General features: G+C 37.5%; 1 protein-coding gene across 1 annotated transcript; it reads left to right on the forward strand.

Moving 5' to 3' along the window:
• Window positions 1-21,120: 21,120 nt before the first annotated feature.
• Window positions 21,121-57,247, forward strand: LOC131037435 (uncharacterized). Its single transcript, XM_057969579.2, has 4 exons — window positions 21,121-21,441; window positions 28,641-28,893; window positions 56,058-56,112; window positions 56,248-57,247. Exons 1-4 carry the CDS (start codon window positions 21,380-21,382, stop codon window positions 56,919-56,921), a joined length of 1,044 nt encoding a protein of 347 aa, XP_057825562.2. The 5' UTR covers window positions 21,121-21,379; the 3' UTR covers window positions 56,922-57,247.
• The last annotated feature ends 14,842 nt before the right edge of the window (window positions 57,248-72,089 follow it).

The following is a 72,089-nucleotide window of genomic DNA, read 5'->3' on the forward strand; positions in this document are numbered from 1 at the left end:
ACAACAATCTTGAACTCATCTGCTATATCTCCATTCAAGGAACTCATGCCATTTCAAGATCAAGATATATCAGATTAGGATAATAAATCTGCTATAAAAAGCACTGGTAATTGGAGACATTCAGTGAATAGGTATACCTGCCTAGGTCCTGCAGAGCCTAAAGTGAGAGAGTTAGCAACCAAACAGGTTCACTCTATATGTTGGCCAAGTCAATTGGAGGGTTTGATCATAGGAGTTGGCATTTCCTTAGAACCTATCCAATCTGTTGATTTGAGACCCAACACCGCCATCAAAGCCTCTTTTACTTCAGCTTCATTATTTGTTCCTGGGGGTAGATGATGCTTGCCTTTTGCAATGACTTTACCATTGTAGTCCTTCGCCACACAACTGGCACTTGAGGGGCCTGGATTACCTCGTGCTACTCCATTGAAATTTATTTTAATCCAACTAGGTTCTGGAGGAAGCCAAGTAGATATCTTTTCTTGAGAAAGCTTAGGATTGACCCTTATAGACCCATTAATGGGTTGAGAGAAAAGTGATATTGTTAGTGAGAGGAGTAAAGTAAATGAGAACCCACACCAAGTTTTTTGGGATAGTAAGACATGCAAGGAGCTTTTATACTTCTGCAACACTTTGACCACCTAGATTTTTGGAATACCCTTTACTCATTGATGGGTCAAGTAGAATTCTTGTAAAGAGATGAAATTTATGACCCTACCCAACATAGACCCTTGCTATAGACAAAAATTTGGGTCAATAACCCTATACTTAGAATTTTATAACCATTTATAGCTATTGGAAATTATTTGACAATAGAATGAAACCCTAAACAATGTACATTATAAAGAAATTGCAATTATAACACAATACATGGAAATATCATGAAAATAATTAAATATCCATAAAAGTCCATGATTATAAACTAATAATTCTGAAAAAAAGCACATAATTTTCTTGTGTGTGTGAAAAGTGAAATAAGTATCTGCAAGTTGTAAGACACGACACTTCAATTAAGTCATTGCATGCATGGTTAGATAGATATAATCATGAATATAAAAACCATAATAAATCGACCTATTGCCTTCCAAAGATGCTAGTATAGACTTACTCTCAAATTTGTCTAAGCAACACCAGTGACTAGACTACACCAAGACGAAGGATTTAATCTATATGAGCACAAGAATAAGCTAAATGTATGCAAGATTACGCTAGATGGATGAATATTAAGCTAGATGAATGAATAATAAGCTATATGAATTCAAGCAATCATAATTAAACTAAATATGCAAAAAGCTAAACTAAGATGCAATAATATCAAAGCACAATATCTTCAATGACTCCAGAGCAAAAACTGCATAATAACAATAAATCTCCACGGTGTTTTGAATGAGAGATGAAGGCTGAATTTATAGAGACTCAAAAGAGAGACCAACGGTCAAAATCGATTAGCAATGAGTGGTTGAGATTCCTTAATAAAAAGCACATTTAAGGATAATTGAAATTATTGAGAGATCAGATTAAGTTAATCTTGAGATAGATTCGAATTATAGCTTGATTGAATGCATTCAGATTATAAGTTTGAGTTTGCATTGGAGATTAAATTTAGTTGATTCCATGCACTTGAGATAAAAATAGGTGATTCCATGCACTTTTCTTTAATTTGCTCAAGATTTTTATTTAGAAAAAGCCTTTTCAATGCAACTGAACTTATTTTCTCAAAAGCTTTGAGTTTTAATTTTAGAGAAAATGTTTAATTCAATTTAATTGTTTTCTGATTTCTCAAGTTATCTCAATTTTAAAAAATAAAATATCTTAAGTTTGATTTCTTCTCTCAATTCAATTCTTTTCTTTTGCTTTCAAAACTACTCTTTCTTTTGCAGATTAATTCCCCTTTTTGTGATAAATCTCTTTTTGTAAATTAATTCATCTTTTTGTGATTAATCTCTTTTTGTAAATTAATTCCTTTTTTTAATGATTAAATGGCAAAATTATTTAAGGCTATGGTATCTAACTAGGTGTTCATGCAAAAAAACAAAAAAATGGAGGAGGAAGCCCACGACAAGCATAGCGATTTACAGGAGGACGCCTTCGACAAGTAGAGCAATGTTGCGAAGGTTGCTAGCCCAAGGAAATATGTAAAATGGCATACCCTGGAGGTCGACTGGGATGACTTTGGTGTTAAATGGGTAGGGTCAGAGGAAAGCAATGGTAACATCGACCGGAATACGAACTGTCGCACAGAAACAAGGTTGGACTGTGCAAATGGTGTTTTTGAAATTGATCTATTTGAATGCATCGAGAATGAGAAAGCGATTTTCGATCATCATGCCATCATTGCAAAAAATTTAGGGCCAAAACTGTCAAGAAAAGACATTCTGGCATGGGTATTGGAACATTGGGCGAGTCACATAATGGTTAAATTTCTTCCAAAGGGTTTCTTTGTGGCGGTTTTTCCCTACGAAGAGGACATAGACCACATCATTACACTCCAAAATTGGTTTCGAAAAGATCATCCCCTATACATTCAGCCATGGTCCCCAAATTTTGACCCTACTTTGATGGCGTCTTATGACAAACCAATGTGGATTCGACTATGTAACTTGCTAATTGAATATTGGAGCGAGGCCTGCCTAGAAATGATTGGAAGATCCCTTGGCACACTGCTAGAAATTGATGAAGAAATTATGGAAGGAGACCTTTACACATATGCTAGATTAAAAATTGCAGCCATAAAAATAGTTCCTTCTTCAGTTATGCTCCGCACCGCAAATGGGAAATGGAAGCAGCATATTGAAATTGAGAAGGAAATTGAGGTTTGTTCTCGGTGTGGAAGCAAATTCCACAACACTGCCAATTGCAGAATGTTTGTAAGAATGGCTTTCAAGCGCCCGGGGAAAAAAACAAAGCAAGTATGGAGGACTAAAGAAAAAACACATGTACAGGGCACTTTCCTTTTGGAAGGCCCTAAAATTAGTATTTGCAAGGAGAAGCAGGATGCATGCTTGAGTTCTCCCATCAAAAATACTTCATTGAATGATAAACAAATCCTGAACAGCGACGCTATGGTGTTTCCAACTGATGAACCCGTGGTGGAAGAAGATTTGCAGATATCTGAATCGGACACTGCTGAGCAGGGGAGTGACAATGATGAGTTGAACATCATGGACCCAAGAAACATCAGCCAATCTGCAAATGTCATACTCGGAAGAGAAAAAGCCACAAGAGGAAGGAAGAGTCACAAAATAGTTAGGGAGCAGAGGGCAAACGAAAAAGGGCATTATTAGTATGATGAAATTTTTGAACTCAGAGAGGGGAGGCAAGGCCTCCCTTGGGGGTAGATGAGGATGAATTTATGGAACGTCAGGGGCCTCTCGGCTCCTGACAAAAGATGCCTAGTCAAGAGAACCATGGCCAAGTTAGACTCAGACGTGTATATACTCCAGGAGACTAAATTGAATAAGGAAACGGCAGGTGAATTCATCAAATTCTGCTACAAGTGGGAAGGTATATTCCAGGATGCCAGGGGTTCGGCTGGAGGCTTGGGAATCATGTGGAATGCTGCCAAAGTGGAGGTACATCCCATTGCTTCATGTGATCACTGGATGGCATGTATTATTACCTGCAAACAGTCCAACATTTCATATCCACTGTTCAATGTTTACGGCCCTTCTAAAACGAAGGAAAAATTAAGAGTCTGGAATGAGGTGTATAATCAAACATGCCAGTTGGATGGTGGTAAGGTCATTGCTATTGGGGACTTCAATGCCATCTTAGACATTGATGAGAAGATGGGTGGCCTCTGGAAGCCCACCAAAGTGATGGAAGATTTTCGGGACTTTATAGCGAATTGCAAATTGGTGGATATCTATCCAAAGAATGGTAGATTCACTTGGACTAACAGAGGACTGAATTTTGCAAATATATCAGAAAGGTTGGATCATTTCTTGGTTGGGGAATGGTGGATTAATGGAGATTACTCTCTAGAAACTGAGATAGTGCCTCAAGTTGGATCTAACCATCTACCTTTGTCTTTATCCATTGCACATGAGGTGAGAAATCGGAAGAATTACTTTAAGTTCCAAAGCATGTGGTGGAGGGATGAAACATTCCTTGACAACCTGAAGATTTGGTGGCTGAAAGGCAATATATACTCTGGCTCTCCTAGTTTTAAATTTATCAAGAGATTGCAATTCTTAAAAAGCCGGATAAAGGGCTAGAATAAGAACACATTTAAAAACATCTTCGCTGAGAAAGGTAGAATTGAGGAAAAATTGAAAGAAATTGGCAATAAGGTAATGCAGTCTGGCATGACAATTAAGGAATATGAAATGGAAAAGGCCTTGAAAATGCAATATTTGGAAATTCTCAAGAGGGAAGAGCTTTATTGAAAGGACAAATCTAGGGAGCTCTGGATTTCTGAGGGGGAATCTTAATACAAAATTTTCCATGCATCGTCAAGAGCTAGAAGGATCAACAATAGAATTTGCTCAATCAAGGATAAGAATGGGATACTAAAAACCTCAGATAAGGACATGGAACAAAGAGCTCTTGAATACTTTGAAGACATCCTAGGCAGCTCTGAGGAAAGAAACAAGGGCTCCTTACTCTTTGGAGGAAATTAGATTGGCTACCTTTGCACTTCACCCACACAAAGCACCTAGACCAGATGGGTACAAGACAAAACTATTTCAAAAAGGATGGGAATTCATGGGAAATGATATATGGGCTATGGTGGAAGAATTTCGGAAAAAACACAAGTTTGTTAAGGAAATGAATCATACTATTATCTGCCTCATTCCCAAAAAAGCGGATTGCGACTCCATGGTCGATTATAGACCAATATCTCTGTGCAATACTATCTATAAGATAATCTCCAAGGCTATGGCCAAAAGATTGAATAAATTGCTCCCCAAGCTAGTCTCTGAAAATCAGAATGGGTTCACTCCGGATAGGGAAATTGCGGACAACATCATATTGGTTTCAAAAGTCATTCACTCACTACACAAAGAAAAACTAAAAGGTATGATCATTAAACTTGATGTAGCTAAATCTTACGATAAAGTAGTTTGGGGCTTCTTGTGCCAAGTCCTTGTCAAGTTTGAGTTTCCTGAAAAATGGATTGAATGCATAAAATTTTGCATTAGTACTATTAAATTTTCAATTCTCATCAATGGAAGTTTAAGTGGTTTCTTTGAAGCCACGAATGGCCTATGACAAGGAGACCCATTGTCTCCTTCACTGTTTGTGCTTATGGCAGAAGTCTTGGGGAGATTAATCAAAATAAGGCATCACGAAGGCATTTGGAAAGGAATCAAAGTCCATGATCAGTTTAGGCAATCACACACTCCCAATTTTCTGATCACACTATCATATTTGGTGAGGCTACCATCCGGGAAGCTTCGGGCATCAAGAACACCCTAGAAGAGTATACTTTGGCTTCGAGTCAAGTTATGAACAAAGGGAAATCCCAACTGTTCTTCTTCAACACCAATAGACAAACACAGGGCAAAAGCACACAACTCTTGGACATAAGCATTGTGGAGCTTTCGATCAAGTACTTGGGGGTGCAGATTAACAAGGGGTGTAGACAATCACATATTTGGGAAGATGTTACCAAGTCTTGTCAAACTAAATTTGAGAATTGGAAAAATAGATGGCTGACTCAAGCTGGCAGAATTACCATGATTAAGTTAGTCCTATCAGCAATACCGATATATAGCATGTCATGTTTCAAAATGCTGTTTGTGGCTGGAAAAAGTCTGAACAACCTACTAAAGAAATTTGTGTGGGCTGGAGCCAAAGACATCAAGAAAATACCACTGATCAATTGGGATAATTTATGCCTTGTTAAGGAAGATGGTGGTGCTGGTCTTAGAAAAATGGAAGTACAAAATTCTACTCTTGGTGCGAAGCTAGCTTGGAAAATGTGTAAGGAACCTCATAAATTATGGTGTAGATTGTTCCAAAAGAAGTATCTGGATTCAAACGACACAAACAAAATTCTCACAATGGCTAACTCGAAGAGGGGGTCAACAACCTGTAACTTCTTATGGGATAGTAGACACATTATCACGGACCATATTTCATGGCAGATTGGTAATGGCAGCACTGCATTGTTTTGGAGAGACTCCTGGGATGGGTTCCCTGCATTAGAGGATTCATTTGAAGATAAGGGATGGGTGGACATGGTGGAAAATTGTATAGGATAACATGTGTGCAATTACATGGAAGGTCAAGTAGATCAAAAAGGGTTGAGGAAATGGAGGAAATTGACACTGGGGATCCTTCATTGTGCAAAAACCTATGGAAAGCAATTAAAGATAGGAAAATACCGATGTCTATGGAAGGAGATACCATAATCTGGTGTGCTGCGAAATCCAGAAGGTACAACGCCAAACTCAGATATGAAGTTCAATGGCAGAGAGGATCCATCAACGGTTGGCCACATAAACTATGTTGGAACGACAAAGTGCTCCCAAAAGCGGGGGCTTTCCTGTGGATCGCACTGCATAACATAATCCTAACTGGGGATATACTAAAAAATATAGGTATCTTAGGCCCTAATCGCTATGTTATGTGCTGTGCAGAGGAAGAATCAACAAATCATCTACTTTTTTGGTATCCAGTTGCAGAATATTGTTGGAATTGGTTCCTAGAAAGTATTAATTGGGTAACCATTAAAAATGAAAGACTCTTCAACTTCATTCTTGCATGGCCAAACAATCAGAAGACAAAATGGTGTGATATATGGTTAATTGGACCTTCCTTACTAGTGTGGCATATATGGAAAGAAAGGAATAGGAGGATTTTCAAGGAGACATCATTATCACAGGGCATGTTGGTGGAAAAGATCAAAACTGCAATAGAAGAAGTAATGAATGGAAAGAAAATAATAGGCAGGACTAAGATATACACTGGTTGGGATGCACAAATGGAGAAGAGATGGGTCCTTAAAGAGCCACAAATATACGTGCCCCCATCAAAATGCCTTGATAGAAATACCATTAGATGGAAAACCCCTCCATGGAGTTGGACAAAATTGAACTTCGACGGTACCAGTAAGGGGAATCCGGGGGCATCAGGTATTGGAGCCATAATCTAGGATGATCAGGGAAATATCCTCCATGGGTTGTTTGGTGGCATTGGAGTTGCCACAAACAACGAAGCAGAGATTCGTGCACTGGAGGCAAGACTACGTCTCTGTGTTAGGCAAGGAATTTCTAGAATCATAATTGAGGGTGACTCTCAAATTATAATAGATAGGATCACTCGGTCAAGTTTTCATAACTGGCAGCTCAACAAATGGGTTCCATTGATAAATGAGCATCTTAAGAAATTTGAGAACTGCAAGATTGGGAATGTCTACAAAGAGGGGAATCAGGTGGTTGATTACCTTGCGAACCTTGGTGTGGGAGAATATGATGACCCTGTTTACTTTTGCCAGACATTTGCAACAAATGACATCAAAGGACACTGCCTGAAGGATTGCCAAAGATATCCTCGATAGGGGATCGAGTAGCATGTCTACGACCTTTTTGACCCTATCGCCTACTGGGGCATTGTGGTGGCACTAGGATAAACATGGGCGAAGCACGATTCTAAGACTGCGAACTGGAAAATGTCCCTTTGATGGCAGGATCACATGGCCCCCAAACAATCCATCATGACGCCTGGATGTTGCTACTACATCGATAATGGCACTTTGCAGAATGGACGATCCTAACAGGATTTGGGCAGGGTTTATTTGATTGACATCACAAAACACAACCATATATGGCAAAGTCGCCTGACAAAAGCAAAATAGGAAAGTTCGAGTGTCGTTTTAGGAGCTTTGCAGAGACAAATTTGGGCAATGACACACTTTGGAAGGGTCAGTTGTGTGAATTGTGATAACACGCTGAATATGTAGTTGAGAAACCTGTTTCACACTGAAGATTATGTGTATGACTCTGTTCGAGGGCTTGTGGGCATCACTCTAAATTTTGATAGACATCGGTGTGATGCTATGGTGTTGGAAGTCGTTCTCCTGCCTCTGGTGGATATCATCGACTTGGGGGAGCGCATGGTTGAGCTGCTTGTAGGGTTCATAAAACCATTTATTGCAGATAGTGTTGCAAACGCCATTCTGAGCATGGAGGAAGGAGTCAAGGTGAGCATACTGAAAATTTATTTTTAGTTTGAAAACTACCTACCCTCTGAGTCGGAGGATGATGGTGATGAAGAAGGCAATGTGGATGGGGAAGATCGTGAGGACTCTACAGAGGATGATGGATCTGTAGATAGTGAGACCATTCGTGAGATGGCCTGCAAGGAAGTTTGGAAGGAAGAGCATGATATATTGAAGACATTTGGAGAGGATGCATGGGAGATATTTAGGTGTGTTGTATTCAACGAAAATATGGAACCTTTTTGAAGGGTAACTGAGTCTGATGACTGGTGGCTTCCGGAGAACTCCACCTGCAATGCAATCAGCATTGGTGAATTTGTTGTTGTGATCTATCAAGCCATTGGGGGGCAGGTGTAATTTCAGGATAGGGTTGGATTAAGAATTTTGGGTTTATTTGGATAGTGTGGGATGATAATTTTGGATCTATATGTAGTTTTGGGTCTATGTGTATAGAAAATGTTGGTAATACATAGTCGAGTGGGTTTCTCTTGTATAAAACTACATGTAATTTTCACACTCTCATGCAATATAGGGAGCTACCCCCATTAATGGTAGTACTTATCTTAAAAATAAAAAATAAAAAATAAAAAAAAAATGACAAAATTATTTATTAATTAAATATGCTAGGATATTTAATTAAATAAATAGGATAATTGATCAAAATGATTTACTTGAAATGATTTAATTAATGTAGAGTGATTTATTTGCCATGTAACATTAATGATTGAGAATCAATTAATTAGGTGCTCAAGGTTGATTTAATTGCCTTTGGTTAGGACCTTGGTGATGTTGTCGAGATTAGGGGCCCATGGTTTAGGTGACCATTTTTAGGGTATTACATTTGCCCCTCTTTGAATTAATATGCAAGCAACACGTTGGTTCAAAGAATAGTTGATGTCAAATAGAAATCAGTTCTAAACTTGATGGATCACAAACTGATGAAGAGCGAGATGTTCAGCTTGATTTGAAGCGATGAAACCAAACAGATTTGATTAAAGTGATATTGATCCTGAACTTGATTGAACAAGAATCGACAAAGAGAGAGATATCGTTCTTGAACTTGATTGATCAAGAAACAGGCATCAATCTAGAACTTGATCAAACTAGATTGAGCGAGAGATGCAACCGATCCAAACTTGATTGAACAAGAATCAAATAAGCAAAGCGATAAAACCGATTTTGAACTTGTTTGAACAAGAATCGACTAGCAAGAGATAATGTCTAGCTTGATTTGATGTGATGAAACTGAACACCGTTTTGAAAATTGATTCAGATATGGACAAAGATTGATATGCCTCTAAAGATTGCTTTATTTGACATCGAAGAATCTCAACTTGATATGTCATGATTTAGTTAAGATGCCCCTAGTAACGATGTTTAATTGATTTTCTTTGTTTGAAAAGATTTTTGCTCGACTTTGGATGAAGATTTTAATTTTTTTTTCGACTTTTGATGATGATGATCACTGAAAAGGTGTAATGAGTATGCCCCCTCGGGAGCGAAATCGAAAGATAGCGATCGTATAATGATTTTAGGCAATTTGTAATGATGATAATTATTTGAGCATGAAGATTGATGTTTGAAGATTAAAATCAGAGTTGATTTGAGAATTTAAATTGAGATTTAGAATTGAAGTGAGCGCAAAAAGATTCAAAAATTGACTTGAGGATGAAAGTGCTAAGTGGTCAACGTCATGAAATTTTGACTAGAGAATTGACGTCAGATTTCAATTTCGATCCCGAAAATGGACTCAGGACAGTCGATTTAGCTTTGGGTACAAGTTTTATGTCCATCGGAGCAAGTTTAAAAATTAGGGTTTGGGCTATATAAGGGGTTCAATGTGTCATTTTCAATTCATTTTTACCTCTCAAAGTTTAAAATTTGAAAAACCTCTTGCGAATAAAAAATGGCAATTCTGATTCAGGAGCATCGATTTGAGCGCCAGAAACGACATAATCGACCGCAGAACTACGACCCAGCAGTAAGTGATCGATCTTTAGCCTTTGTATTTCTTAATTTTTGATTTTTTGTTGAATTTGTTACATGTTTAATTTCGTTCAAAGTCGTTTGTGTCGTGCGGGTTAATACCATTTGTCGTAAGAATATCTGTCTTTTGGTAGTTTATCATTTAAGCAAGTAGGGTTTATCATCTGGTGTTATCCCATGAGTCGTATGAAAATGTTCTTGATGGATCATTGTATTGTTCGAGGAGTATTAAATTATCGTATAAGACGTTTTACTCGTTTGACATGTATTTTTGGCTCGTATGAGTTTCTGCATGTCTGTGAAAACTCATATAAAAAACAACAAGCATTTTTAAGAGTGTAAACATCAATTTTTTATTCTGAATGTTGTATATTTGGATTCTATAGCATTTTTATCACATTCTTGGTGCAAATTGGATCACATACTGATGATTTGTATGTTCGATTTTGCATATTTAGTTTCATGATATTCTTTTTCGATGTACATTTTCGTCGACGATGAGGCTTGTTCGTGAGTTATCAGATGCAGAGAGAGGTCATATTGGTTTGTGCGGATTCAGATACCTATTACAGATGCCTGATATCCATGTGAATCACAATATGTTGACTGCTTTAGTCAAGAGTTTTCATTCAGAGCATAACACCTTTCATTTATCGGTTGGAGAGATGACTATCACGCTAGAATATATATATAGGATTTTGAGGATTTCATTCGCTGGAGACAAGGTTGATTATGATTATATTCCATGATCCGGTATTTTGGCATTGAGACAGATATTCCATGATGAGACTACTCTTGATTGCGCTATTACGTGGGATGATTTGATGAGCAGATATGGTGAGCAGTACCCTCTGGCGTGTGTTTTGGCAGATATGATTGGTTGTTTTGTGATGCCTGATAGATGACAACAGGGTTTTCTATGTGGTTGGGGTAGAATGCTTGAGAGGTTATTGACTCATATAGTGAGATTAGGGTGGGGATCATGCTTGCTTGCTCATATGTATCATGAGATGCACGAGATTGTGTACCGGGAGGGGAAGAGCATGGCAACAGGTGTTTTAGTTCTACATATATGGGCATGGGAGAACATCACAGTATGAAGACCTATAGTAGATGATTTGCAGGAGGCGCACCAACCTATTGTTTGTTGTTATTCAGGTTATGTTACTCAGCCCCATCTGGGCAAGTCTAACTATTGGAGGAGGTAGTTGGATGATCTGAATGCTGTAGTATGGAGACCGTATAGGGGTATAGAGTTGTGGGATGATTGGAGAGCTCAAAGGAAGGACATGTTCATGACTCGACCTCTCATTGGCAGATTAGTGTCTATTATTGAGTGGTTTGTAGTGTCTAGGGTGATGAGATAGTATGGGAGACCACATAATATATCCCAGGAGTTCACAACCTATGCTTGATACAGAGAGGAAGAGAGATGAGGATGGGCACCGAGACTGTCACATGTGCTGAGCATGCAAGAGTTAACAGGTTTACAACCACAAAGATGAGATTACTTAAAGGATGTTGCAGACTTGGGAGCATTGCCCTAGTATAGAGATTGGTTCCAGAGACATCCTTTTCCTTGGATTACAGATCTAGGAGAGCATGCACCCCTTATAGAGGAGGTTGAGGATGATGCACCAGCACACATGCATGTACCAGGTCAGGTATAGGGATGAGGGTAGTTACAAGGACAAAGAATGGATGTACCTAGGTGGATAGGAGGTGATCTTGGTGCTAGTAGCAACAGGGTTCTAGTGGGAGGTAGACAATGACAGAGAGGGGAGGGTGGATCCTTAGGAGCTGTTGGGGTCGAGGCTGGTGGTTCTAGGGCAACAGAGATTGGAGGATAGAGCGGCTCCTAGGAATGTTAGGCAATGGAGAGATGAGCAGGGAGGCGGAGAGGGGAATGTCGGGATAGAGCAGGGAGTACCAGATGTAGTACAATCTTTAAGATCGAGGTTGATAGGTTTGCAGTCACAGTTGACAGTGGTGCATACACAACTTGTAGAGCGAGAACGACAACTTGCATAGGTTAGAGTAGAGCGTGATGCTCTTTAGCAAGAGGTTTTGCATCAGATGAGTCGTGCAGCCTATTATGTTGCAACATGTAGTGTAGCGGTCCCAATAGCACAACAAGTTGTTTTGTATTTTTAGTATATGGCTCGATCTGAGGGAGCTAGGGCACCCAGACAGGATGTTGTTCAACAAGCACCACCTCCTCCACCCAACGATGAGAGAAAGGAAAAGAGCTAGATTTATTATCTCCTAGATTTTGTTATATACCCCATTTTTTGTAGCCTATACGATTCTTGCTTCGATGAGACATTGTATATGACAGTTGATATCATTTGTACTCTAAGACACTGAGAGTATGACGATATATACGAGCTCTTGATTTGATTTCATCGTACTTGTGTTGATTGATTATGAGATGTTGTTCTATATGATTTATTCTATATGTATGTATATATTTTCAGTATGGATGTATGTAATGTAGATGAATATGGATGTTTTTGCTTTATTTTATTTCTTATATGCAAATAAATGATGAAAATGAGTAACTAGTAATGCAGATGTTTAGTTTGTTTTTTATGCAATAATATGAATGTTAATAAATATATGAAATATATGGATCTATATAAGATGCTCATGTATGCAGCTAACATCTCAATACAAAAGTACTCGATCGGAGAAACGATGATGAAAAAGAGACCACTTAGCCGAGAAATGAGGATTGCTTCATACTCTCATTCAAAAGATAAAGAGATCATTGTTATCATGTCGAAATCATTTAAAATGCATAAAATTTAGAATGAATGCAACTTAAACTTAGTCACTAGATTTGGTATGCTTAATTTTCATCATTGAGCGTTTTACAAACACAACAGGCAAAATAGAGTTCCTTTCTTTCATATGCAATATTAATTATCTTGTCCACAATGACCCTTTTATCGTTCATATCCTTGGACAAATTATGCATGCATCTAGATTGCACATTAAAGAAATTCCCTCAAAACAGACAAAGAAATGACTCCAATCCCTCTGTAGCATACAAATAAGTGGAGTCGAGGTATGTGTGGCGATTTCACCTTGATGTGAAGGCACTTATCATAGACACCTAGCTGATTAGATGTTTCCATATCATCAGAATCGTTCCTATAAGCAGAAAACAAAGAAAAGTATTATGCCCCCAATCCTTGCTCCTCTTAGTCAAGATAGACTTCCTCGTGTTACTCAAAGGGAATAATAATCAAAAACCAATGTAAAAGACAACACACAAAGAAAATTTCAATCATATCTCAAACAATTTAGTGATTGTTTTCAGTAGTCTTGTTTTGCTTGTTTACTCAGTGATAAAACTCTGTAGTGGATAGGAGACAAGTGACTGACTTGGATTGGATGACCTGGTACTACCGATAGAAAGATGACTTGGTTGATACTACTTAGGACATGTGAATTGATCAGTCGATTACCCTAAGACCAGGACATTGATCGGTTTCAAGCCATGAGAGTTCCAAAAGAACTATATGTCACAAAAGTGACTAAAAGTTATGTACAAGTGAAAGCGAAGATGCAGGAAAGCGGGAATGAAAATGGGAAATGCCAAATTTGCATTGATAGATGGAGCGCTTGAGTACAAGAGGCGTCTGTTTACCAGGTTTTCACCTGCTTGAAAAAGATCCTTTCTTTTTTCTTTCTTTTTTTTTTTTTTACCAAGGTGTCTGTTTACTAGGTTTTCACCAAGGCTTCCATTTTTTTATTTTTTGGTTATTCCAGGACTTTTTATGTGTATAGGTTGTTGGAGTAGAGAATACTAAGTGAAAAATTTCTTCAAGTGAATGGTGTTGATCGGTTCATGGATTTGTTCTCCTTTCGATGTTGAGAGTTGATAGGCACCGGAGCCAAAAACTATAGTAATGATGTAGGGACCCAGCTAGTTGGGTTCAAACTTCCCTTTGTTGTCTCGAAACTGTTGATTTTTAGGATTTTCTCTCAAAACAAGGCCACCAACCTGAAATTCTCTTTGTCGAACTTTTTTGTTATAACCTCTAGACATTCTCTTTTGGTAGGCTCTCAGATGATCAAATGTCACTTGCCGACGTTCATCCAACAACTCGAGTTCTTGCAATCTAGATATTCTGTAGTCTTCATCAGTAAAAAGACCTTGCAAAGAAACTCTTAAAGAAGGTATTTCCACCTCAACATGCAAGATTGCTTCATACCCATACACCAAAGAAAAAGGTGTAGTCCCAGTAGGTGTTCTGATACTTGTTCTATAAGCCCATAGTGCAGGATTGAGCTGCAGATGCCAATCCTTTCCAGATTTATTTACTGTTTTGTGTAAGATAGTCAACAGATTTTTGTTAGATGCTTCAACTTGTCCATTACCTTGAGGGTAGTATATGGATGACCAGTGTTGTTTGATTTTGAATTTTTCATAGAGCTCATCTAGATCTTTGTTTTTGAACTACCCTCCATTGCCATTCACAATGGAAGAAGGTATCCCATACCTGCAAATGATATAGTTAAGGATGAACATAGCTACTTGTTTACCGGTTGCTTTGATCAGCAGAACCGCTTCCACCCACTTAGTGAAGTACTCAGTGGCAGTTATGATAAACTTGTGTTTGTTAGATGATGCAGGATATATTTGGCCAATGAGGTCAAACGCCCATTGTTGAAAAGGCCAATGTGTGATGAAAGGTATGAGATCCCTTGCTGGAGCATGTATGAGGTTCCCATGTAGATGACACTTCTCACAAGTTTTAGCAAATTTTATAGCATCTTTCTCCATATCTGGCCAGTAGTAGCCAACCCTTAGCAGTTTTTGAGCTAAAGTTAGACCGTTTGAATGAGATCCACAAATACCTTCATGCACTTCAGATAATGCACATTAGGACTCTTCAGTTTCTAGACACCTAAGCAAAGTACTATCCAAACCTCGCCTATATAAATCGTTAGCGATGATGACATACCGTGAAGCGTTTCATATTAGGTTCCTTTTCTCATTACGGGTAAGATTAGTAGGAATAATTTGGTCACTCAAGTAAGAGTAAATATGGCTATAGCGAGACAAATCATGTCCAATGATAGAACATACCATCTGGGACTCAGGGGAATCATAAGCAGGATAATGTAATTCTTCCACCAGGAATTTAAAGTGGAACTCAGATTCTTGTAGCTGTGGTATAGACGCTAAGGTAGCCATAGCATCTGCTAATCTATTTGCTGATCTGAGAATCTGTTGAAATGATACAAAGGTAAAGTATTTATTGAGATCATCAACCATTCTCTTATAAGGCATTAGTTTCTCATTTCGAGTTTGGTATATATCATTGATTTGGTTGATAATCAACTAAGAGTCTCCATAGATGTGTAACTCAACGACCTTCCATTCGATAACCAACTTGATCCCATTTACCAAAGCTTCATATTCTACAATATTGTTGGTGCAAGGAAAGAGAATCTTGTAAGCCTTTGGAATTGAATATCTTTGAAGAGTGATAAAAAGTATTCCATCACCAGAACCATGTTGAGTGAAAGACCCATCAAAGAAAATTTTCCATTATCACTGAGCAAGGTGCATGATGGATTCTGTAATGCCCCACCAGGAAACCCCGAAGGGATAAGCCAAAAGGCACGAAAGGAGTGCAATAATTTTTTATTTTTTTAAAAAAGTTACACCACATTAAGATACAACAAGATATCAAAGATTTAGATTACATAGCGGAAGACATCAACTAACACCTAAAGAGTTTCCCAACGAGATTACTTAAATTTCACAATTCACTTAACTCACACAATTAATCCAATATAGCTGATTACCTTAATAACGAGATAATTCTTAGTCAGGATAATTTCTTTCAAAAGATGGAAATATAAAACACAAGCAAGGATTCATCCATTAAGATCTATTCATAATCTTCATTCAAGCTTTTCATTTAAAATTACAAGCCATACCTCTAAAATCTTAATACACTAGGATTTCATCAAAAACATAAGAGATCTTTTCAAGCATACTTAATTTCCTTAACAACAACTGAATATATTCCATTACTCTAAGATACATTCTTTCATACTCCAATTTATTGCATTAAAGAGACGATTGCATACATGCATCTACGATAAATCTCATCTAAACCACTTAAGCATTCGATCAACATGGCATTCAAGAAAGAACTGCATAAAAGCATTAAAAGCTAATTCCATTTATCCACTTAACCATTCTAACATAAGCTAATCATACATGATAAAGCTGAATAAAGGAAACATAAGAGAATAACATCACATAACGCCATAATGATCTCGGAGTTCACCCCTAAAGGGCTACATCTCCGGGTCTGCTCAACTGCAAGACCCCTCTGAATAATAATAAAGTTAAGAATACAAGAGGTTACACTATTACAATCCGGCCATCAAGGCGAAATATAAACAATATACAAACGACCGCATCGGTCAATCGATACATAAACGATCCCTGAAAAGGAAAGGATCTAGCTGAACATAATCAAAGTTATTACAAAGGTCCAGAAGAGCATCCACAAGACTGAGCCATCACCACCCAAGGTCTAACATGAAATCGACACTCACAAGGGCATAAACAAAAGGACGACCCACAAAGGTACTCTTAACAGGACAAAACGACAACACACTAGCAAACGTAGGGACAAGTGTCATCACACAACCTGGTATGGTTACCATGGGAGGTCTTCATAGGTCCCGACCCCATACACTGGGTCACCCTGGCAACCTAATCCGAGCTTCCGGCCCATCCAAGCCTCATGTGGACCCACACATCCTCTCGTGAAGACAAGGATGGTGGTTTGCCATTTCAGGCCTTCTCACAGCATGTCAAGTCTAAGTTAGCACTCGTCCCATGTGTGAGGCACAATTATCTTACTTAGAGATTACATTCTAATCTACTTAGGTTATCACTTATTAGACTCACTTTCGACGGGTTACCCAGCAGCCACTTTGGGCGCGGCCCCCAATCGAAAGCCACTTTCCCATACGACACTAGACTATACTCAGACGAACTCAAAACCAAGGAATACACATGGTCAGACGAATGGAGTTCAAGAAGGGAGAAACAAACATCTGGTCAAACATGACTCACAAATGGTACACTTACTGACGGTACTCTAACTAGAGACCCGACAAACTAAGGTCAACCACGAATCATCATTCGACTCACACAAAGAGGATATGACCAAATATGACACTACCACAATACAACAATCAACTCAGAACCGAGGACTGAAATAGGTACCCCAAATCATTCCATACGACAGGGTCCTAACAAACAAAGCACGACTTGCCATTTCATAATTAAGAGCGAATATAGAAATTAAACTCGCAAAGGCAATAAACAGAAAGGACAATATTCAACAGATGCAATCTTTCTGAATTGATCTAAACAATAAACGTCGATCAAGTTTCCTACAAGATCTATATCATATAACAGTTATCTACCTCATCTAGGGATAGGTTGATCTTGGATTTCTAACTCTCTAAGGTTCAAAGCATCGAACAGACATTACGCCATAATGAGTTCTTAAACCAAATTCATATTAATAAAACTCAGACAACCATTAATCATTTAAATAAGATATTTAATCTCCAATAAACCATCATTGACATACTGGTTCAAAACCACTTATACAGTTTCATATTTTTCAATCCCAGATGCACTATACAGATCACAGAAAATATAAATATAAAAAGAGAATCTAATGAAGATAATCATTTCCAAAACCACATCGTTTAAAATTCAAATATCCAATGATAAATATTTCACTTACTTCTCAATTACTCAAATGATATGTTCTGGAATAATATTTAACATCATCAATTAGTAATTATAACATATTTCAACAGTTTTCCAATAACATAATATTCTATTTCATTTTTAAACAATACTACCTCAATTAGCCAACTTCCCTAATCAGCTAGAAGGTAAGATATAAATTTATTAGTCCAAGATCAATTAGAATATAATCGATAATATTCAATTGCGAAATTACAGTTGTAGAACTTAATTAGAAGGAGTGCACAAGTCATGAAATGAAATTGAATAATGATTAACCTATAAACTCCATTATAAACTTAATCAATATCAAATTAACATTTATCAAGATTAATGCCACCTTAATCATAATTAAGAAACTAATTAAAACTTAACATTAAAATAATATTTAAAAATATTATATGCATTTTTTTTTGAATACTAAAAAAAATTACATAAATTTTTTTTTTTTAAAAACTAATTTAAAACAAAGCATTTTAAAAAGGGCGAAGGCGGGGCCCACCTCCCAACGGGGACGGCTGGGCGCCCAAACCCTAGCCGAGGGCAACTCCCGCGCGGGCGGCGCCACTGCGGTGCCCGCAGGTCCCGCGGCGCCCTGCGGTCACCACAGTGAGCCGCGGCCACTGGAGAACGGCGAGCAGGAGCGGGGGAAACAAGCGGGGGAGGGGAGGAGGAGCGGGTGGAGCTCCGCTCCCCGCCCTCCAACCCCAACCAACAGTTAAAAAAAAACACACGCACAACTCGGTAAAATATATATATATTTTTTAAAAGAAATGCACAGTTCGATTAAAATACGTTTTACACAGCGCTATTTTATTTAAAACACAGTTCATTTTTTTCATAGAAATGCAACGGAAAACACGAAATGCTTCGAAATCATATATTTCGATTCAATCATACACGAGGTCCATATTATTTTTTTTTAATAAGAAACGTGGGTTTCAAACACTCCCACCCACAATAGCAAAACCCCATAATAACATTAAAAAAACAGTCTTAAAAAGAGACTTACAAGAGGATATTGCAAAACCCAAACCATTTCCATAACAACAAGGAAGAACAGTTAAGGTAAATCCTACCTTCACACGCATTCCTGGAATAACTGAAGGAGAACCCAATCCTGCCAGATCCAGAAGCACTTCCTTCCTCCCAAAACCCCCAATTTCATCCAAAAATATTTTCCAACCAACCATTTTCCAAAAATATCCATCCCCAAAATCTCCCCAAAAATTAGGTTATATGGAAGAGTTGACCAAAATTCCATTTTTGGAATTAAAATTTTTATTTAAAAATAATTCTCAAAATTAATTCTTTTCTAACTATAACAACAAATTGACTTGCTTTCAAATCCAAAATCGATTTCCTCATTTAATTCAATTTAACCTTTCTAATTTCAAAAGCCAACAGAATACAATTTAATCTATGGCAATTAAATACAGAACTTTCTTTTTCGACAGCATGCACAAAATGCATTTAATATTCAAATTCAGTCATTTAATCGAACTCACTCCCAATTTAAAACGAGCAATCCAATATCAACGAAAATCGCATAACGAATCCCGATTAATTTAGTCCATAAATCTCTAATGCACAAATACATATTTAATCAAAATAATTACTAAGGACTAATTAATCAATTTAACCATTCACACCACGCACACAAATCGAGAAGGTCAACCAAACAGACGACTCGCAAACCCAAACAAGAAGGGAACACCGACGACGGTTGACGATGCTCACTTGAGCACGACGAAGGTCAACTAGGGTCTTACGACCACCTAATCCAACTCTAAGGATAAAAGAGGTACACTCAAACCTGCAAATCCAGGTGAAGACGAACCTCGCACTCATGCGGCGTTGTACCTGAAATCTCCTGCAACCAAGAGTCATACATGCATACATATATAAACTTAATGAAAGCGTTAGCTCAATATTAATACCACGAAATAGGTACACTAAACAACTTGCTTACAACTAGTGTGAGAACCACATCAACAGCTATGCGTTAAATCAACATCTGACTATAACATTATATTAAGATAAACTAACCGAGATTAAACCAAGATTAGAGATTGATTAGGGTAGGGGTACTACAGATTCATCTTGAAATTCTATGTGCAAAGGTTGATTGTCTTCAAGCGAAGCATCAACAAGTTGATCTACAATGGCCTGTCATTTGATAGCTTTGCATTCTATATATTCAATATCAAATTCTATAAGAACCATGACCCATTTAGCCAATCTTCTGGTAAGTGTTGCTTTGCTGAGAAGGTATTTGAGCGGATCAATCTTAGCGACCAGCTTGATAGAATGTGCTAACATGTAGTGTCTTAATTTATGTGATGCAAAGACTAATGCCAAACAAGCTTTCTCTATGATAGTATAGTTCATCTCATAGGACACCAAGGTCCTGCTAATATAATATAGCTCTTTCTTTTTTATTCTCATCCTTTTGTGCCAAAAGTGCCCCCAGTGATGTATCTGTAGCTGATATGTAGAGAATCAATGGTTTGCCTTGAATTGGTGGCATCAGTATACGTGGATTATAAAAATATTCCTTGATTTTCTTTAGGTGTTGTTCACAATCTTCATCCCAGTTGTATTTGACTCCTTTTCGTAATGCCTTTGTGAATGGTTGAGCCTTATCTGCTAACTGAGAAATAAAGCATCTTATTGATTGGAGGTGCCCTTGTAAACTTCTCATTTGACTGATATTCTTTGGAGGTGACATTTCCATGATAGCCTTAACTTTTTCTGGATCCACTTCAATTCCTTTCGCTGAAACAATATATCCTAGGAGCTTACCAGATGTAACCCCAAATGCACATTTTTTGGGATTTAATCTGAGTTTGAATTGTTCCATCTTGTCTAATATTGGACCTAGTTTTGATACATGTGTTGATCTTTGCATAAATTTAACTAGAGTATCATCAACATAATCCTCCATGATTTTGTGTATCATATCATGAAAATTGTTATAATTCCGACAACAAAAAAATTCATTGAATTCCGACATACCATTTAAAATTTGTAAATGTATAAAATTAACTATGTAAATGTACAAAGTTAACTATAAAATCTAATGGTACTCTTCCCTATATTCACATTGCTCGCCTTCAATCTCTATCCACATGCTCGCCTTCGAATCTCTATCCACATGCTGGTTACAACTCAGAAAAAAATTTAACAAAAAATATATTATTTAAATTTAACAAATAAAAGGGTCGGCATTGCAAGATATGGAAAGTGCAAGTACAGTATTTGATATTTGAAAGGCATTTGGGATCCGAAAAGCCCTACTACTTGTTCATTCCGTAAAATCAGTTCGATCAATCCAGTAGGTACTTTTTTTTTAATTCAATATGACGACGTTCTATGCTTGATAAGGAAACTTAATTTATTCATGCGGATGTGAAAAAATGGAGGGGAAACGCCTTCAGCCAAAGCACGGAGATGTCAAGGGCACGTACTCCCACTCCAGGTTAACGCATTCAAATTCTATTATCTCCTATTATAAATTGATGCATTACAGAAGAAACCTGCAACTTTACTGTCACCTTCACTTTCTCACAAAACTTAAATTCTTTTATTTACCGAAAATTTGGGGTTTTATTGTAAATACTGTTTCCCAGAATTCATACCAATTTAGATCTGGCAACAAGTAAAGTGTAAATGTGGTTAGTTTGGGAGTTGTGCTGTTTAAAGTTCAAATAAAGAAATCTTCCGCCAACAAACTTTTAAAAAATGTCATTCCCCTGGTTCTAGATACATCTGAGAAATCATCATATCCCTGGCGGAAAAATGAGCCTCTTGCCCAAAGTTACAAATGTAAAAAAAATTAGAAAATCAAACATGCATTTGCCTATTTGCATCACGAGTTGGAAATGATCATTTCAATGGCTTCTAGATAAACTCTTATTTGTCATTATCTTTCAGTTGTTAATTACTGGCAAAAACATATGGCAAGTTTGAATATTTGTTGGATCCCCTAACCTTGAGATGTCTATATCAGGGTTCGATATTTTCTATACCCAAATTTTACTATGTTTTTTGGCTGTAAAAACTAGCGGCAGGGGATTTCGTGGAAATAGATATCAGAATAATTTTACCAAGTTTTCTTTTGGTTACTTTGGTGGCATCTAATGCGCACAATGTTGCGGAGGAACTTTGTAAGGCTGGAGTTGCTTTGCAGATATCTTTGTTATTTTTTGAGATTAAGAAATACTCGAAACTAGAGGGCCTAAATTCTCGAATGGAAAAAAGATGTTGATGTGGGCAGAAACCGTTCAGAATCTTTTCTAAAGAGGTGTAACTGAACAGAAGAGTAAAACTGCTTTTTACTAACAAGTATGCTTTTTTCTAATGTTTTTAGAGTTTATTGAATAAAAGTTGGTCTTTTTAGTTGTTTAATGTCTTTCTTACAGATTTTAATAGGGCACGGGTGTTCTCTCTACTGAAAAGTTCGAATCTATGTTTAGCCATCTATCTGTTTATACATACACATTACTACATTTACCTAGTTAGGTTCATAGCAGGTGGTTGTCGAATTAAGTGTGCTAACTAAATGAAAAATAAAATTGCATTTGAATATTTACACAATCATAGCAAAGCAAGGAAGGTCACTCAAAAGAACACAATAATTACTACTTTTGAATAAGATGATTACAGTGAAGGTCTTTTTATATAAAAGCAAGGAAAGAAAACACCTGAGTACGGGCTGCTTGACTTTGAAATCAAAGACAAGTCCTTGAAAAGCTTCAGTTTCCCTAAATTGAGAGAGTAAGTGCTCTCCTTATATGACGCATTTCCTTTTGTCTTCTGCTAAATGACAATTGTGGCGAGTTATTAATATGCCAGAGTTATGCTGTTTTTCTTTGATCATCCTAGTGGCTTTTAAAAGAGAATGACAACAAGGCAGGTGTAATAAATAACTAATAAGTAATTGAATTCAGCCTGTGCCTATGTTTAAAATATAGTAGCTAAAATAATGCTTGAAATTACTACCATTGAAAACACCTCTAAATTTGTTGTCTTGGTGTCATTAGCTTCACCATACCATTCCCTGAAACTTCTATGATTTATGCTACCACTACTAACCATCACAAGACTGTTTTTGTGGTTTATATACACATGCACTGTCGTATAAAAGAACTGCTCTGTTTTTTCTCGATAGGCATATCATTATAAGGGTTCTGCTTTTTCTTGTAAGTTACTGATGCAATGATGTCTTGTATTTCATCTACTTGAGTCAACAAAGTTTCTTGTAGGAGTCTTATTTTCATCCTAAAGAATATACAAAGCAATTCACAAGGACTATGAATTCCAGTGTCAGTGCAATTGTTGGAATTGAATATATCCTGTGGCTTCAATTGTTACTCCTGTAAACCCAGAGTCTAACCTTGCTTCTGTTTTCCAAATCATCTGAACGTCACATGCTTTTACCGAACCCATGAAATGTTCTTTTATAAAAAGATTTAACAGATATTTATGCTTGCAGAAGTTACAATGAGTGTTTATGGTGCTGGGTAATAAGCTTTGGTAGCAAAATTAGTGCCCACTTTCATAAAGTGCTTCTCCTGGGGACTAATTATGGATAATGGACAGCAAATCATGGCGACATTGTTCACATAGATAATAGCTTTGCTTCTCAAACTGTTGCACAGCATTGATTTTGCTTGCGTTGTAAAGTAATCCATCATGATAATTATGTCTTGCTTTAGTCCTGCTATCCTCTACTGCAAAATGGTCCCAAAGCATTGAGAATTGATTTTCCAAACTGTGTTTTAGAAGCATATGATCTCATAGTCACTGTTTGCATAATGTGGGATATATTACAAGCCTTCACAAGATTGTGGAGATTTTCATGAGGTACCTGCCATCAGAGACCTGGGTGTAGCATTTTTGCAACTGTTCATTCCTGTGATTTTTGTCAACACCATTATAGTTTCTATTGAAATTTCTTGTATGTTGTGACTCATTGCAAGTCTTTGAAATAACCCATTATGCTCAACTTTGCACTTATTTTCCCTTATTATCTGAAACGCAGTTGTCTTAGTTGCCAATGCCTTGCATGTCTTCTTGATTGGCTTTGTTCGCTGATAATGGATCCAGTATGATACTTGAAATGTTGGTAATATAACAAGTTTTTTGCAGTTTTTCCATATACCCTCTTAAGTACAGTGATGTAACTCTGATCCTAAATAATTCAGTGCCAACGAATTCATCGTCAATACCCATATTGTCCTCAACAGTCCTTATTCCAAAAGGTTAATCTGATCTCAGGAGTCATTTTGGTATGAATAACCACTATAAAATTGAACTCTGGTGAAAGTCATAATCTTCTACATTTTTATTTTTTACAATAGTTAAGGGGCATTTTCACTAAATACTGCAAGTTGTGGGACTGATTAAGAGTATAACTGGCTTAGTTTGCAAGCTGCGTTTGACTGTAAATTGAATATGTTCATGTTATATGGTACAAGTTTGATCCTTAATTATCCTGCAACAAGGAAGTTGTGTTCAATACCCATCGTGTCCTTAGCAATCTCTATTTTGAAAAAATGAACTAATCTCACAATGTTCATTGTGATAGGAATGACTTCTACAAATTCATATTCTTGGAAAAAATCAGTATCATCCACTCTCTTACAACAGTTAATAGGCTTGTTTATTAAATACAGCAAGTCCCAGTGATTGGTGAAGAGAATAACAGGTATTGTTTCTAAGTTATGTTTGAACCTCTGCACTGTGAACATCTTCATGTTATGGTGGTGCAACTTGGATCTAAAATAATCAAGCATCAAGCAAATTATCATCAAAGTTCATCATGTCCTCAACATGTTTATTATAAAAAAGATGGCGTGGTCTGTCGTGGGTTATTTTTTGAACACTACCGGATGTTGAGAGAGGTGGGGGTGAATCAACATACACTAAAACTTAATCAGATTTAACCTTTTATTCAACATTCATTCCATCTAATATATGCATGAAAGTAAATAACTGAAACCACAAGAGCAATCACACATGAACACCAAGATTTTTATGTTGAAAACCCAAACTGGGAAAAACCACGGGGAGAACTATCTTACTATATGATAATTGGATTACAATGTTTAGGCCAAAGTCCAAGGAGCTCACTGCCCCTGAGATGATTCGCAAAGCTAAGATGCACAACCTTAGGGCAAGATACAAAAGGGACTTGCAGACACTGAAGATCACTTCTTCAGGGCAAGATACAAAAAATCTAATAGAGTAACATCAATAGGATTGAACTGTAAAGAACCACATCCACTGAAATGCTGTTTACAATTCACTGTTCAAAACACATTAAAAACTATTTTCATTATTGCTCTGTTATACTTCCGAACCTCTGTACCACTTCACAATTGCTTTGCACAACCCACACAATTTGTCTGTCTTTTCACAATGATTCCATCCTTTATATACCATCCACAACCTCAACAACATCAATTAGGTCGGGCCAATTAGATGTAATGTGCAATTACAAAACAGTTGGCCCAAAAACAAACTCCAATGTAATGTGGAAGGCAAAATGAGACATGTGAGGCATCACACCATGTAGGCACACCTTCCTGTCCATCCTTAAACTTCGCCCAAAGATCCGCACGCCACTGCATGGACCAAAACGTTATAGGTTAGGTGCAAAAGATAACACTGTTAATGCCCACCGATACAATTTTCTCAAACTACAATATGGACCACGAAGGGTACTTGTGGATGCCCAAGGTAGCATCATCAACAAATATCCGCAAGATTGAATAATTGAGCCACATCACAAAAATACTAGTAGACATAGGAATGTAACGCATTCCTGTACACTGACACTGAAACAGTCACACATGACTGAACATCAACCGCGGAGGCCAGAAATCAACACCAAATCTCCAGAAACTACAAGATACACTTTACAAGCCTTCCGAAGCGTTGACAAATAGATTCCACACATCCGCATGATCACAAAGCTAACCCACTGTTACTGCATTATAATAGACCACATCCGGACCAAAGAATGCTACTGAGTTACACATTCGGATCAATGACAACAAAAACTCACATTGGCAACATTATTCTCATAGATATAAACATATTTAATTTGGGTTCTGGGAAAACTCATAATCATCGACAGTATTTACAACAGTCAGTATGTTTGTCAATCAAATGTTGTGAGTCCTAGTGATTGGTGAAGTGCATAGCAGGTGTATCTTGCAAGATATGTTTGAACTTCTGCAATGTGAACACCATTGCAAGGCCGTACATGTTCTGTCATGCGATAATTGTATTTTTTTCCCAAATTATCTTAGTTTATTTCTGAAAGGAAAATAAAAAACTTGTTTAGTGTTTTTACTTCCTTTTCCGATGTGCTAGACTAGTATTTCTAGTATAACAAATATATCAGATCTGTATGCTAAGTAAATAACACAGAGCTGGAATGAATCTATAACTGTTATCAAACAAAGAAAGGAGTAGAGGTGTCCCTAATTTAATGTTCGGTGAAGATAGATGATTGGGAGAGGCTGTAGAAGGCTGGAAAGGTGAGTGGCAGACACTCAAAAGGAACTAATTTTTGAGTCTGGAAAATGCATCAGCTAGTCACATGGAAGTTACACTTGTGACCATGAAGGTTGTGCTTATGACCTCGGCCTGAAATTTTTTCCATCAGTGGTCTTTCCCTGCAGGTCACACCTCTGACCATGAAACTCATTGCTGGAGAGTGATTCAGAGAAGCAAGAGAGCGTTTAAAGAGAGGCCTTTATGCCTTTTGTAATGTTCAATTGGCCAACTGGCCATCAAAAGATGTAGAGATGTTGGGAATTTGGGCAGAGGTAGACAAATGTTTTTACACAAAATATTTATATTATTCTATTAGTGTTTTATTTTACATTTAATGCATATTCCACAATTATATAGGAGTTTCTTCTCCCACATTATAGGAACCACTCCCTAATTAATGCCTAGAGGCATTGTACAGTGGCAACACGGGATGGATTGTAATGGCGTGAGCGTGTTAATCTTAACAAGAACTCTTATCTTCTAGCTTAAATTTGACAACCATTTACATGCTAAAACATTAATGATAATTATAAACATAATATTTTAAAAATAAATACCACGTTAAAAAAGAGACATGCCCCCATCAAAATTATAATGATATAGCAATTTGTAATTCTTGAAAATTGATTTGGGTGAATTTTTTTTCTCCATTGGTTTATGTGTGACCATTTTAAGCTTTCTTAGGTCATGCATTAATGAAATCATGAACTGGAATATTTTACTAATAGGCAATATTTTAAATATTTCCTCCATGCTAGTAAGACAACCTTATTCAATTAATGGCCAGCAGAGATAATATCATTCAATCTTGAAATTGAAATTGAAATTCACTTAGTTTTCTACAAAGCAAAACAGTATGTTGTTGGTGGTGTTTTTCAAGTTGGAATTTATCCTCGTTACTTCAAACTTTAAAATTTTTTCTATATAGAGACACCACAATAATTGAGCAGGAAAATCTTGTTTAAGCTTAATCAATTTATTTAGATAGCATATTGAAGCTTCTAGAAACATACAAATATGCACAATTTAAATGCATGCAATCCTAGATCTATTGAAAATGTTAAATAGGATACTTTATTTCATATTTCTAGTTGGGTGGATTGAGAATCAGAATACAATCAAGCCTTTATCTCCTGCATAATTTTACATGGCAAGAATCCACAAGCTGAAATGTTTTTGTTTACAAAAGTTATCAAGTTGTATTTTATATCTAGCCTATCATCCGGGTATGCATTCTACTAACCCATCCTGAACTGTTCTAACTTTCACTTGTAGTTCTTTTCCTCCATGCATGCATTCTCCTTTAATATACCAATTATCAATTCCCTCTTAAGGGGTATCCAGTCTCATTCCTTGTGAAAGCATATCTATCATCCTTATATTTATTGTTTGACTTGGTGGTGTTCTTTCCAATATTTTCCTTTAGGAGCCATAGCTTACTTATAAAAAACTCCTAGCTTTATACATTTGTAATTCAGCTGTATGGAATGCTTATATTTTCTGTTTAATCATACGTGACAAGAATCCACAAGCTGCAATGCATTTGTGTATAGAAGTTAAATTTTATATCTCCTATATCATCCAGGTATATGTTTTGTTAATCCATCTTGAAAGGTTCTAGCTTTCATTCACAGTTATTTGTATTTTGCATGCATTCTCTTGTAATATAACAATTTACAATTCCCTTTTGAGGGATATCTACTCTTATCCCTTCTTGAAAGTATATCTGTCTATCCTTGTATTGATTGCTTAATTTGGTGGTTTTCTTTCCAATATTTTCCCTTAGGAGCCACATGATGCTTTAAAAAAAATTCCTAGCCTTAGATGTTTGTAATTTAGCTGTATGGATTGCTTAATATATAAGTTACTTTGAACTGTATTGGAACTCTTTAGATATTTGTCTGATATCTTAGTGGGCAGTGTTTCTGTCTAGGAGTGCCTTTGAAGAGGGTTGATGAAATGCTAGGGGATTTTTCTATTTTCTTAGATTATGAGAATTTATGCCTGTGTTTACTGATTTTTAAATTGGTAAAGAAAACAAATTTAAATTGATCTTAGAACTGCCTAAAAGTAGATTCAAAATTATCTCCCTTATCATTTTTGGTACAGTTCGGGGAGGTCTAAGAGAGATGTGAAGCAAACACTAGAGGGACCATCCATTGGAAACACAGATGGAATTCATGATATTGTGATTCAGGATTCAAAGCATCGTAGGCGGACTCAAGATCCAGTGCCAATTGAGGATGCATTGCAGGAAACAGATATTAAGTTTGAACAGGAGACTAGCAAAAAGGGCTCTGATCCGAAAATTCATGAGGCATCCAAACCAAAACATGTGCCAAATGCAGGATCCTTTTTTCAGGTCACTTCTTAGTGAATGCCTTTGAATGTGTTTACATTTCTATTATGCATATATCTATTTGCCACTTTTTTTTTTGTCTTTCATTAAATATCTTGATTATACATAGGTCATGTTCTGTTTTCTTTGAACTCTACAATTTGTTGAAGTTTATTTTTGGTTTTTTGCTAAAATGTAATGGAGCAATTTTTCATAAGGCTGATACAACAATTCAAAAAAGTACGTATATGATTTATATTTTCCCTTATAATATTACTTGTGAGCTATGTCACAAGGTTTGAGCTTATGTTCCAGTTTGGTAAAGGAAAAAAAATGGAACGTGTTTGTAAACAGATAAAATTAAATTTTTTTTTTGATCAAATTTGAATAATATAAATGTGCATTTTTTATTTTAATATATTAAAATTTAAATGAATTTTAAAATTTTAAAATTTGAATAAATTTAAATCTAACTTAATATATAAATAATAATACAGTCACTTTAAAAGTCCTAATTCAACTATATTATTGCCTTTTACCATCAAATAATGCTAGACAATCAAATAAAGAGTCAAGATATGATTAAATCATGTTGTTGATTTCTATAGAATATCTTTACTCACCGATCTTGAAATACATATAAACATTATCATTCAATCAAATAAAGTAGACAAAAACATGCTTTGTAAATGCAAAAACATCTTCTCCTCCAAAAAGAAGCAAGTCATGATGACTCTTACAGTTCAAATATTGATGAATAAAGAGAAGAATGGATTATGCTGTTCCATTCAACTATTGGAATTTATTATATGTTCAATCTTTGGCTGTAGCTCATGAGGAATGCCAAGGTTCACACGAACATTTTAAAGTTATAAAATGTTGGCTGTTATGGCTGGAACGCAGGCTTTAACACTAATGTTTTGATGATTTGGGTTGGTGGTTGTGTGGTGAGGGCAAAACCAAGTGTTTTCTTCACTTCCCTGCTTACTGCTATCTTGCTGTGGGTTGTTAGGCCATCTCTATCATGCTGGGTATTATAGAAAAAACCGAATATTCAACCCATTTTTTATTAATTTATTATTATTTTTTTTCAAAGCCTAAATTGAATTTAAGTAAATGGGGTTTCCAATGTTCAGGTTGAAATGTGGCAAAGCCTATGACATAGCTTGTCAGAAATTAATGCAGATCTTATTTTATCCATATTGCCTCCACCTGAATTAACTTCAAATTGTAGTGGTTTTAGTTTGTGTTAAGAGTAGCAGATGTGCATTGGAGCAAGTAATTTAGGCTATAGCTTGCGAAGCATGAGAAACTAGAAGAACTGAAACAAGTCCATGAAACAGATGATATTTTAACCTGGAAAAACCCTGCTGTGGGGAAAACCAGCTGGAATTTTGAATTGCACAAACATGCTATCCTTGCTTGTGCAATGGGTCCGATTCAAAAATCTGTAAGAAGCATACACCTCACACTCTTTGTTGTCTCCGTTATTTTGAATGCTTCTATGGATAGATTACAAGGAGCCCATTGTAGGCATCAGCTATGAAAATTTGATTACTCATTGTTTCTCACTCTTACATACATCAGATCTTATGCTCTCATCTTTCTTGCTTGCTAATTGCTTAACCCATGGTTTCTTTTATGGATTGTTCATGATGCCCCTTAAAAGATCAAAGAATTTCACTCACCTAGATTGAGGAGACAGTCAGACAAATTGAATGTTTCCCACTACTGAGTTTAATATTTGAAATGGGCGAGATTGTTGGAAACAGCAGAAGGAAACTGCCATGTCACATGTATGGCCACCCTGTCATTAGCAAATTGACTACGACACTTATGGAACCATTAGGCAAATAAAATAAACACATTCTGATGTATCTTGTGGTTTTGTCATTGTAGAAAACACTTTAAATTTCTCTGCTGATTTTGATGTGTTCTTAGAGGTTGATGGATTTTGATCTTTATCCTTAATCCTTATGGATCATAACTACCCTTTTTAGATTACTTTTGGTCCCTAAGAAGCTTAGATATTTATGAGACGTAGAAAGATCTATCTCTCTACCTCTTAGAGTGTATTGTGTGGTCCTTAGTTGTTTGGCCTTGACCCCAACCCATTAATTGCCTGTGCCTACAATTTGGTTTTTCTCTACTTTTACTAAACTGTCTTCCTTGCTTCTTGTTGTGTGTCCCAAGGTAGTGTTTTGCCCTTGGTTTGTTCATCTTGCAAAATACCCCAGATAGAAGACAGTGTTGCTATCTACCTTGACATTTGACATGTAAAGCTCCTACCGATATGTACATCCCTAAGAAATCATGCCCAAAACCTGTAGTTGCACATTCTTCTATAGAAGAGCTAATTACTCACCTCTCATGGATTCTGCTGTTCCAGCATTTTGTGCTGCTGTAATCAGGTCGTTTTTGTGATTCCATCATGATGTTTCCTAGTTTGAGGAGCACTTTTATTTTTTGCTGTCCTGTCTAGCATGAAATTTGTGGGGAGTACTGTTGGTTTTAGAGGTATTTAGGTCGCTCTATATCCATTTTCTTCCATCTCATGATTGGATGTACTTGGCCCTTTTTCCTTGCAAGGTCACAAGGTTTAGGCACATCTCTCTAGGTGGACCTATATTTACTAAATTGATTACTTCTTCTAGCTTGCCACATAGGTCAGAGGCATTGAACAACCTCTGGATTTGATGTACAAATGGAGATAGATTGATGAGGCATTACTCATCTTTGTGGTCTATGACGCCTAAGCTCCTTGATATCCTAACTCTTACTCTAATGGTTATAGTTCTATCCTTTATGACATTGAGGACCCTCTTATATCCCTCTTCCACATCACCCATTTTTTCATGATGTTAGGAGAGGTCCTACGTGGAGTTGGTTACCTCCTATAATTTCAGTCCAGCACCCTTAGCCCTAAGCTTTCCTTGATGAGAATTCTCAAGACTATGATAGTGATGGAGGATAACATTGTTGACTGCTCCAGTGGGGTGCTGAACACTAACTTTTGAGTGTTCTAGTTCTCAGCCAGGGTGGTCTTTGTTTCTATTGTGACGTTTTCACAAATCACCCCATTGCAAATGGGGACCCCCACTTTTTCCTTAGCTTAGTTGTCTTAGTTGGGTCATCTTAGCTTGGCATTAGTTGTAGCTGTTAGCCTTTTCTTGTGAGAGGGAGTATGTTGTGAGTGTCAAGGTTGAAAGGTTAGGGTTGTGTTGTCAACATTGCAAAAGTTGTCAAAATTGCTAAAGTTGCTAAGGTTGTCAAATGTTGTCAAAGAGGCTAGGAGAGCGAGATATTGTTTGAGGTTGATTGCACATGTAGTGGTAAGTTGACGGAACTACAAGCACATCACCTAAGGTCTTGTATTTCGAGTCTGCATTATGTAAAGACCTAGAGGGGTAAAGTCATGAAAATTTGTCTAAGTAAAATTCAACCCCCTCCTGGAATGGATAAATTTATGCAAGCTTTAGGTGGGTAAGTTTTGCATTGGTGTCAAACCTTGCCTTAGGTTAATTGTTGGCCACAAAAATGTCTAAATGAGACTTCAAGGAGCTTCAATCAACATTTTGTGCGGGCCTCCCCCTCATATGCGATTAGGAGCAAGATGATTTTGAGGTGGTCTAAGTGTTGGAATCTGTTCAAAGCAATTTTGTGCAAGGCCTTGTCTAGGATGCGCTCATGTTTTTCACCCTTGTGCAGTGATGTCTCTAGAATCTGCTCAAAATGAGGGAGGCATTGTGCATGCATGAGATTGATATGCGCTTGTGAGGTGGAGTCATGAACTTCTCTACGCAAAGGCGTCCTCTAAGTGCACCCTAGGTGAAAGATGGAGGAAGGAACGATGAAATTTTGGCTATGTAAAACTCAATCCCCTTTTTCCATATATAAAATTGTGCACAACACCCTCTAGGATGCGCTTTACCTTGAGGGGCCTCAAGTTCGCCTAGGATCTCTTGTGCTATCACTTGCCTGATATGCACTCAGCATCACAAGTTGTGCAGGGGCATCATTGGAATGCGCTCAATGAAGGAGAATAGGAAAATTTTTAAGTCTAAACTTCGTGCAAGAGCATGCCTTGAGGCCGCTCAACCTTTTGTGCATGCATTTGTCTTAGATGCGCTCTACATGTTGCTGTGTCTGCATACCTTCTAGATGCACTCATACAGGATTTTGTGCAAGTTGGGGTGTGAATCCCGCTCAGCTAATGTGGGACTTGTGCAATGATACCCCTGGATCCCGCTCAGCAATCTTTTTGTGCATTCAAACCTCCCAAATGTGCTCAGAACTTTGTGCATCAGATTCTTCCAAATGTGCTCAGTCCTTAGGAATTGCAAATCAGACTTAGATTTAAATCAGATCTTGGAAAGATGGATATCGGACCCTAAACAACACCTAACTCAGACTGAAGGAGTGAAGCTCAGACCTTATCAGGATTGTAATCGGACCTGCAAACAAACAGAAGATTAGACCTAATGATAAAGGATCAGACCTACACTCCTACACACTTATCTTTAAGGCATTATTTTGTACATGCAATCAGCTTCAATGCACTCTACATTGTGCAACTCTACCCCTGAAGTCTGCTCATCATGATTTTGTGCAAGGGGGATCTTCAATCCTGCCCTGCACACATTTTGTGCAGTTCACCATGTAGAACCTGCTATGCAAGGGAAGGTCACCCAGCTTTGTGCAGGGCTGCCTAGCATATGTGCCATAAGAAGGGGGTCAAAATCAGACCTAGGTCAGTGAATTCAGACCTAAAGGAGATGCAAATTCAGACTTTAAACAATGGAAATCAGTCCTTGGAAAAGGTAAAACACGGTGACAAGTCCCTTAAAGCCTAAGCTCAGACCTTCAGAATTGGAAATCGGATTTAAGAGAGATGGATTTTCAAGGAAAAGATTAACGTAGGGCATATGCTAATCCCACCCATCAATCTACATCAATTTTGTGCAACGCAATATGACAAGTACCCCCTATACTGTGCATGCATGAGGTCAATCTGCGCTCAAGGGGGAAATATGAAATTTTTTAAGGCAAAGGTTTATGCAAGCTAGGTCTCCAAATCTACATAGGGCAACATTGTGCATGACCTCACCTAGCAAATGCGCTGTGCAGACCTGAGTCCCATATGTGCTCAGATGAAGGGGCTTAATTAAGAGCAAAATCAGATCAAAGAGCATGAAAATTGAACCTGAGAACATTCAGATTTGGACAAATTATATTCACAATTTGATCAAATTTCAAGTTAACATTATCATTTCCAGAACAAAGTTGTTCATTTCCAGATTTTTGATTGGCAGAGGTTGATTTTGTTTTCTGATATAAGTGTGTAAGATTGAATTTATTATTACCTTCCTCTTAATTCATAATGTTTCTTTTTCAGGTTCAAGGGAGGAGTGATTAAAAGGAACCCCTTGGTATGCGCTCAGACCTGAAAGACATGAGCGATCAGTAAAAAAAGGGATGGAAGTAAGTGAGGGAGATTCACATGAAGCGGGAAGACTTCATAGGAATGCATGAGTCATGATGGAGAGCATCACAGCATCAAGTCTACTAAGCTATAGAACCTACAACTTCAAGATATATGCATCAAGACAATATTGCCATACATCAAGATGACTAAGGTTTAAGCATCACTTCAAGGATTCAACCACGACATGGGAGGTTATCTTACAATGTCTAGAGGTTCAAGGCATCACGATGATGAGGAAATTTGACAATATTGAATTTTCTTCGGAAATCCAAGAATATGGGTTAGCATATGGGGATAATCTCGATTCAAGGGCAATACAACATGGAGATACTCTATATGAGGGTGAGCAACCTGAGTCTAAGTAGAGGTTGATGCAAGGCATTCAAGACTCAATACTATATAAGTGCAGGGCCCCCAAGCAAGAGGATGAATTCACACAAGATGATCAAGCGAAGGTACAAAGGAAATCAAGGCCAAGTACACTGTGAACAAAGGATTCTGCATCAAGCATGAGCATCACAAATCTACATTAAACATCATCGAGATGGAGATGCAACACAAGGAGATGGATCAAGCGATATCATGTATTCAAGGCCAGTACAACATGGAGGTACCGCTACACAAGGGTCATCAAACATATACTACATCAAGCACATGTTCACATTTTAAAACCAAGGACTACTAGGAGGTAGGATGTTCAGGGAGGAATACATCACAAGGTCAATCTCCCAAGTTAGAAGATTGAAGTGCAAGTGTGATCAAGGAGAGCGAGTTTCAGAAGAGTTAAGCAAAGTTAGAAAGTCAACTTGAGCATCAAAGATTATGCAATTCGGGAATATGATCATTATCACATCAAACAATTGGATAATGTTGACTATCAAGAGATATTTCCCCATCACAAACACTTCTTGGTGATGATCTACATGGTGTAAGTTGAAGTGGCATCCAATCGTCATTCAACCAATCAAGGGATTTCAAGTCAACTTGTCCAAGTTCATTGAACTTGATTCAATCACATGAAGGAAACAAGCAACACATGGCATTGCATTGGAGATTGATTATCATACCTAACCTCATCACTCATTGGTTCAAATTTAAAAAAAGGACATGTGTCTATCAATATATAATTATTTCATTGGTCGAATGTGATAGTTTTGATACTTAATATAAGTACAGATCCAATAGCCAACAAGATGAGAGGGGGGGGGGGTGAATCATACAAACTTAATCTTTCATAAAAACATCAGATTCAACCTTGGTAACATATATATCAGTAATATAACCAAAACTGTTAAACATGCAAACTCAAAAGCATATGAACAATATAAACCTCATAACACCAGATTTAACGTGGAAACCCAAATAGGGAAAAACCATTGTGGAATTTCGGACCCACTAAGAAATATACTCTTTTAGAGTATGCTCGGTTAAAAGCAAATCCTGTTAAAGATTACAAACACATTGCTAGATGTGACCCGGTCAAGGGATTTCCCTCAAATCTGTTAGGATCTTCACTTTGTTAGAAGTGACCTTGTTAAAGGATTTCAAACACTCAATTAGAATGTCACCTTGCTAGAGGATTTACATATAAGGCTGTTAAGTCCACTCGGTTAAGAGATTTTCTGTCACTTTCACAAAATAACAACAATAAAAATCTATCTGCAATTTCACATCTAAAATGCTAAAGTAGATTCCTATTTGTTCAATACAATCTAGACATAGAACTAATATTGTCTATTTGCTGGGCTTCTATACTTTGTTATTCTAATAGGTCTTCAAGCTTCTGTGTTCGGTAATCACTATGTAGCATCCCTGTGCATACACTTGCCCGCATACATTGTTTATCAATAGTTTCCTATTTATAAACAATTAGGTAACCGCTTAATCTCCTTGATCACATTTCCCATGATCAATCATAACCATCAGATCTTCAATCTTGTCCAGGTTCAATGCATCTTTCGATCTGAAAATGTTTTACCCCGCCTTGGAACTTGCATAATAGTCTTGGAACTTGCGCCAGGGTATTGCGGTTCAATCTGAGCTGTAGATCTTCATGCCGACTTTCCATTGCCTTAGATTCGTTAACAAACTTCTTCCACGGCTTACCAATCATTTAATCCGCTCGAGCTCATCAGCTTCCTTCATTAAATATCGCATGTAAACATTTAATGCATTCTGTTATAGCTCGGTTACTACTCGGTAACAACTTGGTGAATACTAAACCTCACTCGGTAGACATTCCGCCTTCATTAACCGATAGCGATAACCATAGAGTTTACTGACTAGGTTCCTTAGGGTTTACCGACTAGGTTCTTTGCTTGATAACATAGTATAGTATTAACCTTTACAATTTACAACATATGTATGATGTTAAAACAATCTAAAACATCATGATCTCATCGTTGTTTGACTTGGTAGTAGTTGCCCATTGAATACCTTATTCATCATATTCTTTCCTGTGTCTTTTACCGACATCTTTATAATCTTCATATCATACTTCTCAAGATATGGCAACATCATACTGAATTAGAAAATGAATTTCTTGACATCAGTGACAAAATAATAATATCAAGATAGTAAAACATCTTTAATCAGTTATATCCATAATCATCAACCACCTTCTCAATATCCTTAAGAAATGCTAACAATTTTTCATTGTCTGTTATAATGCAATATTGCCAACAGAATGGAGTTAGTTGTAACTAACACTAATTAGGGTTTTATTATTAAATCTCGATAATATATACACTTTTGTAGCCAAAAAGTTAGAATTACATTAGGAATACCACTTATCATGCATATGCTAAACAAAGGTACCGTAAATATTAAAAATTTGAATTAGTAGGTATTTTGAATTTATTGTTCATTGGTTTAATATTCAAATCTAAATTGCTGGATCAGAATTGTATAGGTATGGGTATGTGGGTATGGTATGCTGGTATGACAAATTTTTGGAGGGAGTTTGGGTACATCGATACAAAAACATATAAAAATAATGAATATTTATAAATGTTTAGCCTTAGAAAATAATTAAGTTCAGAATACAATAAATATACTGAACAAAATGCTTTTGAAAAGGAGCCATGAACCGGTGAGGTCTCAAATGGGGGACCTCATCCCAATTTAAACCATAGTTACAAGACTTGGACTCGGCTCGGACTCGACAAACTGATTTTTGACTCGGACTCGGATTCGGCGCCTGGACTTGCAAAGACTCGGCAAATTGAAAAACCCAAGAAATTCAAAGATTTTTAACGATTTTAAACTTCTTTCATGCATTTTTAATAAATAAACCTCAAAAACACAATAATCTCATCAAATAGAAACTACTTTGAACACTTACACAAGTTTATATTCATCGCATAAGTATAAACACAAATTTTAGGCTTGAGCTGAAGGAAATATAAATAGTGTCAAATGTCTACAAAATCCATGGAATATGAAATCCATGGCATCAAAAGTTCAAAACATATTTCAACATAAAAGCTAGAGCCTAGAAGTCTAAGGCTTAGAGGAGCCAATACATTCTATTTTAATTTTTAAAGTTACAATGCTCCTCTGAGCCTAGAAGTCTAAGGCTTAGAGGAGCATTGCAACTAGAGGAGCCTAGAAGTCTAAGGCTCAGAGGAGCTTTGTAACTAGAGAACTCATTATCATCTCAAGTACATGTAGAATGTATGGTCATCGCACTAACATGTTTTGTTTTTATAAATTTACACATACCACTTTGTTATTTTCTAGTGTGTTGTATATGAATCTGGGTAGAAAGAATTAGTTGTTTAACCAGATGAACTAATATTATATTCCTTAAATAGGTGGTTTACCATGGTGCAATCACTGGAAACAATGTGTGTGGTTCATTCTTTGTAGTGGCTTAAGCGTCTCCACAGGTGAAGAAATCATTGTGCAAGCAGTTCATGATGTAGTTAGTATCCAATACCGTGTGAGAAGGAATGTCCTTGGAAGTGAAGAATGTCGCAGACAAATCAGCAATGCAGATCTTAATTTGTTCGTAAAACCAGAAAGAATTTCTTTATGTTGTTATATGGAGCCTAATCAAACTCAGAGGTTAAATTTTCCCCCCAAATTATTCAATGGGGGTTTCGGGGCAGTGCCCCTTGCGGGGTCCAGGGGCAGCAGAGTCTAGGGCTCAGGAATTCTAACCCTATTTTTTGTAAACTATTAACTATAATTTTTTTTTGGCTTTTTTTAACCTTGTTGGGTGGCAAAGTCTAGGGCTTAGGACTTGGTGCAAGTCTGCGCAGAACCGGCCAGACGAGTCCGAGTCCGAGTCCAGGGTCCTCTGGCCTCGGTAGAGGCGACCCACCTCAGGACTCTGCGAGTCTTGTAACTATGATTTAAACATTCAACAATATCACTCTAGTGGGGTTTGAACCTTGATGGCAAGAAGAACAACACCTTAACTTAACCATCACACCATGCCACTACTGACATCAACTTGTCAAACTTATACGTTATAATAAATATTCATTTTTCATAAATAAACATTTATTTGTTGATTTATAAAATAGGCAACATATGTTCTTTATTTAAATTGATACACCTTTAACGTTAGAATTGAATTTGTAGCCTAAAATTTAAAATTAAATTAAGAATACCACATATCATGCACATGCTAACCAAAGCTATCGTAAATATTAAAAATTTGGAATGCAATAGACTAATTCAATGAATTAATACAATTTGTCAAAACCTGAATGTCCTGATTGATATTTTTGATTTTTTTTTTTTGATTGGTGATATTTTGAATTTATTGTTCATTGGTTCAATAGGAAAATCTAAGTTGCTGGATTGGAATTGTATAGGTACGGGTATGTGGGTATGGTATGCTGGTATTACAAAGTTTTGGAGGGGTTTGGATACAGTTATACAAAAACAAATAAAAATCATGAATATATATAAATATTTAGCCTTAAAAAAGAATTAAGTTCAGGATACAATAAATATACTGACTAAAATGACCATAAATATTACAAATTCAAAATACAAAATGCTAATGTGATATCAACTTGTCAGACTCAAATACCATAATAATTATATGTTTTCCATAAATATTATGTAAAATAAAAATTTATTTGTTGATTTAATAAAATAGGCAACATATGTTATTTAAATTAGTAAATATTACTTAAATAAATTTAAATTTGAAATCCAAAAAGTAAACCTAAAAAATAATAAATCAAACAAAAGTGAAAAAAATAAAAGAGAGAGAAGAAACAAAAAAGAAAAGGAATTTAAAAGTTGTAAGGTTTTTCAGTTTGAAATGCTCTAGATTTGCCTTTGGAATTGCCTTATCATCATTGTAGTCGGCTGGATTCAATAGGTGAAAGTTGGGAATGTTTTAGGTGGGAGAAATTTAACCTTGGTCGAATCCATTAGTGTTTTGAACCAGGGTCTGATTTCGAATCCATCAGTGATTTGAACCAAGATCCGATTTTGGGATTTTTTGTAATTGTAATTGGCTTGTATATGTGCCGATTTGGCAACTTAGCTTTTTTTTCTCTTCTTCATTGTGGCTGCACTTTCTTGCTTTTGCCATTCTTTGGGTGAAGATGTGGATGCAGTTTCAAACACTCGCCATCCTAATGGCCACCAACCTTGTAATGAGTGCAAAAATGACTGGATTTGCGCATGCTTTTCTGAAGCAGCTTCTTTTGTCAAGCTTAATGGGATTGGGAATTCATTGGTCATCTTTGCCAAATCCTTTGCCATAATAACTCTCCTTCATTAACATAGAGCTGTTCTCAAGTATGCTTTTCAAAGTTACTACTGTATTCTTTCCACATTCCATTGGAAGAAAGAGTATGTGGTGAAGTGTTTCCCATGCATAACTGTCACAAGGTATCTGCATTTTTGTTAGAGGTTGGTCTTCTTTGCTGGGTGGACTTTCCTCTCCTCCTCACTTAATTATTATATTGGATCTTTGCCAACATTCCCCCTTTACTAACAAATCTTGTTTTAGCTCTTCCATGATACAATCATTAAATATCCATGGCTGCTCTATATGGCTTGCAACTCTTCCTGTTCGTTCTCCAAGTGCTGCACCTTAATTCTTAGCTTTTTATTCTTGTTTTTCACTTGGCTGATCTTCCTGCTTAAGGATTTAGTCTTGGCTGTTCTATGCATACACAAATGTGAATAATCAAGTGTTTTGCACACAATATTGTTACGTTTTTGTCAAACAGTTGGCATGCAAGATTGCTAATGCTAATGCACACAGCTAAAATGTGTTACAGGCTGCTAAGAACATGTTATTCTAATACGTTATGATCTGTAATTTCCCCTACAATTCTCTTGTGAGAAAATGATGCAGAGTTTAGACATAACCTTGGTGAGTTTTCCCCAAACTGGTGAGTAAATTTGCTGGTCATGTGACTTGCGAAAGACTCAAATGGAGTCCTAGAAAAAACTTGTGAGTTTTCACTGCAGACTCTACCAACAAAAAAAATTCAGACCCTTGATAAATCCCCAATTTTTTGTTGTGTTTTTTCTCATTTTCATCTGCTACGATTAGGATCTCAGTGGCATGAATTGATTGCTGGGCGATTAAAATGATTTATCAGTGGCTGGGTAAAACTAAAAGACTAAAAGTGATAAAATTATGAGAAATGGCATGTGCCATTAAGGTCCCTGTGGCTGCAAAGGCCTTAATTTGTTACTAGTGGCAAGGAATGCACAAGGGGTGCCACTGTCCCCACACTTTTGCTCTAGTTCAAAAAGTAAAACGTAAAGATCATTTTGGGCTGTGCCTGATAGATAAGGAGAATTTTTTTCTTTGATTTGGTTTGAAATGAAAAAAACAGTTTTTTGCCATATTTTCTGAAAATTTTAGCAGTTTTTAGGTTCCCAGTTGAACCTCTAGTGACAGAAATACCATTTATACTTTTGGTTCCTAGGTCAATCCTGATTCTAAGTAATGTTACTATTGTCAAAATAGACTTATTTTTTCTCTATCTTTATTTTTTATTGTGTATCATGTGTGATTCAAGTTTATTTTGTGTATTTAAGCAATTTTTTTGATTTGCTGGGCTTTTGCAGTCTCTTGAGTGTCAAAATATTGAGCTGCAAAAGTGTTGCTGAGACTGAACCATGGATTCACCCATGCTGCTACTATTTGAGTGAATTTCAGATATAGTGGTTTTAGAACGTTCATTAAAATTAGTAATTTAATTGGCAAACCTTAAGAATTGAAACGAGCACATTACAGAAAGATTTTTCAACCTTGAAATCATAGTATGAGGAAACCCAGTTGGTAGGGGCAATATCATAGCTTCTCCTCCATGTCTTACAGTTTTAGCAATATGGGCAACATAAAAGTTCTAAGATAATGCATCTTTTGCATCTTAAACTGTTTTGTTGTCTCCTATTCTCTGAATGCTGCTACAGAAATATTAATGAGCATAGAGTACACATTGATTATGAACATTTGACTACTCACTGCTACTCATTAAACACTAATTTCCTAACCTGCAGTTGCTTTTGTCCTTTGGTGGTGATGCATCTTTAATGACCAAACAATCCCACTTGCCTAGAATGGGATTAAACATTGAAACTTAGCTACTACAGAGTTTTCTGTTTGAAACAGGGGTAATTGCAATAGACAGGAGAACAGAACTGCCATGCCATGTGCCAACTCCCATGACACATGACATTGCCATCCCACAAGAGAACCACTACAACACTTTCAAATTACCATGCCAATAATGAAACTGACATTTTATTGTATATGATGGTTTTGCCGTACAAAAAGCTTTCTAATTCTGTTGATTCTGACCTTTCTTGGAGTTTAATTGAGTATGATGTATTCCTGTATCTTTACAGATTAGCTCACCACATTATCTAAGTAGTTTTCTGTATGAACCGTGGAATGCTGAAATACCGTAGAATGCCATTGCTAGATTTTTTTTAAATAATGAATTGAGGGATTTGGGGCTGGCTACCTCTATATATTTAGATATCAAAAAGGTCATTAGATCTTTTACTTCTATATGTTACAGGACTTAAATACTATTTTCTCAGCTGGAAAATATGAATAAAACCTATAAAAAGTTAAAAACCTATATATAATAAAGTATATGAAAATTAAAGAAATTAACTGCTAATCAGGATTTACCACTTAAATTTTGACAGACTTCGAACCACCAGTTTTGTCTTAATTTTTCAGGCCCCCAGTCACGCTGATGATGTTTTTATTTCCTTTTTGGTCCATTCAATTCTGTGGCTTTCCTGATGTAGATATGCCTTGAACTGCACCAAAATCTTCTCAATATCCAAGCCTAGAGAGTAATACCCTTCATTCTTCACCAAATAGCTCCACGTTTTCACAACTTCACTGACCAAAGCTTGGAATCAAGTCTCCAATTCCTTGAAAGAACCCATGAAAACCAGCCCATTGAATCCATTGCCCACTAGAAGAATATGCTGACCAGCAAAGCAATTAACAAATTCAATAGCAGGATCCAAACAGCCTCTGTGTTTCTCTTTGATATAATGATGTTCCAGCGCTTTCATCATTTCTTTGCCCTTGATGAAATCCAGTAAATACTTACATATAAAAGAAAGGATTTATTTAATCATTGAAAATATTACATAAAGATACAATACTCAAAAGATATAAGAGGCAGAGATGCTAGGCCAAAAAGGCACCAGGAAAGCTGGAGAAAGTTATAAAAACCGTAAGAGCATCATCTCCACAATTAACTTTCAGTTAGGAATGTTTATGTTTAAAATAAGGTGGCCGAGTCTTCAGTTATGAAGTGGCTGTATCTTTGTGTCCTCAAGTTGAGCAGCAACCAGGTCTGTCAGTAAGATAGTTGCATTATAGAACAAGGCATTGTGTGTGTGTGTTGGCATCACTCCTGTTTGCAACACTTTATAGTTTAGTTAGAACTTGATTAAAAGTGGACAAGTGGTTAGTTAGGTATTGGAATGACCACCAATCAAGTAGGTTAACTATTTAAAACTACCACTAAGTTAGAAACTCAGTTAACTGCCATTGATTAAGGGAGTAACTTATCAGTCATCTGCCATCAATTGAGGACTGATTGCCAACGATTGGGGAAGCTGGGATTAGGGTAAGGTCCCATGGGGGGCTTTAGTATCTATTTTCATGAAGCTGGAGGTCCCATGAAACAAAAAACATTATGCTAGAGGATTATTTGAAATCTTTTCCTGAAAACTAGCAGCCCCTACTTTTTAGGTCTGCATATTTTAGCAGGTGAAATTGGGGTGGCGCTAGAAATTGCCCCACCAGCTTACGATTTTTTTTCGCCACTTGTCAGTTAATATTTTAGATTCCAATAGAAAAGAAATAGAAGGAAAATCATCCTTATTATTCACAGCATTCTTCATGAGACCACCAACGTCCTTAAATTTTTAAGCTGAACTGCACTACTAAATTCATGGGACCACCAGCTTAAAAATATTACTAAAAAATATCCGCAGCACCTGCTGAATTTTTTTAGGAAGCCCCCTGTAGTTGGCATTAAATATAAATTGTTATATTTGATTATATTTGTTATCTGCCAATGTATTAATCATTTGTATAAAGTGGGTTGTCACTCTCGGGTAGTTATGTGTCCGTTGGTTGACGGTTGTGTTCCTCTTGGCAACCATCGGGTCGTTTAAATATGTTGTGTACTGCCAAGGAAGGCAAGATGGTATAGTCGAATGAACTGGAATCCTTGGCCGACCATCTCTGGTCTTCTTCTCTGTAATAATTTCATGTGCGAATAAAGATATATTTTACTGTTGTATTTGGTATGCATTGTCATCAGTGTTATTTATTTTATATATTTGATTTATCAGATATAGCAGTAAACATTTGGCATTGTTGCCTTAAAAGAAATCTGGTCAACTTTGTGTGATTTATGCCCTTAGGTCCTAAGAAAGGCGAGAAGAGGCCACAGTGTGGTTAAGACCAAGTGATTAGGCGATATTTAAGGATTGTAGAATAAAGAGAACAAAGAAGAAGATTATGATAAATATGAGGAAAATCTAGTTGGACGATCAGACAACACATCCGTACAGCCAACGTCGACAAGGAGTACAAATAAGGAAATCTTGAACTCACAGATGTATTCCGTCGACCATCCATCTCAGGAGAACCAAGAATTGGAGGATATGAACCGCCAACCCTTGGATGGAGGGAGCACATGAACGAGCTCGAGCATGAAAGTACTTGGAGTGTTGGGGACGTTGGAGGTGGACGTGTAGAGGATGCGCACGTGGCTGATAGTGTTGGGAAAGCACTGGAACATAGCAATTGGAACAATCCACCTAGGTCTGGCACACAAGGGAGTAAGCAAGCGAGAAAGATGGTGACTCCTCCGACAAGTTCGAATGTAGATTGGTAGAAACTGTTGAAGTTCATGGGGAATGGGTTCGAGGATCCTACACGACACTGCAAGACGTGCATGACTATATGGCTAGCAAGTGGTCAGGATGATGAAGACATTTGGCTGTGGTCATTTTCGGCCACGCTACAGGGAATTGCCATTGACTGGTATATAGATTTGGCAAATATACACAGAGTCATGGGACAGATTGAGGAAGGCATTCAGGGAGGAATTCAACTGGTAAGGGATGACAACGAGATTGTGGCAGAAATCTACAATACCAAGCAGAGCAAAAATGAGAATGTATGAGATTACAATCGTAGGCTCAAGGAGTTGTTGAGTAAGTTGAAGAACTAGCCAGTCAACGGGTTTAAGAAGAGGTGGTTCATCGAGGGATGGATCCCCTCCTTGCACAATAAGATGAAAATAGTGCCTCTGTCCTCATACACCTATGCTTACAATCGGGTGATGGACATCGAGAGTAAAAACAAAACATCCTCTCGAGGGAAGAGGAAGACCAATGATGATGAGAGCATTGAAGGTAGCAGTGATATGGGATATAATGAGAATGATGAAAGGATTGAAGGCACATAAAGGAACCAATAAAGAAACTAACAAACTATGGTGTAGTGAGTGCAAAGCTGAGGGGCACATGAAAGGTAATTGTCCTAAAAAGATGTTTTGTGAGATTTGCCAATTGATGGGTTATTCAATAAAGGAGTGTACATATAATTTGAAGACTAGAAGTACACAAGTACTCTTCACACAAGGAGAGTCTAGCCCATCAAAACCACAAAATGTATCGCCAGGCGGTTATGGAAATCAATGAGGGCAAAATCAAATATAGTACGACTCTAGAGGACGTCCTATAATATAGTGCCAACAATGTAGTGAATAAGGAAGACAACATACAATTTTTTTCAAATGGTGTGGACTGGGGAATCATGAAGACATCGACTGCTCGAAGCGAAAGGGTATTAATATGCTAGACGTGGCAGAACAAGATGAGGTAGTTTTGGCAATCGCAAGAGCACAGACGAAGAAGGCGGTCTACTCGGACCCTTCTACGGAGAAGGAACAACTTCGAGAAGCTAGAGCAGAAGTAGAACAAGTGTTGGCAAAGGAACAAATAACTTCCAATGGAACTACAAGTACAACATTGCGGGAGTTAGAGAATAACATAGTACGATAGGTGCTACAGACAACCATACCTATCAAGGTGACAAACCTTCTTCAAACTATGGCGCAACTGAGAGTGGCAATTACCAACATGGTCAACGATGACACAGTTAGCTAGAAACAATGTAAGCTAGAAGAGGAATCGACGGGGAAACTACCACGTGAAGGGAATGAGGCCAACACTCCAATGTTGTTGATGATGAGCATCGGGAGGAAGCCAACTGTTGTTGAGATGGAAATTATGGGGAGGAAATTGACAAACATCATCGTCGACGGATGCTCGAGAGTAAATATATTGCCATGGAAGACCAACACTCTGGCCGCTGACCTTCCACTTGGTAGGTGCCGACCAACACGACATCGATTTGTTGGGAATATTGATGGCACAAGAAGTAATGATTGGTACACAACAATTTCTTTTGGACTTTGTAGTCATTCTCTTGGAGAAGGTGGTGCACGATGAACTCCTTTAGAGGGGATGGTTGATTGTTGCCAAGGCAAATTACAATTGGAAGTGAAACATGCTCTCGATCAAGAGCAAAGGAAGGAGGTCCAACATCAACTTGAGAAATCAAGTGGTGAGTGAGGAGTTGGCATCCTCCAAAAACTAAGAGTTGGGTATGGACAAAGGAAGGAAAGGCATGGAACCAAATGATGAAGGGGTGCTTGAGTTGGAAGATTGTTCAGAAGATGAGAAGAGTTCCTTAAATGGACTATTCTTCTGGTAGATGGAGGACTACAAGATATTTTCATTGGCGTGTAATTTTCTTGAAGCTACAACTCTTAGTGAAGAGCAATCAAAGAAAGCATGTAAAGTTATGAACAATCCATTTGACAATTTGAAAAGCAGAATATGTAATGTGGAGCATATAAATAATTGCCAAGGGAAATCAACTTTATTGGAAACCTAGAGGGGAAGGAAGAGGGAATTAAGAGGGATGGAAAATAGAAAGCAAAAAGTAATGGAGTTGGGACCAAACACTGCCATAGCTTACATGAGAATTTGTCAAGCAATGTCGTACAACATCATAGACTGCGTTGAGTATGGTATTCTCACACAGTACGACCAACATCCGTATTGGTAGCAGTTGTTTCATTTGTACGACAAGTGAGAAATTTCTCTGTAAGGTAGGCAATATCTTACCTTGAATGAGACTCTTGGCAACTTTGGCAATGTTTAGTACGAAATCATCTCTTTAGGCAAGTCTTTGTCGTACGACAAATTTGGCACAATTTTTATGTACAACTATTATATCATTATTGGCATAGTACAACACAATTTATCATACAAGTTCTAGGGCAGTTGGTACAACAGGATCATGATTTTCGCGTGGAATCACTATTTTTTGGCTTCATCAACATTGCTTCCCCTCGACCCCACCTTGTATCGTGATAGGGTGTTGCCTTGGGGCCTCGCGGGGGGTTGCTACCCCTTGACCTCCATTTGATTTGGTAGGTAGACTACAAGTTGGGGTTGCCTAGTATAAGTCATTGTCTACACTCTTGTCATTAGTCTTCTCGAATATTACTTGATGTTTACTTCTCGTTTGGAAGACAACTTTTTCAAATGGAATGCCTATTGTTATATTTGATAATATTTGTTATGTGCAAATGCATTAATTATTTGTATTAAGTGGCTTGTCACTCTCGGGTAGTTATGTGTTCGTTGGTTGACGGTTGTGTTCCTCTTGACAACTGTCGAGTCCTTTAAATATGTTGTGTACTACCTGTTACCTATTTTCGCTACAAGCTCAATATGCCTCAAAAGGAGAAACAAGTGCCAAGTATGAAAAGAATACATGTTTTTGTCTAACTTGTTTGCTTCATGTGCAGACACAGGGTAAATAACTTTTTGTTCATTGAATTATAGCATGTGGGGTAAATGTGGCTCCCATGAAGGTTGAGCCCAGCATGCTGAGGGAGATGGGTGTTTCTTTGCAGTTTTTTGAATTTTTGCCTTATCGGCAAGACCTACCCCGATGACCTGATAAGAAGTGCAGAGCACGGAATGTTGTCATCGGTTATTGGAAGGAGCTATCTTAGGTTATCCCGATTACCTGATGGAAAGGCCCAGGCCTAGTCCATTTATCCCACATTGGCCACGGGAAGGAGCATTTCATTATTTAAAGGCAAAGTCCCACACATATTAAGTGTCAAAGCTTACTGGCTTTTGACAAGGAGCAGCTCAGCATTGGTGGGCCCCGCGTGCGCGTGCATCTCAAAGCGGCCAAATTTTGCAGTAAAAGGGCAAATTAACAGGTGTGCAGGTTGCAAAGGATCTTACGGCCATCGCTATACTGCATGATGAAGATGCTCGATGATTATCCCTTGCGACATAGCGACTGATGACGTGGTGGTTAAGGTGGCGCCCAGTTGGATCCAAAAGCGGTGACACGTGGTGACACCGTGGCATAAGAGAAAGTGCTCAGAGAGGCTAAAGATCGTGCAAATCCAAAAGATCCGACGGCTGTTGCTAAGCCGCAAGGAAAAGTTGCTCGCCCAGTTATCGATGCGACTTAGCTACAAGGTGGGTCCAGGTCCAGATGGCAGACAAAGTGGACCTGCGAGCAAATCAGAGGCTGACATGTGGCAAAAGTCTACAGATGAGCGGATGGCTATATTTTAAGTCAACTTTGAACTTGAACATTGAACCGGTTCAAAGTGGTTCAATGGTTCAAAGTTCATTATCATCGTTCATTCCCGTCGGCCCAGGATGAAGAGAGCAACAGGAGTGATAGAAAGCAAAAAAAGCAGTGGTTAAAAGCCGAACAGGTTCTTGAAGATCCGAGGGTTATCGCTATACCACAATGAAAAGGTGCATAAAGCTTAATCCTTGCGACATAGCGACAAGCCGTCAGCAGTCCCCTCAGTTTCTGTTATGTGTTGACGGTTAATGCAGGTGGCTAAATCAAATGGCCAGGTAACCGGTAGCGTCCAGGTGAACTCAGCGCGAGATGACGAGAAGTTGTGTTCAGTTTGGCTACTTTTTTTTTGCAGTTTTGGAAGAATTTCTCTCTGAGTTAAGCCCCCCGATTTTGAGGAAAAGCTTAGAATTGATGACAGCTGATCCATCTTGGAGCCAAAAAATTTCAAATTTCAAATTCTTTGCAAGCTTTGGTATAAGTGATTGTTTTTCAGTCTTTTGAGGAGAGGTTCTGGAGTTTTGAGATTGTGTACTAGAAGATACTCATGCTCCCGTAACTCATTTCTTATGAGTTTTCGAGATTTGTAATGCAGATACCTCTTATTGTTCAATAAAGAAGTCCATTTTCCTTCTCAAATTTGTGTTGTTTAAGCATTGTGTGTGAGTTCTTAGAGTGAATCCTTCTTTTCATCTTATTGCCTCAGTGTTATGATCATATGCAACATGTATGGTGCAAGTCAGTGAATGTGTTGTTACTTTTAATGTTTGAAGCTGTGAAATATCAGTGTTTTCCTCCTGCAAACATATAAAAGTTTAAACCTTTCATATGAATCGTTTTTGCAAGCATGCATATTTGAGTTGTGAGATTAGAAAGCTTCATTATCTGAGTATTTTGTGAGGTTTGTAAGCATTTGCAAGTCAGTTTCGGTCATTGGTGGATCACCTTTTTATCTATAGTTTTATTTTATGCATATCCTTCTACCTCTTTTCCAGTCAAGAAGACATTAGTTTTTAGGTGATCAAATAGGAACCGACCTATAATCCGGAGGTCTGCTCTCATAATAGGATACCCACAGCCTGAGAGTAGTCCAATGTGTCACTGGATTGCAGGAATTTCAAGCTTGCATTGGGTGCAAATCCATGTGACAATAGTTTTTTGGCACGCTCGGTGGGACTGTTGGACTTTATAGTTCATAGAAGGCCACCATATGCTGTCTTGGTGTGTGCAGCAGCAAATTATTTTTCACACCTGGCGACTCAAATCTTTGGTATTTTTGCAATCCACCCTTCCTAGCTTATGAGAAAATACCAGACTAGGCAAAGTGCAGCCTCAGTCAATCATACCTAGCTATCACCCGCAAAAAGGAGAGCTAGGGTAGTTAACAAAGTTCCAAATCTAGCAGTTGGTGTGCTGCCTTAGTTCTAATTCTTACCCTGCTGTTACAGCTTATAACAATTCACTGTTTGCAAGTTCTTCCAATCAGAATACACCAAATATGGCTCTTAATCGGCCCCCTAGGGTTCATCCATTTGTGCCTTTTAATCAGGGTAGTCCTTTAAATTTGGTTCAACATGATGACACACCAGCTGCAGCACTTAAGAGTTTGCCATTTTTCACTGGAGAGGATCAAATAACAGCTATTGAACATATTAGGGATGTGGCTTCCTTGTGTGGAGTGCATCATATTGCTGCAGAAAATGTTGCTTTGAGGCTTTTGGCAGCCTCTTTCAAAGGGAAACCCCTTCAGTGGTTCAGGGGCCTGCCTGTGAACTCAATAGCTACATGGGATGAGCTGGGACAACTTTTAAATCGGCATTTTGAAGACAAGTTAGATCATCTTTCATTGGTGGAGCAACTCACTACCATCAAAAGAGCTCCACATGAGCATATGATGAGATTACAAAGCTTCATTATCTGAGTATTTTGTGAGGGTTGTAAGCATTTGCAAGTCAGTTTCGGTCATTGGTGGATCACCTTTTTATCTATAGTTTTATTTTATGCATATCCTTATACCTCTTTTCTAGTCAAGAAGTCATTAGTTTTTAGGTGATCAAATAGGAAGCCGGCCTATAATCCGGAGGTCTGCTCTCATAATAGGATACCCATACCCTGAGAGCAGTCCAATGTGTCACTGGATTGCAGGAATTTCGAGCTTGCATCGGGTGCAAATCCATGTGACAACACTACCAAGGTAGGTAGTATGGTATAGCCGGATGAACTGGAATTCTTGGCTGACCATCTCTGGTCTTCTTTTTTGTAATAATTTCATGTGCGAATAAAGATATATTTTACTCCTGTATCTGGTATGAATTGTCATCGGTATTATTATTTTATATATTCAATTTATCAGATGTAGCAGTAAACACCCCCCTCCATGGGACCTTCCCTTATAGAACAACTCACAATGCAAAAGAGTAGACACTTTTTTAAAATTAACAAAACATTCAACCCTCATTTCAGTCTATTGGCATAGTTACAGCAACTGTGCACATTATAGACAAAAGCGTTCAAGCAGGAATCTGTCAACTTGGGGATATATATGCTTAGGAGCGGTATGTTGTGTATCTTGACGGCAGACTTTGTTCAGAGGTTTGTCAACATCATCAGCAGACCAGATTGCGGAGTGCATCGGAATTATCAAGGGCCATTAGTTCTGTATCAGTGGTATAGCTATGTTTCACAGGGACGCGTCCCCTGCATTTTTTGCCTCGTACTCGTACCAGGGATGAAACAGGGACGGGAATTTGCCGTTTCCTAGGAGTCCCCTTTTTGGCAAATTCACTGGGGACGTTTCGGGGACGGCTGTTGGGAAGCAGGGGACGGCAGCAAATGGGCAGCTGTCCCTGGGACGTCCAAGGGACGCCTAGGCGTCCCCCGATTGTCCCTGGGACCCCCGATTGTCCCTGGGACAGCTGGCCGTCAAGTTCAAAATATATATATTTTTTTTAATTTATAAAAGAGGTTTGGCTGGCCCCACCAAGACCAGAAATAAATATTAAAATATAACAAACCGTAATCTAATGCATAAAACAAACAAAAGGAAGAAAAAGACACTCCTTTTGACATTTGCAAAATAGGAAAAGAGCAGCAAGAAGAGAAGAAGCAGCTGGCTAAGGAGTGAACAGAAGGTGGCTAAGGAGTGAACAGAAGGTGACTCAGATAGAGACTCTAGCTCTGATCTTGATTTAGACTCTTAGTCTTAGACCTACAATGTGCTGATTATGGACAGCCATATATTTTCTTAGTTTATCTTGACATTATGATAGACAGCTGATTATGGACCTTCTATGTTTTAACTTTCCTATTTACAGTTTATGTCATCTCATAGTTATGGATGTTTAATATTTAATATTAATCATTTTATGTCTATTATGGATGTTTATGACATACGTTTGTTGGCAATGATTGATAAAAGCATTTGAATTTTGGTAAAATGTTTGTCAATTCTCTTGTGAAATCTCAATTCAAGTCTAATGCAATGTATTGATGTCTATGATGAATGCTTTACCATTGTTATGATATGCATATTTAAAATTTCTCTATACTTGTAAAACCACACCCACCCCCCTATATAGATCTCATTGAGGTCCCCGTCCCCGAAACTCTGTGGAACATAGTAGTATAGACTTTACTTGCTGGGAGTGCCAAGAAATATTATATTAGTAGGTTCAATTTAATTTGTGTATGACTGAAAGAAGAAAAATAATAAATGTGTTTGTATATTGGTTAAAATAGTTCTGGGTTTGTTTTTTCTGTACTGTTTGTTGAGGCTTATTATAGTGGTATATTTAGTTTGGGTCCTTACAATGAGTTAAGGACAATACAAAGAGAAAGCAAATCTTCAATTCTGAAGATGCTCAACATGAGCTGAGCAAGGACAAAGAAGTATGCCTTCACTGGCCATTTTGTCAGCAAGAGAGTTAAAATTTCTACAAATATGCTGCTAGCTGATCTGGTTAATATTATGTAAAAGTTCGAAGGCACGATTTTGCAGAAGATGGAGTTGTTCAGATTTTAACACATTTTTACTGGAGAGGCAATGGATTATTGGCTTGGGATCCCCATAAATAGTAAGGTTCTTAACATTTTTCTTGACTGTAAGATGAAGACCAAACTTGTAGCAGCCCATGAGTTCAACACATTGTTGGAGGCTTGCCTGAGGTTTTTGTAGAACTCAAATTTTTTGTTTTGGCCTGAGGATTAAGTTACAAGTTACAGCACACCACTTGCAGTCACAATGCAAGTATTCTCTTCAAGATGCTATCAGAAAAGTGCAGGATTGTTGAAGTGTATTTCTGGAGTGGTGCAAACACAGATTTGCTTAATGCACTTTGCAAACTTGCTACCTCAAAAAGGGTATAAGAGAGCCAATAATCACTTTGATGCCTGTCAATTTTGTTGAGGAAGGTAGCATCCCAAGTGGTGAGGCGGTCTTTAGAGGCTTCTCTGACACTCATGACTTCCACTTCAGATCTGATCCTGATAGATTTTCATGAGCTAACTGCACTTGTAAGGCCAAGTTTGATTTCTTGTATTCCTAACAAAATAGGAGAGTAATCTTAGATGAGACCTTTGAGGTATTTTTTCTTTAGGGCAACACCTAAACGTTGATAGATCCAAGAGAGCAAGATCATTTTTTAGAGGGTTTCTTGCCTTTGGAGGAATCTTCCAAAGTCAATTCGGTTTTAGCCACAACAATTTGTTTGGCTTCTCCAATTCTAATTTCTTGTTTCATTTTCCTTCCTGGCTTAGTAGGCGATTTGGTGAGGATAGAATGAGGACCAGAAGATCCAGGGGCAAGAACATCCTCAACAATTTCGTTTCTTATAACATAATTTGGTTCTTCCAGAGGTGCTTTATGCGAAGCTTTTGGAAAGGGTTGAAGATCCAAGGAAGCATAATGAGGGGCATCTTGCTTGTCGATCTCATCAATGGGCCCTGCATCAGAATTAATGATTCCAAATTTGAAGAGAGGACAGCAAATTTGTTTGAACTCTCAGGAGATTGAGAATCAGGTCTGGGTTATGGCTTCTTGTTTATGGAATTGCTGTTTCTTTCCTTTTTCTGGTCTTCTTGAAATCCACCATTGCCTTCATGCTTTTCTCAATTGGGGCTTCATTATTGAGAGGGCAGTCCTTGGAGAAGTGGTTATATTTATGACAAAGTATACCTTTGAAAGGCAGTTGTTCATAATCTAACAACTAGGTATGCACCTAGTCCAAGACCTTTATTATAATGGCTTTAGGCAGGCCCTTTTTGAGGTTGATCCACAACACTGATCAGAGCACATGTTAGCATCAGAAGATTTGGGAGGGATCTAATCCAGAAATTTACCAATTTTATTTTTAACAATTTCTGAGGAATATTTATTCCAAAGATGTAACGGGAGAAAAGGGAGCCTTACCCATACAATACATCCTTGGGCACAGTCACTTGTGGATCAAACAGAGCAGACAATAAATTTAAGAAGAGAGCACTTGAGCCCATAAACCATGGCCCTTTTTGAAAAATATTGCCCCATTCCACTTTGGATTCAAAGATGACCATGACATAGTCACATCTGCACAGTAGCAATTTAAAAGAAGTAATTTTTGACACCCAAACAGAGGAAATCCATCTTGCCATTCTACCAACACAGAAGGGCTTGGTGAAAACCCTACAAATGACCTATAAGGGCACGATCTGGGAGAATCTCAATGGAGTGAGCTAAGTTCTTAGCAAGAACCTCTACCATAGGCATGGAATCTAGTTTGGGCACAAATATGTTAGAAGCCATCCAATTGGATTTGCAAGTTGCAGGAACGTTATGGCAGCTTGTTTTAGGAGGAAGCTTAAACCTGATGGTGTAGAGAAGAAGAAAGAGAGCCAGAGCAGGGATGAAACCCTGCCACCATGGCAACAGCCCAGGTGTAGTTGGAAATTTGGAATGTAGCTAGGGTGCATAGGAAGTAGTGTGCATTTTTTTTAATCTCAAACCCTAGTTCTCCTAATGCTATTAATGGTAAACATCTTATCAATGGCTACATGGGATGTGATTGAAATCAAGTAGATAGAGACAAACATAAAAGTTATCTGAATTCATCTTATTAATGGTAAACATCTAACCGATGGCTACATGGGATATGATTGAAATCCAGCTGATTAGAGACAGACATAGAAGTGATCTGAACTCACCTTATCTCTCTATAGATTTGAGAAAGTCAGCCCACAAAACTCCCTTTGTGGTTGTCTCAATACCACTGTTCCAAATCATGAATATCATCCGCAACTGCATGTCAATGATCTCTCCTTTGAAGGGCATCTGTCATTTTTGTTCAGATGAGTGAAATTCGGGCTCCATGGTGGCTGTTGGAGATATCTGCAGAATGGAGAAAAAAAAATTCTCTTTTAATTGAAGAGCTCTGTTCTCAAAAGAGATACCTCACCTTAATTTGTAATTACTTGACACCTGTTGAAGCAGGGGCCACTTTGTGAAGCAAATAGATCATAAGAATGGTGAAGCCATTGCTAGATCTTTTTATTTGTGTGTTTTCATCCATTCTTTGTTAATATAGTTAGCTGTTTTTAGTTAGTATGAATCGTATTTGGTCAGTAAAATGTACTTGTTGGATATTGTCATCAGAAAGTTCTTGATGTATGCTTAGTTGATTAACATGAGTTGCATTATACTTAAATTGGAAGGTTGGACTAGTCAATACGGGTTGAATATGGGTTTCTCATTTTGTTTATTACCATAAAAAATGGTATATAGATTTGTTGAAGCGAAGACAACAGGCATGGGAAAGTAATTACGTATGATCTTATATTTCTTTGTGATTAAGCACTTGTCTGAATTGCTCAATCATGTCTTTGCTTCAAATTTGGATGGGTGAGAGAACAAGTATATGTTGAGAAAACATTTTGCTATTTAGGTAAGATGTAATGCCTTCCTTCAAGAGTATGCTAAGCTTACATTATTTAAAATGTTGAACTATGCAATCCTTGATACATGCTTGCATACTATAGCTTGATACACGTTTATGTAATCTGGCTTGATACAATGAACGGAATTTTTCCAGACTTTATGCTGAGAAATCACATTGTTGAGTGGTTGCAAATAGTCTAATTTATTCGTTAGGCTTGAGACAGCTATGTATTTTGTTATTTTGGGTTTGCCTTTACAATGTGGATACAGACAATCTAATTGCTTTATTTAAACAATTTATTTCCCTTTTTGAAGGTAGCAAGTTATTTTTTTTCTTTGTATAACAATTATACTATTTGGATGCAGCTGGTATTTGTTCAATGTCACTTTTTTTTGCATCAGTTAATTCTGTAATTGTCTTTGTTTACAATAAATCATATAAAGGAGGTATGCATGTGCTGTTATAGATGATTTTGTTATCACCAGTTAAGCTATTTGGGTAACTGTTTTCTGTTTAGTTTCATTGTCTATATGCAATGCAGTTATTGTTCCATAATCTTTTTCAAGTAATTTATTGGGTGAAATTCCTCTGAATATCTATATTCCTTGTGTAACAGCACGATGACAGGAGCGCAGTACAAAATAATCGAAATGTGAGGCGAAGATTCAGTGGTATGTACTATGTATAGATACCCATGTGGTTTTAATTTTTTGTTATTGAAGGTGTGGGCAAAGTTTTATTTCGAGGTTGTGATTGCATATTTTGACTTGTATTCTAAAGCACTCTAAATTTAATTATTTGCATAGAGCATGGGGGTTGGAATGACTCTGTTAAGGGTCATCCTAGTGACCGTTACAGAGACAGAGCTAACCATGTAGATTCACAAGGAAGAGATAATAGGGGACATATGTTGGCGAAAGAGGAAGGTAAAGATAGAGTTTGGCGTCATGATAGATTCTTTGAATTAGAAGCAAGTGAGCCTCATGAAACACGCAAACCAGCATTTACAGAAACAAAGATGGTTTCACGTTTTGTTGGTAGTGGAAGCAAATCTGCTGTGGCCAATGACAATGAGGATGGGTATGGTAAGATTACAGATGGCAAAAGAAGAGAGGGAAGAGGTGCTGTTAGTGAGTGGCAAAATGAGGGCAAAAGGGGATCTAAGAATTTTGTTGAGATAGAACAAAAGAATAAAGATAGAGATCATGTGCAGCAAAATGAGGATCTTGAGAGGGGCCGTTGGCTTGAAAGAGATCAGCGTGATGATGAATTTCAGAACAGGGGGAGGTTTAACAGCATTTCTAGAGGAAGAGACATGATGGGAAGAGGTTTAAATGGGACTGTAAGGAATCAGTTGCGTCCTCATGCTTTTACTGGTGAGAAGTGGAAGCATGATCTATTTGACGAAGCTAATCGCAGTCCACCACTAAAGAATGAAGAGGAACAGATTGCAAAAATAGAATTGTTACTTTCAGGATAAAATCAAAGTTTTGATCATTACTTGCCTTGAAGAAAGGGACAATGTAGAAATTAATTAGATTTTTTTCATTCTACAAGGGAGGATTCAGCTTTATTCCATTTAGCAAAAGGAGTTATAATCACCTGAATTGCTGGCATCTAAATAGAAGCCTTTTTAATTGTATCATATGCACTATTAGGTTGCTGAGGATCTAGTTTGGCCTTGTGACACATTGTATAGGCAGCCTAATCTCTTTATGGGATGTATGTTTTTGTCATACAATTTTTATGTGCCTTGGTAAATATATGGTAACATTTGGAAGGAATTATATGCAGTTTTAACATGAATTCTCTATTTTTTCTCAGAAAAGCCACTTATTATGTAGCAGTCCAGATATTTGCTTTTCTGTGTTTCTTGCACGTTGGTAGTGGAGAGGATATTTGGATTATTTTGTAAAATGGTTTTAAAAGTATTTGGAACTTGTTTTGAACTTTCCATCTTTTGTTACTCATTTATGGACCATTTTTTCCCCAAAAATGGAAGATACATTTTGTCTATGATAGACATTGTAGTGCATAAGTTTTATTTGAAGTGCAGACTTGTTTTTACGTTTATTTGTTCTTTTCCCTATCCCATGGCATTTAAAAAAAACAAATCTCTCTCTATGTTCCATGTCGTTTTTGGGACAGGGACACAATGGAACATGCTTTTGGGATTACCGTAGTGAATATGATTTAAAAAAAGATACAGGAAAATTTAAATATATTTGAAGGCATTCATTGTTTTCATTATTGCATTATGCTGCAGGACATCATAGTTGATTCTGGAATTCACATGAGACTGACAAATAAATTCACAAAATTTCATTTTTTGATTATAATCGTGCTTTGTAACAAGTACAACATAATCGTGATTATATTCGTGACTACAAAATGACAGATGTCGAAGAATACCGCAACAACTAGATCTCCTACTGCTGTGGTTGTACTCTGAAAATACTCTCAGTTTGTAGATCATGTAGTTGCAAGATGCCATTTGTGGCCACCAAATTATATCCTTGTTGAGAAGTATATATTTTTTTTTGATGAGTAAATGAATTGTATGTAGTAGAGGGATTGACAATTTGTAAAAAGATACAAGCAACAAGTATCCTCAACTCTAATGCACCCTTACCTTGATATCTCCACCACATAATGACATTTTGAGCTAATATAGCCTTTTGGGTCGTCGCCTTCAGTTTGAAAATGTTGGACCTTGAAAATTGACAAAGGTGATGCATTGTTTTTGGTTAAAATAAGTAGCAAAACAAGGGTGCTGGCCCTGAAGAAGCTTAGGTCAAATAGGCCAATAACAGCAAGTTAGCCACTGTTTAAGGCTTGCCAGACAAGTAACAACACAAAAGCAAAATTTTAAGATCCCAACTTAGGAGTGGGGAGAAACACCTGAAACTCGATACAAAGGAGTTTTGGTGGGGGGGAACTTACCTTTCTGCCTGCGACAAACAAAAGTCCGTACAATACTATTACTAGAAATGTAGATGTCTTAGTTTTCTACATCTTGTGAAGGGCTTCCATAAAATTAATTTTTGCCTTGTTTAAGAAGACACTTTCCCCAACTCTTGGTGGATACCAATTGAAATTTAGAGCATAGGCTGCCATATGAAGTGTGGTATTCAGTGTTTTGTTGCTTCATTACAATGCACTTGATATGCTCATAATAAAATGTCAAACTAATGTTTTATTGTGAATTGTGTGTTCCATTTGGTCAAGCATATTGTTAGATGTTTCATTATTTCTTTAAGACTTAAAAGAGAGTTTTCAGCATACCAAGTCACTCACCCAACAAGTGGTGTGAAAGAGAATTTCTGAAAATAATAAGGCTTAAAATAATTGTAGTGAATTTTATAATGTTCAAAAATAAAAAAATTAAACATAATTTTTTTGAGTTACAAACATTATTTATTCATATTTCATTGTGAGGCACTGGTCATCAAGATTTTTTTGCTCTTTGCCCACCTATAGCCATCAAGATCAACCATCATCAATCATAGGGCATGTGCATCCTTTTTAGCAAGATGAAGTAGTAGACACGTTTAGTCTCCACATGCTTGAGTTATCCTTTCGTCGAAAGTCTTAAAAAGTGTGCACGTGAGATGCATGGTCTCAAATAAAAACTCTAGCTTCCATCACTCATCCAATCTATCTTTTAAATTGTTTACAACATGTTTAAAACATGAACATAGGTCCAAAAAATGTGTCTGCAAGCACCTTCCACTATTATGCTAGCTAATCTACAAACTTATGTTGAGTTGATCTGAACTTACAAAATTTGAGGCCCCAATGACCTACTTTAAAATATGAAATTGAAAATTGACATTTTTGTACTTCCCTTAACAATCATTGTCTCAAGGAAAATAGGAGCCAACCACACATATAACTATGATATTGATGAGTGACCAACCAATATCTATCCACCATTTATGGTAATTAAGCAACTTGTCTTATACCAAGGATACTTATGTGGTCTATGTTTTCTAGGGAGGGTATAGGAGAACCCTGTGAGATTTTGCCAAGATCTAGAGGCAATGGAAAGCATAAATAAGAGAGAACAAAATAGATGATAGGAATAAACCGTATTTTATCAAGATACAAAACATGATCAACTGGATCATTACAAGACGTTCAATGAATGCCTGTTGTCTGTACAAACAATGTAGATGAGTCTGCTTATATAGGCAAGGCAATATGGATATGTGAGCACACAAACATGACATGTGGCTCAATAAGAAACAAGGGTAGGTAGGAAATATTAGAATATTTAATTATATTTTAGTCAGCTATATTTAGTTCCTTATTTAATGGTCATTTAGCATTTTAGTTAATTAGCTTTTAAGCTTTATTTAGCATTTAGCTTTTTCTTTTTAATTAATCAGCTTTTAAGCTTAATTTAGCATTTAGCTTTTTCTTTTTAATTAATTAGCTTTTAGCTCTTTAATCTTTTACTTTAACGTTATGTTCTAATTATAGAACATCGTCTTGTAACCTCTATATATACGTGTGTATATCGTTCAATGTAATCATTCGATTATTGAATCATTCATTCAATTTATTTTTCATGGTATCAGAGCATGGAAATTAAAAATTTCGAAATTTTTATTATTAAAATTTTTCGAAGTTTTTTTTTGAAGAGATTTTTTTAAAAAGCAGATTTTTTTCTCTTCCTGGGCAATTTTTTTTTGCAGGTTGACAATTTTCCTAAGGTTTCTGCAATTTTCGACTAGGGTTTTGACCCTTCTGTTCAAGTCGAAATTTTATTTTGGTTGCAGATTCTTGGTGGGTTTTTCGAGAGCTCAACTGGGTCGTTCTCAAATTTTTCTGGGTACATCGTTTTCCATGCCTCAATTTTTGAGCCATCGGATCTGTATTTTGTTTTCAGATTCTTGGTGGGTTTTTCGAGAGCTTTTTTGGGTTGGTCTCAGATTTTTCTGGGTGCCTCGTTTTTCGTGCCTCAATTTTTGTGCCAACAAATTTGCCTTGGAATTTACAAACAGTTCACAATTTCTGCTATTTTTGTGGACGTTGGGATTTTTGCTGTTTTTTTGGCACCATTTACGCTGTTTTAAGTGTGCAGAAAATTTTAATTTTTGGGTTTCTTCCAAACCTCGAAATTTGTGCCTTGGAATTTGTGCCAAAATTCTCCTATAGGGTTTCAGTTTTTTCAGCAGCTGTTTCTATTCTGATTTTAAAAAAAATCAGATTCTTCTGTCTCTTGCTTTCACTTAGTTGACCTCGATCAACCTCAATTTCTGTGATGGAATCATTAACCAATATCATGTTGGAACACAGTTAGAAGTTCAACGACCGCAACTACAACACCTGGAAACAGCATATGCTTACCATCTTTGAGTATCGTTGCCTTGATCAGCTTGTTTTGGGCAAGGAATCTCGTCCTACAACAAGAAGTGATGATCAAGACAAACATGATGTGAAGAATCGAGAGGCTGTTATACTTATCAAACTCTCTGTCACAGATGATCAACTCCCACAGGTGCCTTCAGGTAAAACAACAAAAGAGATCTGAGATCTTTTGAAGGATCTTCATGAAACGTCCGACAAGAGCCGAGCTTTCTTTCTGAAGAATATGTTGTTTTCTATCATGATGGATGAGAAGTCATCTATCCAGACACATCTTACGAAGATCAAGGACATCCGTGATCAGTTGGAAGCTATATGCCGAACCATGGGGGAAGAGGATATGGTAGTGATAACGCTAAAAAGCCTTCCCAGATCCTACGAGCATTTCATTGATACACTCAATATCTCCTCTACTAGTGTTGATTTGAAGTTTCCTGATCTTTGCAACAAGCTGCTCCAACAGGATCGATGGAAGCAGCAGTTTGGAAGCAGCACTAGTTCATCCACTGAACAGGCTTTCACAGCCTCAGCTTCGCATAAGTACAAGGGTAAAGCTCCGTCCTTCCAATAGAAAGGACAAGGTCAAGGTCAACCTCAACAGTCTTCCAAAAAGAAGAGCTTACAGTGTTCCTACTGTCATATATATGGCCATTTGGTGAAAGATTGCCGGAAATTGATAGCATCCCAGCAATCCAAACAGGGAGGGTCCAAGCAGAAAGAAGCCAATTCTGCCATGCATCCTGATCAGAAATCATCTGCCTTCTATGCGTTCATGGCCCAAACATCCTCTGATGATGTTCAATCATCAGCCTGGTACATTGACTCTGGAGCCTCTCGACATTTCACACATCGTCAGGATTGGTTTACAGAGTGCATGCCTTTCACTGATTTAGTGATCTTTGGTGGAGGTGAAGAGTATACTGTTGTCGGCAAGGGCAACGTTCAGATTTCATTTGGTGGGAGGGATTTAATATTCCTCAATGTATACTTTGTACCTGGTATGAAGCTCAATCTACTGTCAGTCAGTCAGATTATGCAGCATTCACCACAGTTGGATGTCGTCTTCGGGTTGCATAAGTGCAACATTGTTGACAGGGAGACTCGCACTATAGTTGTAGTTGGTATTGAGGATCATGGTCTTTATAGACTTGATTCTACTGGTTCTCAGGAGCTCGCCATGGTAGCTAGGAGTACTTCCATCAGCACTCTTTGGCATCAATGATATGGGCATCTCAATGTCCACTACCTCTCTTAGTTGGTTCAAGAGGATCTATTTGTAGGATTACTTGAGATTCAAACTCAGAATCATGGAGTTTGCGGAGCGTGTCAAGTTGGAAAGCAGCATAGGACTCCGTTTTCAGATGGAGACACTTGGAGAGCATCCAAGGTCTTGCAACTCGTTCATGCAGACATCTGTGGTCCCATGAACACTCCATCAGTCACTGGATGCAGGTATTTTCTACTATTTGTTGATGATTTCAGCAGACGCATGTGGGTTTATTTTCTTCAGCAGAAATCAGAGGTGTTCACCATGTTTCAAACGTTTAAGGCCTTAGTGGAAAAAGAGTCTAGCTGTCAGATAGTCTCTCTTCAGTCCGACAATGGAGGGGAATTTTGTTCTACAGAGTTCACCAACTTTTGTGCATCACATGGCATTAAGCATCAGCTTACCACACCTTACACCCCACAGCAGAACGGTGTTGTTGAGCGCAAGAACCATATAGTCACTGAGATGGCTCGGTCTATGTTGGAGCATACAAATGTTCCAAAATACTTTTGGGCTAAAGTGGTCTTCACTGCAGTTTACCTTCTGAACTGGTCTCCCACAAAGGCCATTAAGAAGATGGCTCCAGAGGAAGCTTGGTCTGGCAGGAAGCCCAAAATCAGTCATTTGAAAGTTTTTGGCTCTACAACTTATGTTTGGATTCCAGATGCCATGCACACCAAACTGGATCCAAAGAGTCAGAAATTGATGTTCATCGGCTACAGTGACAACCACAAGGCATATCGACTGGTTGATATAGACACTAATCACCTCATATTCAGTCAAGATGTAGTATTTGATGAAGAAAGAGGGCCTTTTCAGCCTTCCTCTCCTGATTTGAGCACTGAAGATCACCCTCCAAAGGCTGTAAGTATGGGTGTTCGTCTTCCTTAGCTCCATTTGATGGGAGGGATTTAGTTGACTTTGAAGTTGTGGGGTCTCCTAGGCATGACATTGCACCCCCTGACTTTCCTCAAGATCTTCTCGATCCACATCCAGAGGAGCTTGCTCCAGATATTCTAGGCACTCTTAATCCTGCAATAGATGTTGGTACTTCTACTCTTCAGCCTAAGCGGTGGGCCAAGACCATTGGTGATCTTCATGATGATGAGCTCATTGAGGGTAGATCCGTTAGAGGTAAGAGCCAACAAAACACAATTAATTTTGCTCTTATGGCCAACATTCACAATATTTATGAGCCTCAAACGTATACAGAGGCTAAAGGTGTACCTGAATGGGAAAGGGCTATGGCAGCAGAGCAACATAGTCTTATGAAAAACAACACTTGGGTATTGTCTGATCTTCCTCCAGGAAAGAAGCCCATTGGCTGCAAATGGGTGTTTAAAGTCAAGTATAAAGCTGATGGAAGTCTTGATAAGTACAAGGCTCGATTGGTGGCAAAAGGGTTGTCACAGAAGGAGGGCATCGACTATGAAGAGACATTTGCTACCATAGCCAAGATGAGTACCATTAGGCTTGTCCTCGCTCTCTCAGCCCAATTTGGATGGAAATTCCATCAAATGGACGTCAAGAGTGCCTTTCTCAATGGTGATTTGCAGGAAGAAGTCTACATGATGCAACCTCCAGGTTTCAAGGTTGCCGGTAAGGAACACTAGGTATGTAGACTAGTCAAAGCACTCTATGGCCTCAAACAGGCTCCTCATGCATGTACATCAAAATTGATAAGTACTTGATTGATCAAGGCTTTCAGAGGAGTCCTTCAGATCCCAATTTGTATGTCAAACATACTAGTGATGATATTCTATTTCTAGTAGTCTATGTTGATGAACTCATCATTATTGACAATGTAGCACATTTGATCATGCAGGTCAAACAAAATTTTTGTCGGCATTTTGATATGACAGATTTGGGACTTCTCCATTATTGTCTCGGTGTAGAGGTTTGGCAGACTGATAGCCACATATTCATTTCTCAGTCAAAGTATGCCAAGAGCCTACTAGATAAGTTTCGAATGCAAGATTGTAAACTTGCATCTACACCTATGGAGATAGGGCTCAAATTATTAGCCAAATTAGATTCACTTGTAGTGGATGAGTCTTCATTCAGGCAACTCGTGGGCAACCTCATCTATCTCACCGCCACTAGACTTGACATCAGTTATGCTGTGAGCTATATTTCTCGCTTCATGTCAACCCCAAAAGTTGAACATTGGGTTGCAGCGAAGCGTGTGCTTAGATATGTGAAGGGCACTCCTGATTTTGGCATTCTGTACAGTAGAAGCAAAGATCCTAAGTTGGTTGGTTTTACAGACTCAGATTGGGTAGGTTGTGTTGATGACAGAAAGTCAACTTCTGGGTATGTTTTCAGCTTGGGTACAGGTGCAGTCACATGGACCAGCAAGAAGCAACAAGCAATAGCTCTTTCCTCGACCAAAGCAGAGTATCGGGGAACTGTTAAGGCAACATGTGAGGCAATTTGGCTACGTAGGATGCTTGCAGACATGCAAGTGTCTCAACCAAGACCTACTCCCTTGTTTTGTGATAATCAAGGGGTTCTAAAATAAGCCAAAAATCCAGTCTTCCATGAGTGGACAAAGCATGTGGAGCTTTATTGTCATTTCATCTGCCAGCATGTTGAAGATGGATCAGTGATACTGCAGTACGTTCCTACAGAAGATCAGATTGCAGATATCCTCACCAAGTCCTTGAGCCCGACAAAGTTTCTCAAATTTAGAGGGCAACTTGGTGTGATAGATAGCATGACCATTAAGGGAGGGTATTAAAATATTTAATTATATTTTAGTCACCTATATTTAGTTCCTTATTTAATGGTCATTTAGCTTTTAAGCTTTGTTTAGCATTTAGCATTTTCTTTTTAATTAATTAGCTTTTAAGCTTAATTTAGCTTTTAGCTCTTTAATCTTTTACTTTAACGTTATGTTCTAATTATAGAACATCGTCTTGTAACCTCTATATATACGTGTGTATATCGTTCAATGTAATCATTTGATTATTGAATCATTCATTCAATTTATTTTTCTGGAAATAGGTGTGGGTAGGTAGGAGAAATAAAATAATATTCCACGAGGTGGAATGTAACAACAAGATAAGATCAACACTATAAAAGGTGGAAATTCTCCTACACACACTATCCCAATGTGGCACAAACACCCAAGTGTCTCATACCCAAACTACTATTAAATGCATGTACCTAAGTAAACTTAAGTAAGGTGTAATAATATCCAAGATGAATAATTATTTACACCAACACCACCCCTTAAGTATAACTTAGGGGAATGCACTAAAGTCTACAATGCAACTAAGCAATGCAAGATGGATCCTGACTACGAGGCCATGTTAGGTACCCATGTACAAATGCAAATGCAATCTCCCATAAATGGAGAAAGAGAGAAAAACCCAATGGGAAAAAACCCTCCCCAAAAAGAGAGATGATGAAAACACACAATGCTCTCGATGATGAATGAGAAGAACAAAAGATATGTCCCCTCATAAGAGAGAAGAAGAGACCATGAAGTCCTCCCTCAATGTCGAATCTCCTGCAAAGATGGTCCAATGATGATGACCAAAATACCTCCCCATAAGGAAGAATGAGAGCCTATTTTGCACCAATAATGTCAAAGTGTGACAAAACCAAGTACCAATGTCGATGCCGATGAATCACTCGTTGCAACAAAAAGAAGATCAGGCATGGAGACAACTTGCTTTGAGCATCATCTGGATACTCATAAATGATAGAAATACTGGTACAATCTAAGTCTCACGAGAGCCATGCACAAATGTGTACAATCTAAGTCTCAACTGGAGCTATGCACCAAGTCTCACAAGATATTCTTAATCTACGTGTATAAGAGGATTACATCAAATAGTCAACAATGACAAGATACACAGAGGTGTGACATTTTATGATAGTGCGAGTACAACATTGCTCAAGAAAGAGCATACATCATGATAAAATATTCAAATGTGGAAACATGAAAATGATGCCACCAACAAAGAAGCCCTGTAGAATACTGCAGATGAAGATGCTTCCGAATGAAATTTCACCAAGAGATATAAATGAACAACTGACCCCCCATAAAAAGATCATGTTGGCACTTGCAAATAATAGCAAAGTGGACATCTAATTTCAATGATTACAACTTCTCAAAATCAGATATAAGAGACTTCAACAAATATTGCTAGTGACCTAAACTGAGATCTAAGCAAAATACAAGTACCAAATAGGCCAAAAATGACCAAATACTAAAAGTATAATTTCTACTCAAAATGATTGCAAACAAATGGCAGATTATGAAAGTAGACAAAAAATTATGCACTCTAAAAAAAACGGCACCTGAAAAAGAGTCCATATGAACCCAAATGAAGCCTCCAAAGTTGTAAAAATCGGGATTTCACGATTTCAGAAAAAGCTGTATCCAAAAACCAGAAAAATCCTACACCACTGTACAGATCACAAAATTATATCCCAAAACAAAAAAAATTGCTCGAAAAAAGGAGTCCGGATGAGTGAGATATCACTATTTGAAATTTGTCTGCAAAATTATAATTTCTGGAAAATTTCGGTTGCAACTTCAAACTTCAAATGCCTCTAGATTTGGCCTCCGAAGTCCGATTTGGATGAAACAAAAGACAAAACTAACTTTCCTGGACCTCCTCAATCCAATGGTGACCTCAAATTTGACCTATCAAGCTTCAATAAAAACCTGCAATAGAAAGCTCCAAAATATACAACTCTAAATAACATCAAATTTCTCTCAATTGACAAACTAATGACATTCTAATGGTTTTAATACCATGAGAATTTGCCAAGATCTAGAGGCAATGGAAAACACAAATAAGAGAGAACAAAATAGATGATAGGAATAAACTATATTCTATCAAGATGCAAAATATGATCAACTGGATCATTACAAGATGTTCAATGGTTGCCCGTACAAACAATGTAGATGAGCCTGCTTATATAGGGTAGGTAGGAAACAACTGTGGGTACCTGTAGGAGGAACATTATAATATTCCACATGAGGTGGAATGTAACAAAACGATAAAATCAACACCATAAAAGGTAGAAATTCTCCTACACACACTATCCCAATGTGGCACAAACACCCAAGTGTCTCATACCCAAACTACTTTTAAATGCATGTACTTAAGTAAAATAATATCCATGATGGATAATTATTTACACCAACAACTGGATCATTACAAGTTGTTGATTGATTGCCCGTTGTCTGTACAAACAATGTAGATGAACCTGCTTATATAGGTAAGGCAATATGGATATGTGAGCACACAAACATGACATGTGGCTCAATAAGAAACAAGGGTAGGTAGGAGAAATAATATAATATTCCACATGAGGTGGAATGTAACAACAAGATAAGATCAACACCATAAAAGGTGTAAATTCTCCTACACACACTATCCCAATGTGGCATAAACATCCAAGTGTCTCATACCCAAACTACTATTAAATGCATGTACCTAAGTAAACTTAAGTAAGGTGTAATAATATCCAAGATGAATAATTATTTACACCAACAAAACCAATGCTGTTTTTCTTTTTAACTTGTTTTTGAAATTGATAGAATGTGTCAAATGAAATGAGATGTCATGAGCATATTTTTTTTTTGGCTATTGTATTATTTGTTGACTCTTGTGATTGTTAGTTCACCATCTCTACGATGGTGCCTAGCTTATCTCTAGTAACACCTCTTTTCTTTGATAGAACTGTCTCCCATTTAAGTCTCAATATCCATGGTAGACATGACAGAGTGTATAGTATCTATTGATGCACCTTAAGCTATTGCCTCAACCATCATATGCAACTTAGAAGGTTTGAATTTTTGTCTCACTCTTTATGCGAGACATAGAAACCCCAACCTTCTTAGCTAGGTTTTTTTTAACAAATTCTAACCCCATCTCTAGCATACACAAAAGATTATTTAACTAAATGTCCACTTCCTCTTGATTACTTTGGTTTTGTCTAAAGTTGTCATGAATTGTGAAAAGGGTTTGGTGGCATTGAATGGACCAATTACATAAGTTTTTAGAAGCACAAAATAGTATTCAAAAGAGTTTCTTCCCACTTCACTTACAAAGCCCCCATCCAACACCTCTTTGGTTTGTTTGTTTGATTTCAACCCCTTGATCAAAATAACCCTCATTACTACTTAACCTTATTTTGTGTGAAAAAAATACACAAATATGAAAACAAAAAAATGAAAACAATTTTTCTTTTGAAAAAATGAATACAAGATGCCAAACTCACCTCAAATGACAAGTTTCGATAACTTACCTCCTCTCTCATTTCCTTCCCTTCTCACAAAATGAATGTATTTTTGTTTTTAATTGTAAGTGGGTTTGTTTTAGGTTAGGGTTTTGAAGACGTGTGTGGAGTTATGACCATGCTTTTTCCCTTATATTTTTCTTGTTTTATAGTCTCTACATGTCTCAAACCACTTCTTATCCATTCTTTATATGTTTCTACTTTTACCAAGATTCTAAGGTCATCTATACAACACCAAAACATGTTGGGGATAAGAAAGGTCAGAAAAGACTTGTGGATGCATCCCCATATACCATTGGCATCTTTCATTCTCTCTCAAGAAACAACTTGATGAAAAACTCATTAGTGAGGCTTGAAAAGCCGACAATGAACAGTCCCACATAGTTTAATCTATAAATTCATCTTGCAATATAAAAATTATAAGTACATGTTTAATCCCTTTTCAAATGACACCTCACATTTTGATCAATCACCTTATTCATAAAAATCAACTTCGAAATTAGCCATTGACAAAAAAACTAGACTTCCTCTTATACAAGTGCCAATATACACACAAATGGATATTACATATTTACAAAGGCAACCTAGTAACTTAGTCAATGATAATTGGAGGAATATAATGCTTTACATGACAATGTAGATGTCTTGTAAGGGTGCAATAGCAATATGGAGATGAGAGGTCTAGATGGAGAAGAATATGAGAACTAGAATATATTGTTTCATTAATCTCTGCATTCTTTATATGAAACCCTTGAAAAGATGTATGGTTGTGTATTTACTCCTATCTATCCTATGCAATATTTAACTATCATTGCTTATCTACTTATGTTATATATGTACACTTACCAATTACATGACCATGAAGAGAAAGATCATCATGAAAGTTGAACTAGTTAGCCTTCCACTTTTGATGCTCACCTTTTGACAATTACAATTATGATCACTTGTTATATTGAAACGTCTTAAGAAGATGTGTAGGATTATTGCATAGTTCTCTAATAAGTCATGTGATGTTTTGAATCTTATGCCTTGTGTGTGCTAAAGTGCCAAGGTTCAAGTGGTGCATATTTTGGAACAAAGATATTGTAGTTGACAAAGGTGTGACATGATCCTCAACATTGTAGTGATACATGACGTAAAGGGATACACATGAATGAGGAAGTGGTTTCTAAATTGCATGGGATGGGATATGCACATGCTATGTTGTTGACGAAATTATCTCTATGCACTTCAATATTATTGTTTATACATAAGGACTTGAGCACTTGTTTTCAATTAAAGACAACCTCAAATGATAGTCTCACTCAAGGTGCATGTGTATTTGGGACCTAGTGCTTTTCTTACCATGGATAATAAACATGCAGATTTGTAAATACATATTACAAGCAAAACAATGCTCAACACACATGCACAAATATAAAAGCTTCTGACTGACCTCACAACAATGGCTACATACAAATGACCTTCCTTGCCCAATGAATAAAACACTTTTTACTTTCTGTTTTGTTGACATGATATGGTTTCAATCCTCTATCTCAATTGACAATCATCAATCTCCTTCAAATGCATATGAGTTGTGCATACAAGACATTTTAATTCATACATGCCCAATTACTATAAATTTATTTAGTTTACCTGCACAATTACTATGTTTATTTAGTTTACATGCACAATTACTTGCACCTAACCCTCCTTTGAATAATTAAATATTTATTGTTTTTGATAAATAAAGCAACGTTAACTAGGGCGCTGACCCTTTACAAAGCCAACATGCTATCAAAATTAAACAGACCAAGCAGGGGTGCAAACCCCAAACAAACAAAGTTGGACAGGCCAAACAAACCAATTTGTCAAACATTCAACAACCCAACCCAACTCAAGAGTGGGGAGAACCCAAAACTCGACGAAGGGGGAGCTGGGGAAGGGGGGTAGATTTTCCCTTCTGCCTGTGACAAACAACCGTCCAAGCAACACTATCATTAGGAATATTCAAAGAAAAATCAGGCGGGGAAGACCTCACAGAGTCACTGCCAGATTGCTGTTGCAAGAAAGCAACATGCTATTGTTGAAGAAGAACTGAAGAAGAACATAATCGCCAGGAGAAGAGCGAAGCTAAGGAGCAAGAGAAACAGATGTAGGAGCCAAGGGGACAAAAGAGTCTACAACAACATAAAAAAAGGCATCATCAACAGTAAGGAGCACCTCATCTCGAGAGGATTCAACCAAGATAGAGTCAAAAACATTAATTGTCAAGTGATCTTTAGTAGCATCCTTCCACCAAGTAGCGGCACCTCTGCTGCGAGAGAGAGAGCAGTTTGAAGCTAAGTGCCCCGTTGAGAAGCACCTTCGACAGCGAAAGGGGAGGCCCTCATAATCCAGTGGTTGAGCCCATGGCCTATCCCAACCATAAGAACCACATCCCTTGGGGGGGCCAGAGATATGTCAACATCAATTAAGAGGCGAACAAAGGTAGAATGACCCATGGAGATCATGGCATCATCAACCTTCAAGAAGTTGCTAATGGAGTTACCAATGGCCTCAAAGCAAGAAGGCTCCCATAAATGGAGGGGGAGATTGGGGAGGCGGACCCAAACTGGATGAATAGAGAGAGATTCAGTAAGGGGGTTGAAGGGAGAAGACCAGGGCTTAATAGAGAGATAGTGATCCCCCCAAGACCATAAATTTCCCAGAAGCAAATCACGGTCAAGAGTAGAGGTAAAAGAAGCAACGAAAAATCCTTTAGCACAAGGGAAAATCTCAATGCCATGAGCAACTAAAGGCTTCCAAGAATCACTCACCCAAAGATGAAGGTTTGGAAGAGAAGGCCAAAACCCAACAAATCTATAGACCAAAGCACTGCGTTGGTAGAAATCGATATTCTCCACAACCTCCTGGCCACATACCACAACATGGGAAGTCTTGGCACAAGGAAGAGGACAAACCCCCTTGAAAGGATGGGCAATAGATCTGGCCACACGAGCAAAGCTACGATTCCTAGCAAAATAAGGTTTGGGCAAAGAATTAGCGCTCGCAGGAGGGTCGTCAGGAACACCACCAATTTGAGGAGAGTCCCTATTAACCCGAGCATCCGTAGAAGAAACAAGGTCATCCAAATCAAAAAACGGATTAGGGACACCAGTCGTGGGGGAACCAACACGAAAACCCACCACCACGGGAGCATCGCGCACAGACCCATCGATAGAAAGGGGAGGGAAGGCAGTAGTAAAGGGCGCAGAGAAGCAACCCCCACCACTACCCACAACAACATCGACACCACTAGCAGCTGCACCATTCACAACGATAGGGTCACGAGAGCTGTTTGAAAATGCCTAGGCGAGAGACATGACGAGAGCTTTCAATGTTAGAACCTCGCTAGGTGGTTTTTCTATTCTTTGGCTATTATTAACTATTTATTGTTATTCTCAATTCTTAATAGCATATATTGTTATTCTCAATTCTTAATAACATATAAAGAGGCCATTCACAACTCAAATTGGTTGGTTCTTGAAGGTTGATGATGCCACTTCCTTCATAGGTCATTCTACATTTGCATACATTCTGATCGATATTGACATCTCCATGCTTCTTCCTAGGAATGCAATTCTCATTGTTAGGGATAGGCCATGGACTTAGGTGTTGGATTATGAGGGCCTCCCCTTTCGATGTCATCGATGCTTCTCACTTGGTCAATTGGCCACAAACTGTTCTCTCTCATGTTGTAAAAGCACTACTACTTTGTCGAAT

The sequence above is a fragment of the Cryptomeria japonica genome, chromosome 6 (genome assembly GCF_030272615.1).
Source record: "Cryptomeria japonica chromosome 6, Sugi_1.0, whole genome shotgun sequence".
In the NCBI taxonomy this organism is placed as follows: domain Eukaryota; kingdom Viridiplantae; phylum Streptophyta; class Pinopsida; order Cupressales; family Cupressaceae; genus Cryptomeria; species Cryptomeria japonica.

What these genes read in the sequence shown, in the direction of transcription:
- LOC131037435 (XM_057969579.2), top strand. Translation starts at nt 21,380, where the DNA reads ATGGAGGGGAAACGCCTTCAGCCAAAGCACGGAGATGTCAAGGGCACG. An exon ending in ATGCAGGATCCTTTTTTCAG is followed by an intron (nt 28,894 to 56,057) that starts GTCACTTCTTAG and finishes CTTGTGTAACAG; the next exon opens with CACGATGACAGGAGCGCAGT. An exon ending in TGTGAGGCGAAGATTCAGTG is followed by an intron (nt 56,113 to 56,247) that starts GTATGTACTATG and finishes TTATTTGCATAG; the next exon opens with AGCATGGGGGTTGGAATGAC.